The sequence below is a fragment of the Phocoena phocoena genome, chromosome 19, assembly GCF_963924675.1.
Source record: "Phocoena phocoena chromosome 19, mPhoPho1.1, whole genome shotgun sequence".
Classification (NCBI taxonomy): Eukaryota; Metazoa; Chordata; class Mammalia; order Artiodactyla; family Phocoenidae; genus Phocoena; species Phocoena phocoena.
The window spans coordinates 42,411,589-42,483,677 of record NC_089237.1 but is presented as its reverse complement, the minus strand read 5'-3'; the positions used below and the strand labels follow the sequence as shown (position 1 = coordinate 42,483,677).

The 72,089-nt window shown below is 43.1% G+C and overlaps 2 protein-coding genes and 1 non-coding gene across 4 annotated transcripts; all 3 read right to left on the bottom strand.

The window, feature by feature from the left end:
* Window positions 1–31,174: 31,174 nt before the first annotated feature.
* COPRS (coordinator of PRMT5 and differentiation stimulator) lies at window positions 31,175–35,255 on the bottom strand. Of its 2 annotated transcripts, none has more exons than XM_065897592.1 (4): window positions 35,101–35,237; window positions 32,912–32,982; window positions 32,298–32,515; window positions 31,175–31,740 (listed from the first exon to the last, which is right to left on the bottom strand). In XM_065897592.1, exons 1-4 carry the CDS (start codon window positions 35,197–35,199, stop codon window positions 31,571–31,573), a joined length of 558 nt encoding a protein of 185 aa, XP_065753664.1. In that variant the 5' UTR covers window positions 35,200–35,237; the 3' UTR covers window positions 31,175–31,570. The 2 variants fall into 2 exon arrangements, with proteins under 2 accessions (XP_065753664.1, XP_065753665.1); XM_065897593.1 differs by having other exon boundaries at window positions 31,320–31,740; window positions 32,298–32,519; window positions 32,916–32,982; window positions 35,101–35,255.
* Window positions 35,256–39,404: 4,149 nt separating this feature from the next.
* On the bottom strand, window positions 39,405–64,832 carry UTP6 (UTP6 small subunit processome component). Its single transcript, XM_065897168.1, has 19 exons — window positions 64,741–64,832; window positions 63,083–63,167; window positions 58,436–58,477; window positions 58,107–58,199; window positions 57,353–57,400; window positions 56,850–56,913; window positions 55,046–55,164; window positions 51,751–51,828; window positions 50,760–50,841; window positions 50,234–50,315; window positions 48,815–48,999; window positions 48,189–48,268; window positions 47,743–47,820; window positions 45,343–45,522; window positions 44,456–44,536; window positions 44,140–44,249; window positions 43,293–43,359; window positions 40,625–40,697; window positions 39,405–39,562 (listed from the first exon to the last, which is right to left on the bottom strand). The coding sequence occupies exons 1-19, from the start codon at window positions 64,830–64,832 to the stop codon at window positions 39,405–39,407; spliced, it is 1,797 nt and encodes a 598-aa protein (XP_065753240.1).
* LOC136139588 (small nucleolar RNA SNORA54) lies at window positions 51,550–51,672 on the bottom strand. Its single transcript, XR_010657108.1, has one exon. It is a non-coding gene; the product is annotated as a small nucleolar RNA SNORA54 (small nucleolar RNA).
* Window positions 64,833–72,089: the final 7,257 nt, after the last annotated feature.

Genomic DNA, 72,089 nt, shown 5'->3' with positions numbered 1-72,089 from the left:
GGGAAACTCTCAGCCTCATGGATTAGGAACATGATTAGGGTTACCTGGCCATTTGCCATCAAAGACAGATCTTGATCCTGGGTTTTTTACCCCACATTCCATGCATCTGTCTGGCCCATTTGAGGGTTTGGGTGGGAATGTGGGGAGGATTAAATCTAAGTGTCTTCCATAAGAAATTCAATTTTATTTCATTGAGGACAAGGCTGTGTGCTTCTGCTCCATGTGAAGAACTATGGCAGGTACTGAAGAACGGGGCAAGATGAGGGGGACCCGGCTCTGCCCTCAAGGGCAGTGATGTGGCCGGCGAATGGGCCTGGGGCAAAGTTGTAGCAAGGGTACCCTTCCTGTCTTCTTCCACCAGGGAAATGGGTTTAGCTAAGCCAGTGATTCTTAAAACCTTGGCCACACATTGTTATCACCTGGGGAGCTTTAAAAATGCTGCCACCTGGCCCCAGCCCCAGAGGTTCTGAGTTCAATGGTCAGGCATGCAGCCTGGGCGTCAGTGCATGGGGCAGCCAGGTTGAGAACCCCCAAGCTAAGCAAAGATGCAGTTCTTGGGCGAACTGGGGTATGGGAGGAGGAGGGAGTGTGAGTGGGGTTTTTCTGTCAGGGAAGTAAACGGACCAGTGAGGAGGAGACTGTCCAGGGCTGTGGTCCCTAAGGCCCTAGACGCAAGCCCCGGGCACTCATGACAGGAAAAGGACAGAGCCCCTGCCTCTTAGCGGGCAGCTGCAGGTTTCACAGGCAAGACCTCAGACACGCAGTCAGGAAAAACATGCTTCCATCAGCCTGAGACACGGTTTACTGCAAGAGCTGTTCACCAGGCACATGAGAAAGAAAGGTGTGACTCCAGCTCTGGACTGGCCTTCCTGATCATGGGAGGCAAGCTGCATGGCCACCTGGAAACGGTCTGTTGTGTTTCCAAACAGAGTCAGATAAATAAAATGCATTATTATTTTATTAGCAACTCTTAAAAGTTCCTGTAGTGGCGTGAGTTACAACAGATACGACTACTTTCATATATTTATGTGTTTAGCACTTAATTCACACTCGCTTGCATTGCAAGACACTCAGCTGTAACACATTTTTACTGTGTTCTGTTTTTCCACATTCATCAGACTTTATTGATTACTACCCGCCAGGACTTCTAGAAAGCAGTCGTCTTGTTTCCAATCATCCCCTTCTTTTTTCAGTGTTATCTGGCCATCTTTGTTACTATAGGATGTGCTTTCCATGTCGCTTTCTCTTTCGTCTCCCGTCTTTCATTAGTCTTTCCTCTATGATTTCTCAGAGTTCTTACAGACTCTTCCACCATTTTGTGCTTCTTGAAATGTTAAGACATAAGACTTAATTGAGGAAAAGACTCAGAAAACTCAATTCTTTTTTCTTTTATCTCCCCACCCCAACGTGCGTGCCCCAACCATAACTCCACACCCTTGTCTTTCAGGGTCACCTTCTCAACCTTCCACCCAAGTTCAATAGCCCTAGAATTCCTGAGGCCCTGCCCTCTAAAGGCTCCGCCTCCTTATTAGACAAACTCAATCCCTGGACCCACCTCCAGCTCAGATGTTCCGCCCAAACCCCTCCTCAGGCTCCTCCTCTACCCAGGCCCCGCCCCTCCACCTTCACAGGCTCCTCCCTAAGCCCTACCCCTCTCCCGACCCGAGAAGCACCGCCCCCAGGGCCAGAGCCCTATATACCACCACCACCCCTAAGCCTCACCCGGCCCGCTCCCCTGCTCTGGTCCCTTCCTTGGTCCGTCTCAGGTTGCATCTAAGGCTCCGGGGATCGTGGCTCCCAGGCCGCCGAGCTCGGACTCTGAGGCTCGAGGCACGTGGCGGCCATCTTGTCGTAAACTCAATTCTTATACTTTCAAGTCTTGTGTCAAGTCCGAAGTTGGTGGTATGTCGAACATTACTTGAGGTAGAAATCCTATGCTTGGCTTTTATGTAGAATGACTAAAAGCTCAGAAACATGCATAGAACTTCTCATTGTCACCACCTATGTCGATATGGGTCGTCGAGGAAGCAGATGCTGGACTTAGATGCAGAGCTGGCGTTAGGAGTGAAAGATTTGGTGGAGGGCCATAACTATGAAAGATAAAGGCTGAGGAGGCAGGACTGGGCAGGGAAAGGCTTCAGAGGGCCATGCAGATCCTATCCTGTGAAAAGAAATGCAAGAGGAAGAAAAATAGGGCCGGGAACGTCTCAGACCACAGTGCAGATCATGCAAAGTCTTGGGCAACCCAGTGGGGAGTGAAGCAAAGTTGCCCATTAGAGGGGTCTCCCAACGGGCAGAAATGGTGGGTGCCGGTGTCTCCGCCACACTCAGTCTTTGGCTTGGTAGCCGCCAGGGACGAGCGAAGCTGGCTTAAATGCTGCAGCTGGAGGCGATCAGCTAAACGCATTCTTCGCAGCTGAAAGAACTTCACAAGTTCTTTCTCGTAGGGAGATCCAAGCACTGCTTCTCTGCAGCTGCCACGCCCCCTCCCATCTCCTGACAATGCAAGCCTTTATAAATGAAAGGCTCAGCTTCGTTACGGTTATTAAATACTTGTCTTTTCTCCGCCTGGCGTGATCAAGTAAACACCGTGCCCAGCTGAACTGTGGGGAAAATGCAATTAAACGTTGTACAGAGAGATACAATTGACAGTCAGTGGCAGAGCCACGGGTAACTGTTTTCTTTCTGCTTTTCTCTATGTTCCAAATTTTATACCTTGATCATTTATTTTTCTTTTTGATTGGAAAATATAATGAACATTTTAAAATTAGTCTCCATATCATACCTTTTTGATCCAAAATGGCATCCCCCAATTTGACAGCCCAACAAATTGCTTTCACATAGGAGAACGTGGTAATAGACCAAGCATAGCTTTGAGCTCAGACAGATCTGAGCTTGAACCCTGGCCCTGTGACTACTACTCTGAACTCTGCGCAGGCCCTCACCCCCTCTCAGCCTTCACCAAGAAAGGCAGACACGTGTCCTTACTTCTCAACTTTGCTTTAATAAAGCATTTTTAAAATCGATGTTTAAGCCTTCCAAAACTGCTAGAAATTTCTAAAAATCCACATTCAAAGGACAAAGAGTGGCCATAGCTGAGGAAATCCAAAATACTTTCCTGGGAAAGTCCTAAAAATGAGTTCCAAAAACCTCCTCGAGGGGCTTCCCTGGTGGTTCAGTGGTTAAGAATCCACCTGCTGATGCAGGCGTCATGGGTTCGATCCCTGGTCCGGGAGGATCCCACATGCCATGAAGCCTAGAAAAAAAGCCCACACGCAGCAACGAAGACCCAATGCAAGCATAAATAAATTAATTAATTAAAAAAATAAAAGCCTCCTTGACAGCAATTGCACTTCTAGGTATACATGCCTAAGAATTCAAAGTAGAGACTCAAACATGTATTTATACACCCATGTGTATACACTTCCACTCACATGTCAATAACACAGCAGCATTATTCACAATAGCCAAAAGGTAGAAATAACCCACATGGCCATTAACAGATGAATGGGTAAGCAAAATGTGGTATATACATACTATGGAATATTATTCAAGCTGAAAAAAAAGAAGGAAAATCCAATGTACACCGTAACACAGATGAACCTCGAAGACGTCATGCTAAGTGAAATAAGCCAGACACAAAAGGACAAATACTATATGATTTCACTTATATGAGGTACCTAGAATAGTCAAGTTCATAGGGACCAAAAGTAGAACAGAGGTTACCAAGGGCTGGAAGGAGGAGGGGATGGTGAGTTAGCATTTAATGGGCACAGAGCTTCAGTCTGGGCTGATGAAAACGTTCTGGAGATGGATGGTGGTGATGGTTACACAACACTGTGAGTGTACTTAATGCCACCGAACTGTAAACCTTAAAAATGGTACAATGGTAAATTTTACGTTCCATAGATTTTACCACAATAACAAAGAATTTCTAAAACCTCCTTGTCAACGCAGTGTTACTACTTAAACACAGGCAGGGAGCAAAGCTGAGCTGCCTGCAGGTGTTTCTCACATGGAGAAGCAACATACAGCTTGCGCAATTCATTGCATTTTTCATCACTTTTAATTATAAAAATAAAACCACATCACAGAAAAATTTGAAACTAAAGAAAAAACTCATAATCCCATTTCTTTTCTTCTTTAGAGGATTTTATTTTTAGACCTAGTTGTAACCATAGTGTTTGGACAAGTCCCAAAAGTGACTTCCAGAAACGTCCTTCATCTGAGCCTCAATTTCCTTAGCTTTAAAATAGGAGTCATATTTCCAGAAACCTCCTTGGCAATGCCCAGAGCAAGACTGACACTATGATTTCTCTTGGGATGCTCAGCCACGCTTCCCCCAGAGTAGGAAGCATCCGTTCTCCAGTGGATGTGAAGAGCTGGGATGGTGGCAGAGGGGAAGGAGAGTAGGAAGAGAGAAGGCTAATGGCTGTCTATGATTCCACAGGTCATTGGCACACGTGTACATGCATGCGCACATGTAAACGAGCACACACAGGTTCTCCCCCGCTGAAGGTCTATAACATCCCTGTGGCTCTGTTGCAGGTTGAAGTGCAAAAGGAAAAAGGAACTGGTTGTTGAGGTAGCCCCAGGCCCTGGTCATGAGGACAATCTGGCTGATGGCTGAGACCCTCTGCAAGAAGCCCAGGACAGGGTGCTCTGGGAAAACTAAGGTGGATCTATGGCCTCCTGTTCAGTTCGATTCCCACCAGGACAGCAGAATGCAAGTCTGGGGCTGGACACACCCATGTTCGAGTCTCAGTGCAGCCTTAAGCAAGTGACTTGCTTTCATTTGAGCCTCAATTTCCTTGTCTTTAAAATAGGAGTCATACTTCCTACCTCCTGATGGTGTTATGAGGCCTGAAAGAGAAACCATGCAAAGTGCTTGGCATGGAGCCCTCGCTAAATGGAGGCCATATCAGACACAGCCCTCCTAAAGCCCCAGAAGCAACTTCATTGACCCAACCAACCAACCAACCAATACTGAAAACCTTTCCACTGTGGACCTGGTTGTGAACTCAAGTGAAGAACTCACCAAAATTATTTTAACATTGTAAAGAAACACTGGAAAGACTTAATAAAAGGTTCACTTAAGTAGTTTCTCAAACCACATTAGCAATCATTCCATAACAAATAAATTGACCTGGCTAGAAGAACAGATTTTGGAAATAGCTTCAGACGGTCTTGACACAAAAATCTGTTGAAGAGGAGGCACATATATCATTCTGATTAGAAATTCACTTTTAGTCTCCAATTCAATCAAGGCAGGCAGGTATTAGTTACAGGAACACTAGTTGCTATAATAGATGAACTCCAGAGTGTCAGTGGCTTAATATGGTAGGAATTTATTTCTCACCTCAGTGTTCCTGGTGGACAGGCAGCTTTTCTCCATGTGGTGACACAGGAACCCAAGCTCCTTCCATCTTGTGGCCCTACCATCCCCTGCGGCCTCTTTATGGCAAGTGGAAAGAAAACAAAAAAGTGGAAAAGCTTCATTGCTTCTTAAAATTTGACCCACAAGCATCACACGTCCCTTCCATTCACATGTCATTGATGCGAACAAGTCACATGGCTACAGTGGAAGTAAGACTGGAAGAAAATATTTGCAACAAATACATTTGATGAAGTTCTTTAAAGTTCAGTGTCTAGAATATGTTAAATATATTATGAAGAATATATTATGAAGAATATATTATACATAATAATATATAGAATTTAAACTCAGAATATATAAAGAACTCATAATTCAATAACACAATTGAGTTAGAAAACAGCAAAAGATTTGAATAGACACCTCATCAAAGAAGATATACAGCTGGCAAATAAACACATGAAAAGATGCTCAACATCATTGGTCGTCAGGGAAACTCAAACTAAAACCACAATTAGATCCCACTATACACCACTAGAATGGCTAAAATTAAGAAGACTGAGTATCCCAAATGTCGGCAAGGATGTGGAGCTACTGGAACTCACATGCAAGGCCAGTCAGAATGTAAAATGGTACAAACTCTCTAGAAAACAGTTTGGAAGTTTTCTTACCCATAGGGTGTTTAACTTTTTAAAGTTATGTATACCACTGGACCCAACTATTTTATTTTTATTATTATTCTTTTGGCTGCGTCGTGTCTTTGTTGCTGTGCACGGGCTTTCTCTAATTGCAGCGAGCGGGGGCTACTCTTCGTTGCGGTGCATGGGCTTCTCATTAAGGTGACTTCTCTTGTTGCGGAGCAATGGGCTCTAGGTGCGCGGGCTTCAGTGGTGGCGCACCGGCTTAGTTTCTCCGGGGCATGTGGGATCTTCCTGGACCAGGGATCGAACCTGTGTCCCCTGCATTGGCAGGCAGATTCTTGACCACTGCACCACCAGGGGAGTCCCCCCAACTATTTTAGAGTATACATTTTTTCAGAAATACATGGAACATTTAAGAAATTTAATTATATTCAGGTCTTAACAAATTTCAAAAGTTTGATATCCTGTAGACCACTTTTTCTGACAACAGTACAATTAAATTTGAACTCAATTACAAACAGAAAACTAGAGGGAATAAACGTGTTTGGAAATTAATAGGCATATTTTTTAAAGTCATGGGTTAAATAATAAATCAGTGGAAATTTTAAAAATACTTAGAATTCTACAATAACAACAGTACTACATGTTAAAACTTATAGAGTTTACCTAAAGTATGACTGTGCTAGTAGGAAATGTATACTTTTATGTTTTTATTACATAATAAGTTTTTAAAACTAGATAGAAAAACTAATAGTAGAACAAACCCAAAGAAAGTTGGAAGAAAGAGAATTATATAAATAAGAGCAAAGAATAATGAAATATAAAATAAACATACACAGAAGGATCAACAAAACCAAAAGTATGGGTGGTTTTTTTTTCCTTTTTTCTTGGTCACACTGTGTGGCATATGGGATCTGGGATCTTAGTTGCGTGGCATGTGGGATCTTAGTTCCCCAGCCAGGGATTGAACCTGCTCCCCTTGCATTGGAAGCACAAAGTCTTAAGCACTGGACCACCAGGGAAGTCCCAAAATTATGTTATTTTAAAAGATTAATAACACTAACAAATCTCGTCAAAATTGATCAAGAAAAAAATAACAGAAGGCGTAATATTAGGAATGAAAAATGGTATATAACTGCAGGTGCCACATAGATTGAAAAGATGGAGAATATTATATACAATTTTATGCCAAAAAGTTTGAAAACAGAAACATATGGACAAATTCCTAGAACAATAAGCTGACTCAAGAAGAAATTTAAAATCTGAATAATCCTATAACCATTAAAGAAATTGAATCAGGGACTTCCCTGGTGGTCCAGTGATAAGATTCCGTGCTCCCAATGCAGGGGGCCTGGGTTCGATCCCTGGTCAGGGAACTAGATCCTGCATGCATGCTGCAACTAAGAAGCACGCATGCCGCAACTAAGAAGTCTGCATGCTGCAACTAAAAGATCCCGCATGCCGCAACTAAGACCCAGTGCAGCTAAAATAAATAAATAATAAATATTTTTTTAAAAAGAAGAAAGAAATTGAATCAGTAGTTTAAAATCTCACCACAAAGAAAACACCAGGTCCAGACGGTTTTATTAGTAACTTCTATCATTCAAGGAACAAATAACTCCAATTTTTTTTTTTTTTTTTTTTGTGGTACGCGGGCCTCTCACTGTTGTGGCCTCTCCTGTTGCGGAGCACAGGTTCCAGACGCGCAGGCTCAGCGGCCATGGCTCACGGGCCTAGCCGCTCCGCGGCATATGGGATCTTCCCGGACCAGGGCACGAACCCGTGTCCCCTGCATCAGCAGGCGGACTCTCAACCACTGCGCCACCAGGGAAGCCCAATAACTCTAATATTTAACTCCAATATTAACTCTTTAAAATTACAGTAAAGGGGCTTCCCTCATGGTGCAGTGGTTGAGAGTCCGCCTGCCGATGCAGGGGACACGGGTTCATGCCCCGGTCTGGGAAGATCCCACATGCCACGGAGTGGCTAGGCCCGTGAGCCATGGCCGCTGAGCCTGCGCGTCTGGAGCCTGTGCTCCGCAACAGGAGAGGCCACAACAGTGAGAAGCCCACATACCGCAAAAAAAAAAAAAAAAAAAAAAATTACAGTAAAGGAAGAAACACTCCCCAATTTATTTTATACTAAAATTAATACCAAAACTGATATGAACAGTGCACGAAAGAAAAATTATGAGACAATTTCACTGAAGAACATAGACACAAAACTCTTCTTAAAAAATCAGCAAACAATTCCAGCAACGTATAAAACAGTCTTGACCAAGTTCAGCTTATTGCAGGAATCCAAGATTGTTTTAATGTTAGAAGACCAATTCATATAATTCAAAGATTTAAAGGAGAAAAATGATATGATCATCCCAGTAAATGGAAAATTTTTGATAAATTTAAATATTCATTCATGAAAAAAATAAATATAAAAAAAATCCTTAGAAATCTAGTAGAATTTCCTCAACCCCTAAAGAGTATCTACAGAAAATTGGCAACAAAAATCCTATTTAATGTGAAACATTGAATGTTTTCCCTTTGAGGCCAAAAAAAGAATGTCTGCTAACATTTTCATTCAGCAGTGTATTGGAGAAAGAGAACTAAAGGTATAAGGATTGGAAAACAATAAATCAAATATTCAATATCCATGTATATTATCGCTACACGGAAAAACATAAAAATCTATAGAGAAATTATTAGTTTTAATAAGTCCACAAGGTGGCTGAATAAGAAATTAATACACAAAAGTCAATGACTTTCTACAATCAGTAACAAATAAAAAAGTAATTATTAAAAAGATAATCACGCAAAAATATAAACTGAAATGAATAAATCTAACAAAAACTATGTAAGTGCTTTATGGAGAAAATTATAAAACTCTTGAAAAACATTAAAGATCTAAATAAATGGGGAGATTCATGGGTACTTTTTAATTTTAATATACTTTTCTTCTAAAATGCTCAAAATTAACTCTTTGGAAACATATAAAAACTATTTTAATTTTTAATATTTTTATTATATTCATTCAAACATCGCTGGCCCATCTACAGGGTATCCAGACAGAAACAATTATGATTAAATTCAGTCATATTTACTACATTGCCAATTTCAGTAACAGGAATTACATAGCTGTACACGTAGTTTTATACACATTTACACATATGTATTTTTTGATCTTGCCATTAAAAAGGTGCGTTTGTCAAGGTAGAAGGATGGAATGCATATAGCACTTTGTTGGCCTGATTCACAACTTTTAAATATTTGGACAGATGGCATGTGGGCCTCCTTTTGCCTTCTTGTCATGGGATCCTCTGACATTAGGGGCAGGCCTGATGAGAGGCACTGCGGTGGTCCTGGCTGTGCACAAGGAACCCATTTCTGGTTTCCGCAGACTGTCTCAGCAGGCGCCAGCCCAGGTGAGTCAGGATATCTGTCCTGTTTGGAAACATCAATCAAACTCCATGAAGCTTGTTCCTGGGAGGAAGCTAGTGGACCTTCAGGGCAAACCTACTCAAGCTGCCAAGAGGGAAACAAGCATTCAAAGCCTCTCACTCTGGGGCTATGTTGAGTCAGGGCTGGAAGACGGGCATCGGTTGCGGGAGGTTCTAGAGATGAGGCTGGGGATCACAGAAAGGAGACAGAAAAGCCATTTCTCCTTTCTGTCTGTTCATAGCAAAGCTGAAATTCATTCAACAAATATTTCCAGAGTGCTAATCGTGGTCATCATCATCAAAATAGCTAAGATTTATTAAGCACTTATGTCCCGGGACCTGGTGAGGTGACTTTTACATATAACCATGTACAATACATGTTATACACAACAGTCAGATGAATGGGGTACTAGTATTTTCCCAATTTTACAGATGAGGAAACGGAGGCTTGATGTTAAATGACTTATCCAGGGTCATAAAATTTGTACATGACAGAGCTAGGATTTGAATCTGGAGAAACTTGGGTGAATCTGGAGAAACTTGGGTCTACACATTGGGCCATAAGCCAGTGCCAAAGTTGTAGAAGTGAGTTATGGTCTACTGGGAAAGTCAAATATGCACATAGATGTGTCTTGATAACTCAAGTTGGATAAAACTAGATGATCAAGAAGGACATCTAAATGAAGCAAAGTTAATGACCTGGGAGTGATGGGGCATGTTGGAAGTATAGTGAGGGGCCTATCAGACTCTAGAAAAGAAACACACAGAAACAGCATGGGTGAGTAGTAACCAAGTTAGCTTAATATTGGAATGTGGAGGACTTCTAATGCCTAGTTAAAGGAGTTTGGACTTTCTCTTCCAGTTAATGGTAAGGTAGAGGAGTGACAAACAGCCTTAAGATTCATTTGTCTCCTCTGTGTTGGGTGAATGCAGTAGACACAACCAATGACAAGATGACCAGTGGACCAGTGAGGAAGCCCATGGCATACAATGACGTGGCCTTATGGTGGTTGTTGGCCATCAGATAGGGAGAAAGGAATGGTTACAATGAGCTTGGCAAAGAAAGGATGGATAGGGCTTGCAGCCGTTTAGCTGGCCAAGGGAAACTAGTTAGGATTAAGACCAGGAATAATACTAGGGTACTACCAGGAATGCAATGTAGCCTCTAAAAATGATAGTTATGAACACTACATAGCAATTCAAGGAAATGCTTAAAAGGATAAGTGAAAGGACCAGAATTTTTACATTCACACGTACCTATTGATTACAAATCTCTTTTTAGAGCCCCAGAAAAAATACACCCAAACAAATTAAGTGAATCATCCTATCCCAAAATCTTATTTCTACTCGGTTAGTGTTATGGAGTGAACTGTGTTCCCCCACCTAAAATTTGTATGTCGAAGCCCTAACCCCCAATGTAACTATATTGGAGATAGGGCCTTGAAAGAGGTAATTAAGGTTAGATGAGGTCATGAGGGTGGGGCCCTGATCCTATAGGACTGCTGACCTTATAAGAAGGGTTAGAACACCAGAGTTCTCCCTGTGCACACAAACAAAGAAAAGGCCATGTGAGCACAGAGCAGGAAGGCACCATGTACAAGCTGAGGAGAGAGGCCTCACCAGAAACTAATACCACCTACACCTTGATCTTGGACTCCCAGCCTCCAGAGCTATGAGGAGATACATTTCTGTTGTTTAAGCTACCGAGTCTGTGGTATTTTGTTACGACAGCACGAGCAGACTACTGTAATACGGTTAGCCAGCAACTCACTAAATCCTGTCAACTCTTACCTTTGCAATTCTTGCTTTCTTCCTCACCATGTCCACTGCCAGCGTGCCCAGATGAATGCAATCGACTCTCTTACCTTTGACTTTGTACTTCCTGACTCGATTCATTTTTTTTTTTCACATTCATTCTTTGGTCCTAGCTTAATCCACTTTTTCCTCAGAAATTGACAAGCATCCCTATTATACAACACAGTTACTAAAGAACTTTTCAAACAGTTGTAATTGCTTTCTTGATCTTTTCGAAATAGCTCCAATCATATCAGTTATTTTACATGTAAAGCATTTTGAATCTCTTTAATGATCCAACCTGTTCTCCTTTTATGTGCTTTGGATTGGCAAACACCCTCTTCAATTACAGCACTTATAAATGAATATGATTCTCAGAGTATGGTTTTACTAGTATAGACTTTGCATAAGACTTTGCTCCATCTATATCATGTTAAAAAATATGAGTACATCCTTGCTCCCAGTCCAAAACAGTTAGACTCTAATACTCTTCTGCATCCATTTTTATTTATCTTAATGGCCTTTTCCTCATCTATGGTTCTTTTTACTTTTAATTTTTCTTTTTTACAGTAGGTTCTTGTTGGTTATCTACTTTAAATATATCAGTGTGTACATGTCAATCCCAAACTCCCAATAAATCCCTCCCCAGCACCCTTCCCTCCTGGTAACCATAAGTTTGTTCTCTAAGTCTGTGAGTCTGTTTCTGCTTTGTAAGTAAGTTCATTTGTATCTTTTTTTTAGATTCCACATAAAAGCAATATCATATGATATTTGTCTTTCTCTGTCTGACTTATTTCATTTAGTATGACAATCTCCAGGTTATCCATGTTGCTGCAAATGGCATTATTTCACTCTTTTTAACGGCTGAGTAATATTCATTGTATATATGGACCACATCTATACAATGACTTGCTTCTCATATTCGCAGCCACCAACCCCTACCTTGCCCCCTCCTGACTATCATCTCAAACATCTGAAATGTTTGAATCTGATGCCTGGTATTTTCCTCTAGTACCAACCCTTGGCTCCCTCTTTCCAGAACTCCCTGCACTCACCTCAAAGGTGCAAGTTCTCTGACCACTCCAGGTGAACTAGACTTTTGCACTGTAAGTGCCCTTCATGCACATGTGTCAGTAATATCGGTAGGATCTATTCCTAGCAGTGAAATTTTGCTAGGGCCGCTGACGTGTTTTAAAATGTACACTTTAAATTTTGATAGACACCATCAGATGGTCTTCTATAGGACTTGTACCAGATTAAACTCTACCCAATAACATATAAAAGAACCTGTTTCCCCATACCACCATCAGCAGTCTTAACCATGTCTTTGATCTTTGACAGACTGAAAGGTAAAAATAGTATTCCACTTTTGTTTGAATATAAATCTTTCTGATGACAAGGGCTGAGTCATCCATTTCAGACAAGCACTCAAATAGCCGGCATGAAGACAGTCTCTTTCCACGTTTCCTGCCTCATCTCTGTGGGTCTTTCCTTAGCTCCACATTCCCAGGCTTCTATTGCAGACAGAATTTTCCACATGGAGGGGAAGAGGACCACCACAGCCTTAAGCCTAAATCATCCCAGCTTACCAAACAAACTTTGTTCTCCCAGCACCCATAGGTCAAATTCCAGGAAGGACTGTGACTGGTCTTTCTTGGGTCAAGTGTTTGCCCATGAGTCGGTCACTCTGGCCAAGAGGAAAGGAGATTCCACTAGGCCAGGGCTAGGTCATGATACAGCAGTTTGCAGTAGCAAGAGAAGCCCCTATTATCAGAAGAGGAAAGAGGTACTGAGCAGATAAAAACAAATGTCTACTCTTCCAGGTAACACCTGCGCTGATGGAACCCAGCACACAGGGCACCTTCCCCAGTGTCACATTCACTGACTTTGCCACATCCCAGCAGGAATGAATCGGATGGCACCGCCCCCCAAGAAAGAGCCCGGCATCCCGAGCTGACCCACATCTCCGGGGCCATAGGTAACCTATTCCGGTTGGTAATCCAGGAGAGGAGCATTGGAGCTCTTCCTGGAACAATGGGAATGTTTTTCTACTACAGTGATCTGTACCAACTTGGCAGTGGGGTTTTACAGAGAGAGGAAAATAGACACTGACATCTCTGATGCGAAACTGTGAGTCCCCCCAGAACAAAGCTGAGCCTCAGTTGGACAGGAAGTACTGGGGTTTGTGATGCAAAGAAGGAAAGTCTGCTGGCTTTAAAGGTTAGGCTAACACTGGTTTAAAGTACAAAGTAAGTCTGCAGAAGCTGCGTCCTGGGGGATCTTTAAATACGACAAGCCAAGGCTGGCAATGGAAAAGTGAATTGGGCACACGTGTACATTGTTGGTGGGACTGTAAACTAGTATAAGCCTTTCCAAGAGCAATTTGGCAATCCTGTCTCTAAAATGCCAATACCCTTTGACCCACAAATTTCATTTTCAAGAATCCACTCCAAGTAAACAATACAAAGTGCTAAAGACGCTATATACAAAAAAGATGTTCACTATGCTTATTATTTATAACAGTTAAAGTTTAGAAACAATATAAAGGAACAGTTAGATACATTATGGTAAATCCTCCCCATGGGATATTTCTCAGTCATTAAAAACGAAGTCTAGTCAGTTCACAGAAAACAAAATATAAGTGGCTTATGAAAGATTATTCAGGGCTTCCCTGGTGGCACAGTGGTTAAGAATCCACCTGCCAATGCAGGGGACATGGGTTCAATCCCTAGTCCGGGAGGATCACGCATGCCATGGAGCAACTGAGCCCGTGCACCACAACTACTGAGCCTGCATTCTAGAGCCCGCGAGCCACAACTACTGAGCCCACACCCCACAACTACTGAAGCCCACGAGCCTAGAGCCCGTGCTCCGTAACAAGAGAAGCCATGGCAATGAGAAGCCCACGCACCGCAACAAAGAGTAGCCCCCGCTGGCCGCAACTAGAAAAAGCCCGCGCACAGCAACAAAGACCCAACGCAGCCAAAAATAAAAATAAATAAATTTATAAAAAAAGATTATTCAGCCTTTCTCATGAAAAAAAAATTATGTTAAAAGTGTAATTTTTACCTTTCAGTTTGTCAACACTCTGTGCTGGTGATGGTATGGAAAAACAGGAACTTTTTTTTAAACTTATTTATTTAATTTATTTTTTTGGCTGCGTTGGGTCTTTGTTGCTGTGCATACAGGCTTTCTCTAGTTGTGGCGAGTGGGGGTTACTCTTCATTGCGGTGCGAGGGCTTCTCATCGCGGTGGCCTCTCTTGTTGTGGAGCACAGGCTCTGGTGCACGGGCTTCAGTAGTTGTGGCACACGGGCTTCAGTAGTTGTGGCTCGTGGGCTCCAGAGCACAGGCTCAGTAGTTGTGGTTCACGGGCTTAGTTGCTCCGTGGCATGTGGGATCTTCCCAGACCAGGGCTCGAACCCGTGTTCCCTGCATTGACAGGCAGATTCTTAACCACTGCGCCACCAGGGAAGCCCTTTTTCTTTTTTTAATTTTTATTTTTGCTGCATTGGGTGTTCATTGTTGCGCACAGGCTTTCTCTAGTTGCGTCCAGCGAGGGCTACTCTTCATTGTGGTGGGTGGGCTTCTCATTACTGTGGCTTCTCTTGTTGCGGAGCATGGGCTCTAGGCACACGGGCTTTAGTAGTTATGGCACATGGGCTCAGTAGTTGTGGCTCACGGGCTCTAGAGCACAGGCTCAGTAGTTGCGGCGCACGGGCTTAGTTGCTCTGCGGCACGTGGGATCTTCCCGGGCAAGGGCTCAAACCCATGTCCCCTGCATTGGCAGGTGGATTCTTAATCACTGTGCCACCAGGGAAGCCCGGAAACAGGAACTTTTTTTTTTCTTTTAATTTATTTTTGGCTGTGTTGGGTCTTCCTTGCTGCGTGCAGGCTTTCTCTAGTTGTGGAGAGTGGGGGCTACTCCTAGTTGCGGTGCGCGGGCCTCTCATTGCGGTGGCTTCTCTTGTTGCGGAGCACAGGCTCTAGGCGTGCGGGCTTCACTAGTTGTGGCACGAGGGCTCAGTAGTTGTGGCGCACGGGCTTAGCTGCTCCGCGGCATGTGGGATCTTCCCAGACCAGGGCTCGAACCCGTGTCCCCTGCATTGGCAGGGGGATTCTTAATCACTGTGCCACCAGGGAAGCCCCGAAACGGGAACTTTTATATGTTATTGGGTAGAGTTTAATTGGGTACAAGTCCTATAGAAGGCAATCTGATGGTGTCTATCAAAATTTAACGGGTGTACATTTTAAAATGCATCAGCTGCCCTAGCAAAATTTCACTGCTACAAATTTATCCTACAGATGTTACTGACACGTGCATGAAGGGCAGCACTGTTGCCTGAAACATTGTCTATAGGAACTAAAGAAAGGAATAGGCTTCAGTAGGAGACTGGATAATATATTATGGTACTTCCATGAAATATATTTTATCAGCCATTAAAAAGACCATGTCAAGATCATATGTGCTTTTGTGGGATGACTTCCAAGATACATTAAGTGAAACAGAAAGAAAGCAAGGTGCAAACTAGTATGTCTGACACTCTATTATTTGTGTAGAAAGCCCATTTATGTTTGAATATGCATAGAATTTCTCTGGATACACAAGAAAATTATGACAATGGTTCCTCTGGAGAGGATGACTGAGGTCAAGGGTGGGAAAGAGACTTTTTATTGTACACACTGCCCTATTCGAATTTTTTAAAATCATGAGTATGTATTTCCTTTTCAAAAAAAGAAGACAATAAAAATAATACAATACATAGGCTAAAAAAGGATGTCTATATATGTTTACAGTTATATAAATATCTATATTATTACAAGCAAAAAAAGAAATTAAAACTATTCATAGAGTATATTCAGTTATGTGAAAAGAGAAAAATGTTTAGAAGAAAATAAGGAAAGGTACTAAAATGTTACCCTTGAAACTAAGAGTGATTTATCTTTCAACTTTTTCTGTCGTGTCCAAAATGTGTTTAATAATCACCTTTTACTCTTATAACAGAAAAAAATAAACTTTAAAAAATTGTGTTAAATTAAAATATAGTATCCATCCATCTTTATAGTCTAAATGCAGAAGGTAAAATCAGGTGAGACAAGAGGTATTAACTTTTCAACTCCATGATTCTGCATTAATGAAGTCTGCTGTGGTTTATTAACTCCTTTTCACTTTTTTGGGCTTGGGAACTGCTGCCGATAAAGACCTAGTTCATAAATCAGTCTCAAGAAAACTGTATTTATAATACCCAGTACCAATGGAAATGCAGTTCGATGAGCTTTTTCAGACATTACTGCATTCAAATTGATACCACCTTTTTGGAAAGCAACTTGGCTACATGAATCTGAAGCTATACAGAGTGTTTATGCCCCGTGACCCAGTAATTTGACTTCCGGAATCTTAAGGAAAAAACCTGAAATACCGGAGAAGTTTACACATAAAGGTCTTAATTAAGAATGGTATGCAATCATAAAAAATTACAATTACGAATAACATGTAGCAACATGGGGAAATGTTTATGATACAGCGTTAAGTGAAGGAAAAAGAATACAGAAAAGTGTATATCCTACTATTACAACTGCTTCATAAAATATGTGTGAAAAAATCCCAGAAGAGTTTTACACCAACATGGTCACGGTGCTTATGTTCAGGTGGTGGGACCTTGGGGAAATTCTTGATATTTTTCTCCTTTTCTCTTTTCCAAAATGTTTATAATGTATTTTTAATAATATATTTTCAAATATGTAAAAATTTGAAGTCTGGGCTGTAATGTCTCTCTATGTTATCGTGTCTCTAATTCCCTTAACTGAAAATAAAACTCCTTCCTCTCACGTAATAATAACGGTCACTGATATTTATTAAGCAACTACTTTCTGCCAAGCTCTTTACACATTTTAGTTCAATGACTTCAGTGAAGTAGAAATTTTTATTATATACCATTTTGCAGATGGGGAAAACTGAGGCTCAGACCGGCTAAGTGACACAAGCAAGAGGTGACAGCAACAGGATTCAAACCCACGTCCTTCTAGCTTTAAACTCAGTTCTTTCCACCATTATACTGTCACAATAACTACCCAAAACAGTTCTCAGGGTCCAGAGTGTGCCAGGGAGAGTACTAATGCTTTACACACATTCTCTCATTTAATAACACTATAGATGTAGTTGGTGTCCTCATTTGTGGCTGAAGGAGGTTAAGTCACCAGTACAGCTGGTAAGAGGTAGAATCATTTTTTTTTAATATATTTTTTGGCAGCACTGCAGGGCATATGGGATCTTAGTACCCGAACCAAGGATCGAACCCACACCCCCTGCAGTGGAAGCACAAAGTCTTAACCACTGGACCATCAGGGAGGTCCCAGAACCGGGATTCTAACCCAAGTTGGCCTGTGTTGGGAACCATGACACTGTCATGCCTTCCCACAACAAGGAAAAACCCAAACCCTCCGAGCCCAGGATGCAGGGCACCATCCCTGGTGCAGCCACTGTCAAAAAGGAAGCACCTGGCAGGAAGGTGAATGCAACAGGAGGAGGTAGGCTCCCGGGGCTCCCCCGCTGGGCAGGGCCGCCTCTGACACACACTGCACACCTGAGGACCCCGGCTACATGAGCTGGTGCTGTGCACAGACATCCATGTGGCCTGGCCTGCGGCCAGCACACGTCACGTCCTCCTGCCAGCGCTGACAAGGCTGGTGCTAATCTACCCAAAGGCCTCAAGAAAAGCCCTTGAAGCTGTCTTTAAGGTTTCCTGGTTCTGGGAGGTGTGGGGAGACAACACCGCCTCCTCTATGGTGGAAAATTCCAGGGCCACCTGGCTTGGCAAGAGAAAGTGATGTCTAGCCTCCTTGACCCCCAGGAGCCAGAGGGCCCTAAGCCTGGACCCAGAGGCTGAGCCAACAATATTAGCCAGGGCTCCAACTCTCTGGGAAACAGGAAGTTCAGGTCAGCCTGGGGGTGGGGGGAGGGGGGACCAAACCAGAGGGACTCAGGCCAGAGGCCAAGTGAGACCAAGGGGCCTCTGAGATGTGGACACAGCTGAGTGGACAGACCAGCACTGAGGAGAGGAGAGCTCTGAGGATACGGAGCGTTAGGAACACTGCTGGGAGGAGTAGTGGACCCAAGTATTTGGAAGCTAGGTTGGCATTACCCAGTACACACACACTCTACGACCAGGTAGTTCTACTTGTCATAATGCACCTGGAGAATCTCTTCCACCACATGGGCCCCCAGGATGTTCATAGCAGCACTGCTCATAAGAAACCAAAGCTGCAAACAGCCCAAACACCCGTGGACATGAGAATGGGTTAATATACATACATTCTCTATTCAAGAACAGACTTGTGGTTGCCAAGGGGGAGGTGGGTGGGGGAGGGATGAACTGGGAGTTTGTGGTTAGTAGATGCAAACTATTACATATAAGATGGATACACAACAAGGTCCTACTGTATAGCACAGGGAACTATATTCAATATCCTGGGATAAACCATAACGGAAAAGAACATAAAAAAGATGTATATATGTGCATAACTGAGTCACTTTGCTGTACAGCAGAAAGTAACACTTTGTAAATCAACTATACTTTAATTAAAAAATAAAAATAGGGCTTCCCTGGTGGCGCAGTGGTTGAGAGTCCGCCTGCCGATGCAGGGGACACGGGTTCATGCTCCGGTCCGGGAAGATCCCACATGCCGCGGAGAAGCTGGGCCCGTGAGCCATGGCCGCTGAGCCTGCGCGTCCGGAGCCTGTGCTCCGCAACGGGAGAGGCCACAACAGTGAGAAGCCCGCGTACCGCAAAAATAAATAAATAAACAAAATAAAAATAAAAAAATATATATTCTCTATTCATACAAGGGAATACTACATGGTCATAAAAATAAATATGCTATAACTTCATGAGTGAATCCCATAAACACAATGTTAAACAAATAAGGGAAATCACAATATAATATATACAGTGTGGTTTCATTTAATAGAAGTCCAAAAAATTCTCCACACTAAACAATGTATTGATTAGGAAGGAGGAAAGGGGAAGGGGGGGTGTTTGCCAAGCCCTAAGCCTCTGTCTTCAGGACCTTCTTTTGGGGACCCAAGTTACCAGCACAAGGGCAGATCCTCACCCACAGACTCACCATGCCCATACTCTTGTCTCCACTACCCACCCAGCATCCGTGGCCCTTTTCCCGTGTGCGATGTCAGTCTCTTCCCTCCTCCATGCCCCTCCCCCAGTCTCTGGGGAATTGATAAATTGCCCTTCATTTCATATTTCTTACCACTGGCATTCCACATTTGTCATCTCCTCTCCCAAACCAGACCCAGGGCCTGGCAGATCATTGAGAGCACACAGAAAGGCCACCTGAACTGGGAGCTTTCTCCCCTCTCAGTCATGAGCTCCATCAAAACAGAGATGGTCTGTCAGTTAATGTGGAATCACAGAATCTTTGAGGCCACCCGCCCCTAAGCCCTTATTTTATCAGGCGAGAAGCTGAGGCCCAGGGGGTCCGTGTGATGTGACTGGTCTAAAATCACAGCTAGTTTGAAGGCAGGGCTAGGACTGGAACCAAGGATTCCTGAACCCCAGTCTTTTCTTCTACAAGGTGCTGTCTCCCTAAAGCTGACGTTGAACGGACTTCTGATTCTGGCCACAGTGCCGACTAGACACCCCAAACTACTTCCTGCTGAAACAGTCAAAAGGCTGGACAAAACATTTTCAGTCCTTTAAAGGCACCAACTGAGCTGGCATAAAGGGTTAAGAATAGTCAGAGGCCAAAGAGGAAGGGAAAGCAGGAAACCGGAGAGAATGTAGAAGCTGGCTTTCTCCCTGAGGACCTGTGTCAAACCCACGTGATCTTGAGCACTGGTTTTCAAGGCCTCATAGAGTGTGTGGAACAAGGAGACAAACCCCGGCCCGGTCAAGGTGAAGAATTAAATGGAGAGCTTCCCATAAGGCTGGGCCCCGTCTTCAGTACAAGTGTGGGCGAGAAATAAACTCCTTTTCCCCCCAGAGGAGCAAGGAAAATTGCCCATGTTAAACATTGGAAGCAGGTGGGAAGGAAAACAAGCAAACAAAAAACCTTTACCGTGAGAATTCTTTAACCACAAGCCAGCTCTTATATATATATATATATATATATATTTTTTTTTTTTTTAAATAACTTCTCTTTTTTTTTGGCTGCACCACACAGCACGCGGGATCTTAGTTCCCCGACCAGGGATTGAACCCGTGCCCCCTGCACTGGAAGCGCAGAGTCTTAACCGCTGGACCGCCAGGGAAGTCCCAGCTCTTATATGTAAATTCAGAGATAGTGGGCAAAAATCCTCAAGCTGATTGAGCAAGATCCTTGGGGGGGGGGGCGGGGGGGGCGGTACGGGAGGCAAGAGAGTCAGCCGTAGACTCTCTGGGACAGAGCATTCCGGGCAGGCAGAGGTGATCGCCAACTCAAAGGCCCTAAGGCAGAGTCACGCCAGGCTTGTTCCAGGAACACGAGAAGGCCCAAGGGGCTGGGGTAGAGAGAGCCAAGGAGAAGTAGAAGGAGATGAAATCACAGGAATAACAGGGGACCAGGTTGGCCAAGGCCTGGCTGGCATGCTGTTGTAAGACCTTGGACTCTTCCTCCAGAGTGTGGGTCCATTGAAGGAGTCCCAGCAGAGGATTATAATGGGCTGCCTTATGCACCACAGGGATCACCCTGCGGCGATAGTAGCACAACAACGTGAACGTACTGAACGCCACCGAACCATACACGTTAAAATGGTAAATTTTATGGTATGTATATTTTACCACAATTTTTTTTAAAAAAGATCACCCTGGCAGCTGCTGTGCTCGTACGTGGAATGGAAGCTGGAACACCACATAGGAAGACATTCCAGGAATCTAGGTGAGAAACGATGGCTCCAGCAAGGATGGCAGCAGGATAAAGGATGAGGTCATATTTTGGACGTGTTGGATGTAAGGTATCAAAAAAGGGAAGACCGTGGTGACTCCAAGGTTTCTGGCCTGAGCAACTGGAAGGACAAAGTTGCCATCGACTAAAGAGGGAACATGTTTATAGGAGAACGTAAGAGTTAAGTTTGGGACTTACTGGGTTTGAGATATCTATTAAACATTCAGGTGGAAATGTCACGTGTTAGTGAAGCTGTGGAGCAAGTAAAACTTTCACACGCTTGTGGGGGAGTGAAAATTGCAACAACCTTGGAAAACCCTTTGGCAGCATCTATGACCCAGTGATTCCATTCCTAGGTATATGTCTGATAGCAAATCTCTACATGTGTTCACCACAAGACAGGAACGAGAACGTTCATAACAGCATTCTTTGCAACAACCCAGAACTGGACATGACCCATCAACAATAGATTAGATAAAAGTGATGTATTCACATAATGACATTTTATCGAGCAAGGCAAATGAGCGAGCTACTGCTATGCAGTAATTGAAGCCGGAAGTAAAGAACAGAAGGGAAGGGAAAGCAGGAAACCGGAGAGAATGTGGATGAATCTCTCATTAGAGAATATAATCTCCACAAAGTACAAAGTCAGACAGAAAAAGAAGATGAATCTGACCCAGCAAACCCACTCCTGGGCATATATCTGGAAAAAACGAAAACTCTAATTTGAAAAGATACATGCATCCCAATATTCATAGCAGCACTATTTACAATAGCCAAGATGTGGAAGCAACCTAAGTGCCCATCGACAGATGAATGGATAAAGAAAATGTGGTATACATGTACAACGGAATACTACTCAGCCATAAAAAGAGAATGAAATAATGCCATTTGCAGCTAAGTGAAGTAAGCCAGATAAAGACAAATATCATATGATATCACTTATATGTGGAATCTAAAAAAAATGATACAAATGAACTTATTTATAAAACAGAAATAGATTCACAGGCATAGAAAACAAACAAATGGTTACCAAAGAGGAAAAGTGGGCGAAGGGACAAAGTAGGAGTTTGGGATTAACAGATACACACTACAATATAAAACAGATGAACAACAAGGACCTACCACATAGCACAGGGAACTATATTCAGTATCCTGTAATAACCTATAATGGAAAAGAATCTGAAAAAGAATACATCCGTATAACTGGGTCACTTTGCTGTACACCTGAAATATTGTAAGTCAACTATACTTCAACTTAAAATAATTAATTCATTAATTAAAAAAAAAGAATATGAATCATGTGGCCAATTTTAAAGTTTGAAAACAGAAAATTGGCGTTCAAACAAAAATCTGTCCACGAATGCTCACAGCAGCACTATTCATGACCGCCAAAAGGTGGAAACAACCCAAATGTCCATCAACTGATGAATGGATACAGAAATGTGGTGTAGAAATACAACGGAATGTTATTCAGCCGTAAAGAAGGAAGGAAGTACTGACACATGCTACAACATGGATGAACCTTGAAAACATTTTGCTAAGTGAGAGACACCAGACACAAAAGGCCATATATCGTGTGATTCCATTTATATGAAATGTCCAGAATTGGAAGGTCCATAGAGACATAAAGCAGATTCGTGGTTGCCAGGGGCTGAGGAGAAGGGGGGATGGGGAGTGACTGCTAATAGGTGTGGGGTTTCCTTTTGAAGTGATGAAAATGTTCTCAAACTAGGTCATGGTGATGGTTGCACAACACTGTGTGTGTACTAAATGCCACTGAATTGTATGCTTTGAAATGTTTAAGATGATAAATTTAAGTATTTTACTGCAATGAGATAAAAAAGATAAAACTCGGGCTTCCCTGGTGGCACAGTGGTTGACAGTCCGCCTGCCGATGCGGGGGACGCGGGTTCGTGCCCCGGTCCGGGAGGATCCCACATGCCGCGGAGCGGCTGGGCCCGTGAGCCATGGCCGCTGAGCCTGTGCGTCCGGAGCCTGTGCTCCGCAACGAGAGAGGCCGCAACAGTGAGAGGCCCGCGTACCGCAAAAAAAAAAGATAAAACTCATCTCTGGTGTTGTAAGTCGGGATAGCTGTTATCTTGGGGTGCAGAGAGGGGTAAGTGATTGGGAGGAGGACAGGGCTTCTGAGGTACTGACAATATTCCCTTTTTTCCGAAAACCTAGATGGTAGTTACATGAGTGTGTTCATTTTGTAAAGATTCATTGAGCAAAAGAGACAAGTACAGACAATTCTTGCAAGGTGTTTTGCTGCAGAGTAGGGCTGAGAAAGTGGGCAGGAGCTAGAGAGAGAAGTGGGATTACGGGAGGGTTGTTTTCAGATGCGAGAAATGAGAGTGGTAAGGAGGGCGAAATAGATGATGTAGGAAAGTAGGAGAGAATTGCTTACGTGGTTCGGAGTAAGGGAGAGGAGAGAAGATCTCATGCACGCACAGGGGTTCTGCAGTGAGCCCATGATAGAAACTGGTAACAAGCAGGAAGCTGATCTCAGGGGTGTCAATCAACGCTGGGGGTTGGGGAGAGCAGTGGTGAGTCTGTAGAAGTTCACTCCTGGCTTGTTTATTGCCCCTCAATTTACCAGCGAGCACTCTGAGACTCGGGGAGAAAGGAGGATTGATCACCATCACACCACTGCGGCCAGGAGTGGAACCCAGGTCTCCCCGATGCCGCGCGCAGGACACCGCACTGCCCACATGCCTCCAGTCCACCTTCCCACCGTTGAAAAGAGCGCTTCCTATCATTTGCCCTGAAACAACTCCTCAGAGTTTCAGGAGTACCCCCCTAGACTTCTAAGGACTCTGGGATTTGAGGAACAAGTTTGTTCCGCCTTGTGGACATGCCTTATCATACAAAGGACTTTAGTTCTGTCCCCTCCTCAGCCTCCATCTTTCCCAGCTGGAGAATTCTCACTGTGGAGCTTGCCCTGATGGTAAAAAGCCCTTCATCACTCCATTGTTTGGCTCCTTTCCAGTTCTATTACGTCTTTCTTGGAATGCAGAGGCCATAACAACAGAAACCACAGTGGCTTCCATCTTGAAGAGCCTTTCGCAGGGACAAGGGCCCCATTTATGCATTCAAACCGATGGTCAGGGAGCCTGTGGTCTGCCCAAGGTCACACAGAGTGTCAACAATAGAGCCCAGCAGAGGAGAATTCCAATTGCTGTGATCCCTCCCCACACCCAACTGCCTGCATGCAGGACTCCAATGGGCACATATATCCGTCAGGAGGCATTCAGCTGCAGGAGACGGGGGAAAGTCACGTCAAAGCAATAGAGAGGATTTATTGAATTACATAACTGCAAGTCCTGGAGCAGGCAGGCTTCCGGGGTTGGTCCATAGGGGCTCAATGATGTCATCATGGTCCCAATTTCATTGTCTTGCCAACCACAGAGGCTGTAGTGGGTTGAATGGCAGCCCCCCAAAAGATATGTCTCCCTCCTGATCCCTGGACCTGTGAATGTGACCTTATTTGGAAAAATGGTGTTTGTAGATGCAATTAAGTTAAGGATCTTGGGATGAGATCATCCTGGATAACCCAGGTAGGCCCTAAATCCGATGACAAGTATCCTTACAAGAGACAGAAGAGAATAGGAGAGGCTTGTGAAGGCGAGGCAGTGCCTGGGCTGAGCAGCTACAAGCCAAGGATTCTGGCAGCCACCGGAAGCTGAAGGGGTAAAGGAACAGAATCTCCCCTAGAGCCTCTGGAGGGGGCACAGTCCTGCCGATAACTTGATTTTGAACTTCTGGACTCCAGAACTGCGAGAAGATAAGTTTCTATTGTCTTAAGCCACCAAGTTGGTTATTTGTTAAGTAGGCCTAGGAGACTCACACAGAAGATGAGATATACAAGTCAACTTAGACCTGACCCCCATGCCCCACCCCCACATCCAGGGGTGGGGTTAGCTTTCCCCAAGGTCCATGAGAGACACGAGAAAGGGGTGATCATCAAGAGGAGGGCAACGGGTTTAAGGGAGGCAATCAGAGTGGCCACCCCACACACCATGTGCGAGAAGGTTCCATCTCCTGAGCAACTGCTCTCCGAGCATAGGAAAGACAGAGGGTGCCCTGGACGTGTGAGCTTCACAGGAGTTCAAGGTGGAGGACTACACAGCCTCGGGGAGTCCTCCAAACCCTGAGAGCAAAGCTGAACGTCTGGAACAGGGAGCACCTTCCTCTTAAAATACTGGCTGTGAAAGGTCTTATGAATCTAAAGATCATTCACTCGTAAGAGACTGTTTCATCCACCTGGTTGCCCAAGCCAGGACAGACCTCAAGCTCATCCCAGACTCTTTCCTGTCTCTTGCTCTACCCTTACAGCCAATCTGTCCCCACTTCTATAAATAGTCCCAATCCGTTCGTTCCCCTCCATCTCCGTAGCTGTCACTCTAGTTTAGGTCCCCATCCTCTCTTACTAGATTACAGCCCCCAGACTGACCTCCCTGGCCTCCTCAGGGAGGTCTCAGCCTCCTCCCACCAGTCTCCACCAGGAACTGGAAAGTTCTTCCGAAAGTGAAAATCTGCCCAGGACACGTTCCTGCTAAGAACCCTGAAAGCCCCTTGGCATAGCTTCCAAGGACTCTTGCTTACCTGACCATCCCTCACCATGTCCCCAAACACACAAGACCTCTCACACCTGGGGGCCTTTGCACACACAGCTCCCTCTGCCTGGGCGATCCCCCATCCCACTGCCTGGCCAAGTCCTCCAGGACTCAGCTTCTAGGCGGTCTGCTTTGAGGGGTCCCTTCTTCTGGGTTCCCACCATACCCTGGGCTTTTGTAGTCTCCTTTGCTAACATAAGGGTCCATTTATGTGCCATCAACTTCCCCCTAGACTCTGAGCTCCCTGAAAGCAGGAACCAGGTCCATCCTGAGTACATAGTATATAGCAGGTGTTCAGAAATAAACTGATGACTAAAGATCAAATCTACACAGCAAGCATATATTAAGCACTTACTATATGCCAGACTCTGGGGTAGGTGCTGGGGGAGGGGAGAGGGGGATAATGATGACTCTTACCCTAAATTTCACGTAACTTTCTGAGAAAACCCATCTATAAAATCAGGAGTAAATCCTGCCATGAATTCACAGGTGAGCTTGCCAACCAGTAGGAAGCCCACTGACAGAAAGGTAACCCTGAGCAAGCTCAGCGTCCAGGGCCCCTCACTCTTCCCTCCCCGTGGGTCACGCAGGAGACAGAGCGGCGATGGGTCTTTACTGCCACCTGCTGGACGAATGGAATAACGCTACAGGCGGCAGCCAGGAGAAATTCAGGCGCCTGCCTTGAGTTGCCAAACACATGGCTCTGACTTATATCTGCCACATTTGTTCAACAGCTAATGAGAAGCTGTCAGAGGAAATGGCTTTTGAAATCAAAATCACCTCACCAGAAAACGGGGTGGGGGGGAAGAAAAAGAAAAAAAGAAAAGCCAAACTGTACCTTGCAATGGTCAGAAAGTGGGAGCGTGCCTCCTGGGGAAATTTCTCTCTCTGACTCAAAGGGGAGGACCAGAGAATCCTGTAAGATGGAGAGAAATATCTCCTTCTGAAACTGTGGCTGTTTGCTTTTGTTGTGTTTTGTTTTGTTTTTTTTGCGGTACGCGGGCCTCTCACTGCTGTGGCCTCTCCCATTGCGGAGCACAGGCTCCAGATGCGCAGGCTCAGCGGCCATGGCTCACAGGCCCAGCCGCTCCGCGGCATGTGGGATCTTCCCGGACCGGGGCACAAACCCTGCATCGGCAGGCGGACCCTCAACCACTGCGCCACCAGGGAAGCCCTGTGGCTGTGTTTTATTCCCCAGGCCCGCAGCAAGCACAAATCCTGGTGGAACTCTCCAAACCTTGGTGCCCTGGAACCCAACTGAGCTCTCCTCCTGCCCATCAGCACCTGCAGGATCTAGCTCAGTCCTGGAACCAGCACAACAGAAACTGCCGGAAGCTGGGAGGCCGTTCTTTCCAAAGGCCTTGGCTTTGCAGCCAGACTCGCTAAGTCAACAAAGTGGGAGCCAGCCTTGCTGCTTGCCCTCCTGTTACACCCTCCAACTTCTCCTGGGCCTGCCACACTCACACACACATGTGCACGCTCACACAGAATGCTCCAGATCCAGCGTTCTGCTATTCGGGTGGGGAATCTGCTCTGGGAGAACTGGGAGGCAGAATCCAGATGGGCTACAGCCAGAGTGTTGAGTTGTTTTTTGTGTTTTTTCCTCTTTCTCCATATTCCAACCATCCTGTGAAAAGCTGGGCCCAAGAATGCAAACTCCGGAAAACCAAGGGCAGTGCAGCGCCAAGATATTTACTTAGCCAGTGAGTGTGCTTCCGTCTCCCTGGAAGACAGTCTCAGATTTCCTCAGGGCACTGGAGCCTTGCAGAGTCCAGCCAGCTGCTTCTTTATATAAAGAGAATGATCCCTGCAGCCTTCACAGTCAACCCACCCAGCCACCCAGGCATCTGAGAGAAAGCTAGGGGAAGCACCATCTACCATCCCCGCCCTGGGGTCTCAGGATGACCAAACTGTCCCCACTATAAACAGCACCAAACTAATTTAGGGGTGGGGTGAAAGGGTACATTCCCCCAGACCTTCCCAAAGGGAAGAAAGCTTTAACAGACAGAAACACGCCAGAGCCATCAAAAATACACAAAACTGGGACTTCCCTGGTGGCGCAGTTGTTAAGAATCTGCCTGCCAATGCTGGGGACACGGGTTCAAGCCCTGGTCCGGGAAGGTCCCACATGCCGGGGAGCAAGTAAGCCCGTGCACCACAGCTACTGAGCCCGCGTGCCACAACTACTGAAGTCCACGCACCTAGAGCCCGTGCTCCACAACGAGAAGCCACCGCAACGAGAAGCCTGCACACCACAACGAAGAGTAGCCCCCGCTCGCCACAGCTAAAGCCCGTGCGCAGCAACAAAGACCCAACGCAGCCAAAAATAAAAATAAATAAAATTTTAAAAAGAGTACCCAGGAAACTTCCAATGCATTTGTAACTTAAAAAAATAATAATACCCAAAACCACTTACACAAACTGTGAATGGCACAATTCTGTTTGTTCTGCCACAGTACAAAAATGGCAAGTTTTTCATCCAGATAGAAAATAAAAACGAAGAAAAAATTATCAGCACTCTGATATGAATCAACCCATGATAATACTTTCAATACGCCATTCTCTACCTACCTGATGGCCTGGTCCCCTGCCCCCAGCAGTAAGTCGTTCTCATCTAGGCTTCTGTTAACTCTGCATCTCCTGCATCTTGGGGGTTCAAGAAGCAAAACTGTCGTCTCTCTGACCATCCCAATTTCCGACCCCGAGCTTCCATCTGGGCCTTCTGGGGTTCTCACTTCCTCAAGCAGTGCATGACGTCATCCAATATCCATCTTCACGGGTCCTCCTTGTCCCACGGCCCCTCTGGGTCCATCAGGTTCTCTGCATGATCAAGGCCTGGGCACCTTTTGCCAGATGGTCCTGACCGCCTAGAAGAACCAACATCTATCAGTCTCTGGGGACCTAACTCCCCAGTGACACACCAAGAAGCAGAGCTCATCATTCCATCTGCTCTTAGCGTCTCCAGATCTCTCTCTCTCTTCTCTCCATCTTCCTTCTCATAGCCCAGGGATTTTTTTTTTTTTTTTTGGCCTGGGGAAAATTCTTTCTTCCCAAATGTCTACATGATTCATAGTCTGTTGGCCCCAAACTCCCTTGCCTCCTTACCCAAAAAAAATTTTTTTTTAATTTAAAAATCCCTTTTTGTAAAACCAAAACTAAAAAAATTTCTTGGCTGTTTTCGACTCTGTCACATGCCTCCACTAAGGCAATGAGCCTGCTTGCATGGAGAGCGGGCAGGAGAGAAATGAGGGTATATCTGAAATGTCATCCAGCCACACGGTAAACACGTTTTTCCTCTCTTTTCCATCACCCAAGATTTTTAAAGTGGTCGGCTGTGGTTTCTTTCCTGGTAAATGATATTGTCTGAAAGAAACGCCAGAATAAGAGTTTCTCTTCTGCCCCTCCGAACAGTCCCTTTGTCCCTCTATTTCTCCAGCAGCCTCTGCCCACTTCTGTCCCTTTCCCTGGTCCCTCCTTTTCTGTCCCATGGCTGCCTCTTCCAGCCTGGCTTGTGCATTCTGAGAGAAGCTGGCCGGAAGTCACCATTGCCCCCCAGCCAAGAGAAACACTAGCACCAAAGGCTCAGGTGCATCCCCCAAAATGTGTTAGCCTGCAATGCCCTGTCGGCATCCCTGCACCTGCCCCAAGTCAATACATTCTCTGAGCACTTTCTGATTCCCACATCCCAAAATACCTTTTCAGCCTGCATCTTACTTTGCCTCTCTCTAGAAGAGACGGCCACTCCCTCTTCCTTAAAACTCTCTTCTCCTTAGGTTTGGCTTGAGTGGTGCCTACACTCACCTGGTTTTCCTCCTCCTCTGCCACAGCCTGCCCTTGGGATCCGATTCTTCCGTTTACCCTGTAATCGCTAACTCTCCCCAGGGCGCTGTCCTTTGGCCCTCTTCTATTCCACAAGCCCTCGCTGAACAAGTTCAACCTCTCTCAACCCCTCTTAGTCTATATTTTCACTTATTATATCATTAGTATTTTTCCACATCTCTACTTTCTTTTTCTTACTTGCACTTCACCCCTCCTTCACCCCACTTAACTCCCCTGGCTGTGAACCAGTGTTCACAGCCTGGGGAGTTACCCATCTCCATCCTTCTCTGTTTGATCCATCCTAGGAGGGGCACCAGAAAGATACCTAAATCAGAACAATTGACTAGCCCCTCCCCACTTTTCTTGTTCTCCTGACACACACAACTTTTGGCTGTGAAAGCCACTCTGATGTCTTTAACTCTAAGAGAATATTGCTGGAAAGAACCGGGAGGAACTGCAAAGAGTAACTTTTGAAAAGCAGGAGTCTAAATTCACAACCATTCCATGGATCCCAGCAGCGGCAGCTTGTAAATTTTCTTTGCTCAGATACTCATGCATGTGTACTTTCCTTACTCTTTCTTCCGTCCCTCCCTCTGACATAGGTGTAATCTCCCCACCTCGTGACTTCTTTTACTCGGTTTCAGCTGCCTCCTAATTGCACATGGGCCCACGTAGCCTGTCCATAACACCACCTTTCTATTTGGCAGCCCTGCCACGCTCCTCAAGCCCTCAGTGTTTCTTAGCTCAATTTCTCAAGTTCCCCTTTTCGCGTCCGACACACTCGTGGTCTAATCAGCCATGGCGCCGGGAGGAGTAAAGCAAGAGTGGTGTGGGGATGTGGTCTACGACTGTCTCTCCAGGAAGGACAGCGGAAGGGACCATTTTTTCTCCCTAGGACAACCTTGGCCATGAGGGTTCCTCACAGCCAAAGCTACTGCCCTCCCTCATAAGGTGCTGCCTTATTCACACATTTTATGGGGTCTCTGAAAAATAGCTTAAATGGTTAGTTGTTCATCGAACTGCCGTGGATTTCAGGTCTGAAACTTTTTCTTGATTCAGCTTCAATACGGAGGCAGGGAGGTAAGAAGCAATCCCCAACCTGCCCAAGAGGCAACGGTGACATGGTCTGGTGTGTCACAGACCTGCCGAGGTGTGGCCCCCAGGTCCCACATCCAGGCTCACACACACACACACACACACACACACATACACACACGGGCAACCATGGGAACAGACTTCAGTCATGTGAGGGTTCAGGTCACATTTCTGCTGTTTCCTGGCTGTGTGATCTGGGTGAGGTCAAAACATTTTGAGCCTTATTTTCCTCATCTCCCAAATGAGGTTAAAAAAAAAAATTTAAGTGACATGTAAGTAACTGTAAGGATTAAAAGGAAAGTAGAGTGTAAAATCCTTTCATGCCAATTGAGGGCTGTACAACTGCTGGTTTAATTAATTTGCCATTTCATTTTCCAGCCTACAGAAAGTCCTTGTTAACTAAGTAAATGGTCAATTTTCCATCACCAGGAATAGCAGTCAGCCGCAAAGTCACCAGTGTCTCTTGGGTTCCAATCTCTGGTCAATAGGGCCAGATCTACAGTGGCAAAAAAACTAAAGTATCGTTTTCTTTCACAGAGTAGTTTCATCTCAGACAACATCAATCCTGAAAATGTAAGTGAAGGGCTTTAAATGAAGGAGTGAGGCTTTGCTCAGAAGTTTCTAATGAAAAAGGGGGGGAAAAAAGTAGGCAAAAGCAGGCTGGTTTTTTTTTCTACTTTTATTTATAAAGAACACCATTCCTTCCCGACACAGACATAAACACTCACACATTCCAAGGAGGAGCTCATTAGAAACAACAACAACAACAGAACTGGGGGACAGAGGACCTTATTTAACACCAGTCTGTGTGCCCGACTCGGGATTCACTGGGAATGTTTCCTCAGATATGACATCTCACCTCAAAGAAAGGAGACGTTGACCTGGAGGGCCCACCCACTCACCAGGCAAAAGCTATGCCCTCAGTCTTCGGCATCATCAAACTGTCCCGTTTCAAAGACCATCTTGGAATAATGGGGTATCAGTGGAGGTGGATGGTGCCAACTGGGGTCATAGATCATGTCTCCTTGCGGGGCACAGCACACCCAGGGTCTGACCTCTTGAGAAAGGCAGCCCTGGATGTCGTCAGCATCTGTAGGCAGTTTTAAAAGACAGATTAAAGGAAGGAGGGAGAGTGAAAAGAGAGAGCCAAAAATGTCTACGGGACAGACGCTTGCACTGTCTTTGCTTAAACACACGCGCGCGCGCGCGCGCACACACACACACACACACACACACACACACACACACACACACACACACACAGTCCTCCTTTGGTGGAGAATCCCAAGCACCTTCATTCTGACGCCACCCACAGTCCTGCTTCTCAGACGCCCGTTCCTAGCAGCGCAGAGGAAGCAACTGGTGAACGGAGCACTTCTGTCTACAGCCGCTCGATTCACACAAAGATATTTGGAGATGGTAACACTGTTTCAATGTTACAACTGACCAATACATTAGATAATAAAATGCAAAACTGGCACTGTTTCCCCCCCCCATATGAAAGAGGAGCTGTCACAGAAACTTCAGACCTATGAGAGCTATCAGGCTAAGCTCATGGATGCGGGTCCCTCTTCCAAACTGTTTCGGGGTTCATGTGTAGGAGGGTCTCAGAAGCCTGGCCTAGGACCGCAAAAACCCCACACCTACCATATGGATTCCCTTGATCTTCTTTCAACTCCAAGTCCCAGTCCTCGTTAAAAAGATCACCAGCCTGTTCCCTGGGTGGACAGCCGGACACCCCTTCTGACAGCTCCCAGGGGTTCGGTTCCCCATCGGAATCCCCGTCATCCACAGCAAAGCCTTCCTCTTCACAATGGGTGCCCTCACCGTGGGCAGGACTATCGTGAGGGATGCTCTGTGCTCCACTGGCTAAGAAATTGACAAAAGGAAGGAGGTCTTAAAATAACTGGCAGACCAGAGAGGGCCTAGCCATGCACCCGGGAGATTTTTGGCAGACTTACTGAGAGGGCAGCAGAAACAAGTGTGCAGAGTTCCTCAGCCACCGGAGTGCTTATTTAAAAACTGTTGTTCTGTTTCCAGTTTTAGAAGTAGGGTTGATCATTTACTTTCAATAAGATGTTTTGCCTTAAATAAGGCCGTTAATTACCAGCTCTTTTCATTCACATGAGAAGGCAGGCACAGTTTATGTTTTCAGGTAGTTTAAATGCCACTGAGACAAAGGGCCTCTGGCAGATGACAAGCTTTCACAATACAGACCTCCTTGGTCTCTCCCAACACCCACCCCAGGCTCTGCTGCCTACTTGCCTAGTCGATCCGCCGCCTTCTCAGTCTCTCTCTCCTGACCGGAGCGGCCAGCTGGGGCAAAGGCAGCCTGCGGGAAGAAGAAACAATTACCCAGGACTTGGATATCTCAGGTACGGCCAGTATTTCAGCCCCACACCCACCCTTCCATACCCTCCTTTGTGAGGCTGGGGCAGGGACTCTGCCACCCACATTTCTGCTGTGCCCTGTTCGACTGGGCCTTGCTGCTTCCTCTTCCCGTCAGCATCACCCCTGCCAGCAGGATCGCCTGTCTTCCTAGAGTGGCCACTGAATCCAGTGCACAGTTTGCCAGCACGTGCAGAGCCAGCCTCCTCTCGAGCCCTGTCTTGAGCGGTCTAAGTCTCGGGCCTCAGGACCCCTCCTCCAAGCTCGGAGACTCTAGCACTAGCCGGGACAGTGCCCCCTCCTCAGAGGCTGGAATTTCAGCTCCCTGCAAAGCCTCTCCTCTGAGCTTGTACATTTCAGTCATTCCAAACTCACCCCTTTGTTCCGCTGTTTCCCTGCAGTGGCTACCTCCCTGTTTTTAGCTTTTCAGTTACTTAACTTTTTGTCTAGTTAACAGCTCCTTTATCAAATTCTCTGTCTCCTGACTGACACATGGGGACAACAGAGCTTTAATTGTTGAAGGGAAATCGTCTTCTCCCATAGCCACCCATATGCTTCTCTGCTCCCATCACTCAAAAGTTCCTGAAATCCTATCACCTGTTAAGACCTCTTTCTAAGTGGGATGAGAAATGTTCACAGCCTGCATGAGAAGACCTGATTTCAATCCCATTCATTCAGTGTGTACCCTGGACACATCACTTCAGCCACCACACCTGGGTTTCCTTCTCTGGAAATTGGGGATGACTGTTCTGACCTTGCAGGAGGTTTATAATGAGATAATATTTATGAAAACACAGCAGGAATATAACATCCGTTGAATTGAAATCCACCTTCTTTGCCCCTACATCTAAACTGCGTTTGGCACCTGCCCCGATTAGTTCATGATCTAGTCCTACCTGGATTTAATGAGTCAATTCCATCTCCTGTAGTCAGCGACAACTCCTGGTCACTCCTGCTGACCAGTAGTGGGACCTCTCATCTCTTCCACCGCAAGAGCTCCCTAACTGACTTCCCACTCACCCATCTTGCGCAGCCTTACACGCTTAATGACTCCTCTGATGAAAAACTCAACAGCTGGAGCACAAAATTCGCCGTGGCATCCACACCTCCCCCTTACGCCCCATCAACCTATGCAGCATAGTTCTCTCTCCCAGCTCCGGGACCCAAGCTCCCAGCCATTTGCCCCGCATTTCCTCATCTCCACACCTTTGCCGGGACCACCACTGTCTCATCTTGGAGAGAAAGAACACAAACCTTCCTGCTCTGCTCTGACAAAACTAGTTTTATCCTACCCGCACCCAAAGTAATTTTCCTTATAAGCTTATCACTACATTTTTCATATTATGGTTAAGATATGATATCTTTGATGCTTAGACAAGCATTCCATTCCTCCATCCAATTAATATGTGCGTCTACCGTGCCAGGCACTATGCTAGGCGCCGGGTTTACAGCAGTAAACGGAGGGTTCCTATCCTCAAGGAGCTCACCCTCTAACACGGATCGCGGACTGTAAACAAGGGCAGATGACTGTAATAACGGTCTCTGAAAAGCCAGGAGCTGTCTGGCGCGCAAATGAAAACAAGTTTCTGGAAACCCTGCGTCAAACGCGGCCTTTTGGTTTCAGTGAAGAGAAAAGGCGAGAGCGCATGAGACATCATCTGGTGCGCAGGCTTAGCTGAGCATCCCCACCAAGGGACACGGACCCTTCAGGGAAAGTCGCTCTCCTCGCTGCCCTCACCTGGCCCCAGCCCAGGCCCCCCAGTAGCGGCTCCAGCTCTGGGTCAGCAGCATCACCTCCCATTTAGCAAGGACGCACAGGCGCCCTGCGGCCGACAGCCAGCCCTCCCGGCCCGGCGCACCCACCCACGTCCTCGGGGTGCCGCGCCCCACAGCCCGACCGTTTCCAGCTCGGGCGCGCGCCCAAACGTCGGGGCTGCAGAAGGCGGGTCCGAGGCGCTTCCCCGGCTCCCCGCGGCCCCCGCCCAGCCCGCCCCGCGAGCCCCGCAACTTCCCGCCCCGGGCCGCAGGTGGTAGCCGCGCCCAGGCCCCGCGCCGCGCTCACCCCCAGGCGGGGGGGCGCCTCCCGCGTGCTCAGCACCGGCAGACCCGGCGGCGGCTCCGCCGCCCCCAGCGCCGGGGCCCCGGCGATCTGAGAGTCCATGCCCAACGGCCCGCAGCTCGGCGCCCCGGACGCCGCTCGGCCACGTGACACGCCCGCCTGGCTGCCAGCCGGAGGATACGCCGCGGAGGGCCAATCAGCCGGGGGTGCTCCCGGCCGGGGGGCGGGGCGCGGGGGTCACGAGGAAGCCGGGGCCGGGGCAAGGGGCGGGACGGAGCACGGGGCGGAGCGCGCCCGACTGCGAAAGCCCCCCTCCCTACCTACCGGTCCCGGAATCTGATTTTTGTAGCTCCTGACGATGCAGATCCCAGGGCTAGACGACTAGCTGGGTCTGGAATGCCAAGTGTTATCCCTACGCCACCACACTGCGCATGCTTCCGCTTCATAAACTGTTAGAATAGTTGATTACCCGCGTCTACCTGATAGTGTATAAAACTCAGCTCTCAAAACTTTTCATGCAACTGTAGCTCTAACCCCATTTCACTCTTTAAACAGGTTTCTCTAGAACTCGGTCTGGAATTAAGACTATAAATCACCCGCAAATGGATGAGACAACTCAGGAGCCCAGGATTCCCCACCTTGAGTTAATGTCAGTTCTTAAAGTTAACCCCTTAGTAACCAGGTTGGATGATCAAAACAAACTCTTCCAACGTTCCAGACACCCTATAGGCTATGACAATTGGTCACAGTAACCCTAAACATTCTGTGCTGGGCCGGTACAGTCTCACCTGGGCGCCGATACCAGCAGAGGTTAGGCAGTGCCTGGGCTGGGGATAAACCAAACTCTAAAGACAGCTTTCCCTGCCCTTCCCGGCACTGTCTGAACTCCAATAACAAATCTGCTCAAGGTGTGATAATGTTAACCTTTAAACAGCAGAAAAGCTGGAAGCTGGGAGTCCTTGCTCACCAGGCCACCTTATGACAATGACACATTAGCCTATCGGTTCATCTCCCTCAAAGAGTGTGTTTATACATACACATTTGAAAAAATTTAGCCTAACAGTTCATACATTTTTTTCTCTATTTAGACTTTCCTACAAGGAAGAGAATGTGACCAATCAATGTGTGTTCTGTTCTGACCCGAGTTAGTTTCCCCAAATCTAACTGGACCTAGGTCAAGTGTCCAATAGAAACTTATTTGATGGTGGAAATAAAAGTTCTGTTATCTGTGATGTTCAGTATGGTAACCATGCAGCTGGTTGTAAACAAGAAACTGAATTATCTAATTTCAATACATTTAAGTTCCCACACATGGCTGGAAGCCACTAACAGGGCAGCTCTGGGTCAACTGGCTACATGCATTTTCATTACCTGCAGTGGTTAGAACCGGGTACAGGGTGTGATGACCCAAGGGTGACCCACCTTCATAGCCTTGCTTTAAGGCAGAGGTCCCCAACCCCCGGGCCACGGACCAGTTATCAGTCCGTGGCCTGTTAGGAACCGGGCCACATAGCAGGAGGTGAGCAGCGGGCCAGTGAGCGAAGCTTCACCTGTGTTTACAGCCGCTCCCCATCGCTCGCGTTACCACCTGAGCTCCACCTCCTGTCAGAGCAGCAGTGGCATTAGATCCTCATAGGCACCTACTGTGAACTGCGCATGCGAGGGATCTAGGTTGTGCGCTGCTTAGGAGAATCCAATGCCTGATGATCTGAGGTGGAGCGGAGGTGGTGATGCTAGCGCTGGGCAGTGGCTGCAAATACGATTATCATTAGCAGAGAGGTTTGACTGCACAGAGACCGTAATAAATCAGTTGCTTGCAGGCTCATATCAAAACCCCATCAGTGAGTGGCAAATGACAAGCTGCATCTTACGGAGTAGACTGGACATAAGCCACACACTTCGCGTGTCACTGTCTCCCATCACCCCCTGATGGGACCATCCAGTTGTAGGAAAACAAGCTCAGGGATCCCACTGATTCGGCATTATGGTGAGTTGCGTAATTATTTCATTATATATTCCAATGTAATAATAATAAAGTGCACAATAAATGTAACGCACTTGAATCGCCCCCACACCACCCTCCCGCCCCCGTCCATGGAAGAAGTCTTCCACAAAACCAGTCCCTGGTGCCAAAGAGGCTGGGGACTGCTGCTCTAAGGGATCACCCACCACCCTCTTTACTCTCATCTCTTCTGTGCAACATGTATCTCTTTCCTAAAATAAAAAAGCCCTTTAAGGATTTAAATGTTGAACTTCCTGGGACTTAACGGAGAGGAGAAAGGATTTTTCTTATTTTAAAACAAATCACACACACACACCATTTTGGGTACAAAAGCTCATAATAAAGATACCCTAAAATAGACTCCAATATTCATAGGAATTTAATATATAATAAAGGTAGTATTACAAATCAGCAGAGACAAAAATGGCTACAAACAGTGTTGTGGAAAATTTAGTTAACTGCATGGGGGAAAAAATACTGAGTCGTCCTCAGCAAGAGGCAGGCTTTTCAACAATAGAAATCATACATACAAAACCTCTGGACCTCAAAAAACACCACAAAAAAAAAAGCTGGGGGCAAATTATTTGCAAAAAAAGAAGAGACGAACTAAAGATTACTATTCTTAGTACATAAAAAACTCTTATAAATTAGTGAAAAAAAAAGGTCAAAAAATAGTCAAACATGAAAAGACATGAGAGCCAGGAAAAATGCATTAACTGCACTGATATCAAAGAAATGCACATTAAAACAAGGATATATCAGTTTTCACCTATTAAAATGGTAAAAAATAAGAAATATAATACCCACAGTGCTTGAAAGTATTTTCATACATTGCAAATTGGCAACACTTATCAATATTCTTTAAAACAGTTATATCCCTTAATACAGCAATTCTACTGTCAGATGTCAGTCTCCTAAAGAAATAACCAGGGATGTTAACAAAGATTTACAAGAATCTTCACCAACAGTACTTAGAAGAAAAAATTAGAAATGACAAGGTCCAACCATAGGGGATTAGTAAAATAAGTCATGCCTCATCTATACAATGGAATGTTCTCAATTCATTAAATCTTTTTAAGGCTATTTAATGACATGGGAAAAAAACCCATAATATTAAGTGAAACATAATAGTAAGTAAAGCTGAACTGAATGCTTCTCCCAGTGACAGCATCATAATGTTGTTACAGGATGTACAATTCAAACAACTGCCTCCCCTGCTCCCAGAACGCCCTTCTCTACTCCAAGCCATCCTCCATCCTCGCCTCTGAAGCCCTTCTCTTTCTAAGCTACTCCCTACCCCTGCCCTTCTTTTGTTGCTGGGCCTCCCCAATGTAAACATTTCTCTGCAGATCGGTCCCAGAGATAGAACACACTTTTATAATCGCTTAAATCTTCTTAAAGGACAACTTTTCCCCCAATACCCAGCATCCTTCCCTGCTGCTTCAACCAACTCAGGACATCCAGCTCTGTTCCTCCAACCCTTACCTCCATCCCAAAAAGCTTCTCCTCTTTCCTGCCTATGACGGGCACTCAGTGAATGAATGAATGAGTAAATGATCTAACAGTATAAATTCAATTCTAATAAAGGAAATCAAATTAGTGATTTTTAGTCCAGATGATAAAATTACAGAACGCTTTTATTTTCTTTTCCACATTATTCTATTCCGCCCATATTTTCGACAACAAATGCATACCACATATACATTTTTTTTTTTTTTTTTTTTTTTTTTGCGGTACGCGGGCCTCCCACTGTCGTGGCCTCTCCTGTTGCAGAGCACAGGCTCCGGACGCACAGGCTCAGCGGCCATGGCTCACGGGCCCAGCCGCTCCGCGGCATGTGGGCTCTTCCCGGACCGGGGCACGAACCCGTGTCCCCTGTATCGGCAGGCGGACTCTCAACCACTGCGCCACCAGGGAAGCCCCCACATATACTTTTATAATAAAGAGAAAATAAACAAACAGAACTGTACTTTCCTCTCTATCTTAACTGACCCCTGGGTCTAGATTAGAGATACTCAAGTTTGACCGGTGGTAATAAAAGAAGATCAGTGACACGATTTCCATGTATTTTGGAAAACATTTAGGACCTATGGTAGGTCTGGCCTCAACAATTGGCCTCTGGCCACTAAACAGCAGTTCTCTTTTCTGGAATTAAAGATTAGCGCATTAACAAAATTAAAGCATGTCTCAAAATCAGACACCATCTCGTCTGCCATCTCAGCAAACTGCAGATGAATGCATAATACAAAACTACGCAGAGGGCTTACAACACTATTTCACAAAGTTGGCTGTGTTCTTCCTCTTTTCACAGCTGGCCGGCCTGATGCACAGCATGTTTAGCTACAAACAGCTCTGCTGACTCTCCCTGCAACATTTTCATGGCTCGCCAGTAGATCTGTCCGCAGTGCTCAGGTCCACCAAGGGGGTGGTTCAATTCTTCTTTGATGTAATCCATCCAAAGATCTTTAAAGGGAACCCCAAAAATTACTGTAAACATACAATTAGGTAACTGACAAGGCTTTATTACATAAACTTAATTATTTAATATCAATTCAATGCAAGATTTCTAAGAAACTTAATAACTTCTTGCTGTTATTTTCCTAGAACCCTATGGAAAACCTATGGAATACCTCTCTCAGCTTCTTTACACTACGGTATTTCAAAGCCTTTTTTTTCTTTTTAAAGTAGAAATCTTCACTTGGATCGTGACAGTCTAGTGCTCTCACCTTCTGACACAGCCCACATTCTACTATAGAATGTGTATCTCTCAAGAAAACTGCTTTCACTTTAAAAAGAAAGAATCATGACAGTCTATATATTTCATAAACTCAAAAATACTAAATATTGTAGAGGGAGGATTTTGCTGAGTCTGTTTCAAGGTGAAACAGACCTCAATGAGTTCATTAGGACCTTGTCAGTCTGCTTAATAAAACTTGCTTGGGTTAGTAAAAATGCCATATTCGTTCATTTCACCGGAAGGTCTGCTGAAACCTTGAAAAAGCTAATGTATTGTTTTAAATCTGAGTTTAACAACTCTACATGTCAGTTTTTGAGTTCACAAGTAAACAGACTTTACATGACTTAACCTAGACCAAGAAGTATGTTTTACAAGTCCTATAAATTAGATACAATGTGGCAACAGCCCGTGACAATCTTTGTCAATTAGTATCCCACTACCCTCCTGCTGTAATTCCCACCCCATTTTGTTCTGACCTACATTATTAACCTTTTCCTTACAAATATCACATTTTTCAAGGAAACCAAACCAAACGAACCTCCTTCTAGTCCAGAGTTCTTAACAGAAGACCCATGGATACCTGGGCTTGTGAACTTGAAATTATAAGCAAAATTATGTCTGCCAGCATTTATGCACTGAGGGAGGGAGGAGGCAGGGGAAGGATGCCAAGTTTTATCCTCAAAGAGGCCCATGACCCCAAAGCAGTTAAGAACCACTATTCTAACCATCATAGGTTACAGACCACACATGCAAACAGACCCATGTGTCTATAACTGAAGTTTACTTACCAGAATCTACAGATCCAAATTCTCTCAAAGCTCTCTCGTAATATTCTCTTAAGTTCGCCATCTTGCAGGATTCCTAACAAAAATAATCAGACAATCTTGCCTCAAAGGCCTAATTTATAACGTCACAAATTCATTTCACACGTGTTGTTAAGCAGCTATCAACTATTAGGCATCTGAAGGGGAGGAGGGGTAGGTTTGAATGAGCACAGCCTGACTCTGAACTTACCCAGAGAAAAGTCAAAGACACTACATGGCCGAGTGAAGTAAACACCAAACAGTGATAAAAGCACTTTGTTTTGGTGGCAAGGAAAAAGCCTAATTAATTCTCACCTGGGGGAACATGGGCACCTCCACCGGAAAATATATGTGAAAGCCCTGAGGGAGGAGCAGGATTTAAATAAATAAATGGGGAAGGTTCTACTCCCTATGGTAAGGGATTTCTTCCTTTGAATATCTGGGCTCTAGCACATGTTAGCCATACCCACCTTAAAACTTTTTATATCAAGGCAAAATATATATAAATACTACTTATATGAACTTCAGGAAGTTTTCTGAACCTATCAGACAGACCTTAAAGTTTCCTCACCCATGAAATGAGGACAATAATATCTCTTAGGACAACTACAAGGATTCAATTAAAATGCTGATGAATTATGCACCAAGCAGAGTAGACAGTGCTAACTTCACAATCAATACATGTTAATTCTTCACCTCTACTTCCATTTAAACTATTCTCTTTGTTTCATTTTCAAAGCAGATTCTTCAGTTTAAAAATCTTTCTGTGTAGTCAAGTAACTATTTCCTCATTCCAATTTCTCTTCGCTGAGACTGTACTACTTTATAAAACGCCAGTTTAACCTCACATCTTACACATGCATGAAAAACAGAACCACACTTTGTGAAGGGCTCATAGTGTGCATGGAACTGTGCAAAGTCCTTTCCATCCAGTCTCCCATTTGGCCTTGTAACCCTCACACCCCTGGAACAGGTATTCCAACCTCCTTTACAGATAAGGATGTCGAAGCTTAGAATTAAGTGACTTGCCCAAGGCACATAACCATTGTGTTATTAATCCAAAGCCTGGCTATGAATTATTACGCTAGACTAAGTCCTATACTGTAAGACAAGAACAGATCACTGACCCACACAATGGTCAAATCTATGAAAATAAGAGTTCAACCTCATTGTTACTTTTTCAAAATTCAAATAAAAATAATAAACACCAATCCCTGGACTTCCCTGGTGGTCCAGTGGTTAAAACTCCATGCTCCCACTGCAGGGGGCATGGGTTCAATCCCTGGTCGAGGAAGTTCTGCATGCCGTGCAGTGTGGCAAATAAAAAGTAAACAAATAAACACCAATCAAAATACCAAAATAAAAGAGAGAAGGCGAAACTGAACACTTGGAGAAGGTATGGAGGAAACAGGTATACTGATATACATACATGGTGATTATCACTATAAATAAGTATAACTTTTATAGAACTATCTGGCAATATGTAAAGAACCATTTAAAAAGCCAGTATAGGGACTTCCCTGGTGGTCTAGTGTTTAAGAATCTGCCTGCCAGTGCAGGGGACACAGGTTGGAGCCCTGGTCCCAGAAGATCACACATGCCGCGGAGCAGCTAAGCCCGTGTGCCACAACTACTGAGCCTGCGCTCTACAGCCCATGAGCCACAACTACTGAGCTCGCGTGCCACAATTACGGAAGCCCACGCGCCTAGAGACCGTGCTCCGCAACAAGAGAAGCCACCGCAATGAAAAGCCCGTGCACCGCAACGAAGAGTAGCCCCCGCTCGCTGCAACTAGAGAAAGCCCACGCACAGCAATGAAGACCCAACGAAGCCAAAATAAATAATAAATAAATAAATAAACTTATTTTAAAAAAACCAAAAAAGCCAGTATCTCCAGTCCTCAAAAGAGAAGAAAAAAAAAAAACTATACAAGCAAAATGCTTGCAGCGCTGTTTTCAATCTCAAAAATCTAGAAACAACCTAAACGTAATGGAATGGTTAAGAAAACTACAGGTTTAAGAATAATACAACAACCATTAAAAATGATGCCAGGTAAAAACACAAGAATGTGTTTACAAAATGATGTTAAGGAAAAAAAAGTGAGAACCTCCACATGTCACGTTAAGTCAGAAATAAAACATCATAAAACTGTGCATATGTATGTAAATAAGGATTAAAGAAAACAACAAAAATAAAAATAAATATGATCGGTTGTGTTATTGCGAGGGGATTACAGATATATTTGGACTTCCATGTATAATTTTTTTTAACTGACACTTTCCTGTATTTTTTCTCACTCACAAGTTCAGTTAAAGAACACCAGAAACAGTTATGAGTGCCTACTCTCTACCTCACAACGCAAAACAAGAGACAGACGGGGCACTGGAGGCAGAAAAGCAGCACCTCACACAGCCTGGCAGGGAGGACTTCCTGTAAGAGGTGACATCTGAGTTGTCTAGTTTCCAGACATGTACCTTTTCTTCTTTGCTTGATTACCATTCCTAAAGCCACATCTATGAAAAAGGTGTTGGAGGAAGGGACCAGAAATTATACTGTATTATAAGGACAGCTTTTTAAATAACAAAGTGCTACCATAGATTAGTTAGCACTAATCCACATTCCCAGACAAAAAATGCATAGACGGGACACTTACTTGCTCCTTTTCAAACTGGATCATCTTCCTGAAAAAATCAACTGAAAATGGACGGCTTTCCTGTAAACTAAAAAGGAACAGGGGGGGAACCGTTATCTTCCACAGTGAAGAAAGCCTCTTACATCGCATGAATATAAACACCTGCGCCAGTGCCTCCGCCACACGTAGCTGGATAAAGTCCTGGCTGCAGTTCAGCATGGCGACTGGACCTGGCTACCAGTCACTCACCATTTTCAATCTCCAGTGCCTTTACTCTTCACCACCACCAAACACCTACCCAGTTCTCTTCCTGTTCTCTTCTCTCTCACTCTCAGGGTTTTAAGTTCCCTCTCCTTCATCTCAAGGTCTTTTTGAAGGAGACCAAGAACTCCATTTCTAAGAATATATTCTAAGAAAATAATTTCCAATACGGACAAATAATATTTGTGCACAAAGGTTCATCAAAGCAGTTACTGTGGCCAAATAAATCATGGCACGTCCACAGGGTGGTATATCATATAGTTGTTTTTAATAAATGTTATTTATGAAGAATTGTAACTGGTAGGAAAAAGGCCAGTCTAATGTTCATCAATAAAAGTGGTACACCACGTGCGATTATAGCATAATCTCAGACATGTGAAAAACAAATTTTAAAATGATACATTAGGACGGTTTTTCTCTTGATGATAGGATTACAATGAATTATTAGTTACCTCTCTCTCTCTTTTTTTTAAATTTTCCACATTGGGTATGAACTTAACAGCCCTTGGATTTATTCCTCCATCTATTTGTGATTCATATAAGCTGGGTACGAGGGGCTGAGAAGGGGGTTGAGAGACTCATAATAGCTAGGCGTGTCTGTGAGTACCTTTTAAACACAGCTCTGGCCTTTTTGTAGCCACCACTTCGATAAGCCCAATCCAGGTACTTATCCTTCAGAGTGACTGAGTCGCCACCCGTGACAGCTAAGACAGCTTTCTAAAATTTAAAAGAAAAGAGAAACAAGCTACATGAGGAAATGTCTACATATCAAAACAAATTTTTCCAAAACCATCCCAGGCCATGCAATGAATAGGTGCTTTAAGAGGAGCACCTGCTTTAGAAATAACCCTTTGAAAGCTAGCCAACTAGCAGGGCTATCTGCTCATTCCCCACACACAAGACTTACAACAGGGGGCCTGTACCTTAAAGACTGCTTCAGTGTCTTCTTGGCTTTTGGCACCTTCACTCCACTCTGCCCAAGAAATCCACAATGGCAGACAAATCTGCTCACAATTTAAAAAAAAAAAAAGGTTAGAAAATGACATCTTAGCACTATGCTCTGAAAACTCATCACTATAAAGACAGGTTCCTCCTGAGATAAACAATATGTGCAACACAGAGTCATTCCCAGTCTGCCCCACTGTACAGAACTCTCAGTGCTTGGCAGGAATGGTACACCGGAACACAGACAGCCTTCAGACCCAGTTGCCCAAAGCAATACTCTCCTGTTAATTCTACTTCCCCCTGTTGGGGAATACTGCCTAAAGTTATTATCATCAATTACCAGTAAGTTAAGCACTTAACAACCCCAAACTAGTCAGACCCAAGCTACCCAGGTCACGTCTCTGCTGTGTAGGACCACAACACAAGTGCTAACTAATCTAGGCTGAACTATCTAGCCTTTGTTCATGTCCCAGCAGCACATACAAATGAGCTGTAAAATAATTATGATTTTTTCCCCCTATTTTAACTCCTGGAATATCTTTTTCCTACTAGTATAAAAGATTCACTGCAAAGCTTTAAGGTTTAGTCTTTTAAAGTTTAGAAATAATATTCTATTAGTATTTCTCACTTATAAGATATATAAACAGGAATAGAAAAGTTTACATAACTTAGTCGACTTTCAAATAATGAATTAGAAATAGGCTGGTAAATGGAAGTAATTCTTCCACCCATGATCCCTGAACCATCATCACAAATGCACTCTGGGGCCAGCTTTCCTTAGACAAGTCTACTCCAAATGAGCTTTGGCTGCAGTCTTAAAAGGTTTCCCAAACAGAATGAAATACAAAAGACACAACTCACAGACCTGGGGTTTCAGGTGCACAAAGGCTTCTTCAAAAAGCATGGCTACGTCAGGGCTCTTTGAGGCAATCAGGACCTGCAGCTTCACCTGCCACATCGTCACGGAGCCTCTGAACAATTCCATCCCGGCTCCTGCCACCTCCAGAGCTTCTGTAAGGAAGTCATGGTGCAGCAACAACTCGCTCTGGATAAGACAAAGGGTCATTGGAAAAGTATCTACTGAGAGCTACATTATCTATGGAAATGGGGACAAATAAAGACCTCATGCGAGGCAACAGATTCAACAGCCTTTCTTCTAAACCTTTCACCATGGTGCCCAAACAGGCACAAAGTAAAAAATCTGGAATTTCTCCTCCATTCCCTGCTCCTATCCCCAAAGGCTATCAAAAAAACATAAGTGAAAAAAAAAAAATAAGTGAAAAGCAGATGGCCTAAATAATCAGGTTGAAAGTTATATTTTTAATAAAATAGTTCACTATAATAAAACCCACATCCACCACCAGTATTTGTGGGACGGTAAAGAAACAAGTTTATTCATTCAAACAGAGTTGGGCACACTACAAACTGGTACCCATTTTTCTGAAAAGAGTCATGAGACTGTTCGTGTCACAAACTTGGGAATTTTACTTTAACAAATATGACCCAACAAATAAATGAACAGGAGGAAATATCTGTTTAAAAATGCTTCTGTCCACACTACTGTAACAGGGAAAGAAAAACCTAAAACCAATCCAATTCTACAAAATTGTGAAAAAGCAAGTAAATGGCAGTATATAATGCATGCATTCAGCAAGCATGTTAATTGCATGCTATACAGTCTAGACTCAATAATGAGGAGGTCAGGTGCATTCCCTACAGCCCACAGCGCCTCCAATTTAGTAGCAGAGAGTCTGATACGTACCATCACAGAAAAAGAATCATATGCTACAGGAGTACAAAGCACAAGCACCCAACAGAATCTTTGGCAGTGATGAGAAAGGACTCCCAGAAAGGAAGCCCCATCTATGCTGAGACTTAAGGAAGAACAGGCATTAGGTGAAAGCAGAGATCCCCAGGAAAAAGAGAAGACTCTCCCACCAGCATGTGCAAGAAGCTGAAGATGATAGAAAGCTTGGATCCGAAAGGAAATCCAAGTTCAGAACGCCAAAAGAAACTAATAATGGAAAGAGACCAGGACTGCCAAGGCACTCTAAGCCACGCCCAGCTGAATTTACAGGGTGGGACGGACTGTCCTGCCAGCAGCATTCAGTAGCTCCAACAGAGCAGCTGAACTCATCAGGCCTGGGATTTTTCACAGATAGATTCCATAATGGAAGAAGGGTACCCAGTCGTGGTACAATACAATACGCTACTAATATATATCAAGGGCTTCCCTGGTGGCGCAGTGGTTGAGAGTCCGCCTGCCGATGCAGGGGACGCGGGTTCGTACCCCGGTCTGGGAAGATCCCACATGCCGCGGAGCGGCTGTGCCCGTGAGCCATGGCCGCTGAGCCTGCGCGTCCGGAGCCTGTGCTCCGCAACGGGAGAGGCCACAACAATGAGAGGCCCGCGTACCACAAAAAAAATAAAAATAAAAATAATATATATCAATAGTTTATGTCGATCTACGTATAAAGTATAGAAAAAATGTTAATGTAAAAACAGTACAAAACAGCAAGACATGAATTGCAATTACATAAAAATTGTGTAAATTATATAAATCAAAAGAGGTTAAGAGTTATACAAATAAAAGGCATTCGATAAATATAAAAATTTTTGTCCTTTTTTTTCCACTAAGAAAGTATTTAAATACATTAACACATTCACCATCTCATGGAATGCTATCAACAACTTTGTGAGGTGGCAAAAAAAAGGATCACTATCATTATTCTAAAGTCAAGTAAACCAACTCAGAAGGGTTAAGTGGTTTGCCCATTACCTACCTATTAAGTCACAAAACCCAGTCTAGACCTGTGTATTCCCACACTACATTATTCTGGTCTCTATATAATAATCCTTACCCACTTCAGAGTATAAGGATGGGTTAATATGCCTCTTACTAGAATGTCAGCTTCTAAAACACTGAACACATCTAATTTGTCTTTATTGTACCAGCGGTTAATCTGAGCCAAGCGTAGGTTCAGGAAAACATGAATGGATGGACAAACAAAATACACCCAGTTGTGACTCTGTTCTGCGTGTTTTCCACTATATATTACAATATTCCTCCCTCTACTGGTACAGATTTCATTTCTGGCACACACTAAATACTGACAGCCAAATAATAAACACTCTCTACATCTACCATGCCAATCTTCCAAATGTGCTTAGTCATAAAACAATATATATTAAAACACATGACACCAGCCTGAACCAACCAGAAGTAAGTACATGTAATTGACACTGAATGTGTCCAGGTCCTTACCCACTGCTTGTACTGGAATTCTGATAGAAGTTTGAGATCATGTGCCTTCCTGAATGCAACCATGGTTCTTTCCAGCCTCTGAAATCAGAAAAAAATCTCTCAGTTCATCACAAAGCTCCCAGCAGGGGTCTTTGGCCTCTGACAGGAACGAAAGCAGTTTTACACCTTTCTGAGAATTGCAAGAAGGGACAGAGGTGGTTTCACTTATGATTAAATGATCTGGGCAGTGGCACCAAGCACAGCCCAGGAAGAGAGGACCTCCTTACCTGGTGGCCAGAACTAGGGCAAAGCAGACTCAGACCTTCAGAATGACAGGTCATTCACAGGACAAAGAGTGGTTATGCAACAAGTTCTTGGAAGCTGTCTCAGACCCCAAAAACCTGTGCCTATGTCCTTTCAGAAGACACTTTCTAGTCAGCCACTGTAACACATAACAAAGTCAGTACCTTCTCTCTGAGGTGCCGACTGCTTGTCTTCTTAGCAAACCTTTCCATGCAAAAGTTGATGTAACACTTGCACATGGCCTCTGGAAAAATCAGAGGGATTATGTTGATCAGACCAGCAATTCTTTTAGTTTAACAGTCATCGTACATCTTTTCTTTGAAGGGAAAACTCCTCTGAGGAAGAGTTTAAACTGGTTTAGTCTGGTGAAAAATATAAGTTATTCTGATTACAGCCTATCAAACATCTCAAATACTGAGGGCAAACAACTGAGTAGTGACATAAATACAAAAATTAAAAGTCTTATCCACGTCATGCACCCTTTACCTTTATTTTCCAATATTACAAAATTATCAAGTAAATCTATAATAGAAGATAATTAAGTAATGATAATGAAACAACCTTCTGAATGATCACATTCTAAGTATCATTTATTTCCCCAAATAAATGAACAAATGCCACAGCTATCGAGGAAGGTCATAAAAGAGAAAGAACAAGTTGGAAAAGCCAGGCACACTGTAAACTACCACAGAGAGGTTCCAGAAATGGATTCTGGTCATGGGAATGGAGCTTCAGGTTCATATTCAGGAACACCGTTACTCCTCAGCACACAGGGCCTGGTGAAGCTCACCTGTACGCAGAGTCTTCACCGCCTCTTCATACACAGCACAGCACCTCTCCTCCCGGCGGCCCACCTCTGCCACTTTGGTTTGTTTCGTTGTGGGCGGCTCTTCTCCTGGCTGTGACTCGATCTCTAATTCTCGGCGGGCCACATAATCCCAAGTGAGGGGGTCGTCTGTATGCAGAGCCTGAAGGCTGAAAAATACTGCCATCAACCTAGGACATAAGATTAACTCAGAACATCAAACAGAGAGACAGTCCCAATGCTCTGAAAATGTACCCAGGACACCCCTTTAACAATTCCAGCACCAAAAGGGTCATTTCCCAACAGGCTCCCCAGATGTCTCCACCCTCACTATGTAAATGTTGTCAATGGATCAGAGCTGTCACACACTTGTTAGTTTCAGATTGTTTCAGACATCATTCACAAACGTTAACTTGTAGGTTAGCTCTCAAAGTCAAATCAGCAGGTATGTGTGACAAGATACCTGGTTCTCGAGCCCAAGAAAACCTTATCATATCTAGACTCTTGATTTTCTCTAATAGAAGGAGCCTAATCATGTACCAAAACCCTAAAGGTATCCACAGAGCAAACTGATCCAAGTTCTCTCTTATCTCCTACGAAAGTAAGAGTCCTATTAAGGGTGAAGTACCCACAAGGTAGGCTGCAAATAATTCTTCAACTATATAACCAGACATTAAAAGAATAATGTCTGGGGCTTTCCTGGTGGCGCAGTGGTTAAGAATCCGCCTGCCAACGTAGGGGACACGTGTTCAAGCCCTGGTCCGGGAAGATCCCACATGCTGCGGAGCAACTAAGCCCACGCACCACAACTACTGAGCCTGTGCTCTAGAGCCCACAAGCCACAACTACTGAGCCCACGTGCCACAATTACTGAAGCCCGCACGCCTAGAGCCCGTGCTCTGCAACAAGAGAAGCCACTGCAATGAGAAGCCCGTGCACCGCAACGAAGAGTAGCCCCTGCTCGCCACAACTAGAGAAAGCCCGCACGCAGCAACGAAGACTCAATGCAGTCAAAAATAAATAAATTAAATAAATAAATTTAAAAAAAGAATAATGTCTGATTACCTGCAGCACTCAACTATAAACATTCATGAGTACAACTCTCATGTTAAGGACAAAAGACATGCCAGGAAAGCAGGAATATAGGTTTTTATATAAGCTATAGGACATATTTCTTATTGAACAAAGGCAAACTATTTCCCAAGGGAAGCCAGTAAGTGAGTCAAACAACTTCTCCAAAAATACACTTTTTATGTATACATAAAATACTATACAATAGTCCTAAAACAGCTTTCTTCCAAGGATTTTGTATGGTATCTTCTTTCCCCCTTTCTAAATATCCAACTTCAAACCCTTACCACGAGATCAAAACAGACATATTCACTTTTCCACTATTTTACTTACTCATCATAAATTTCTCTTTGCAGATCTTTGGCAAAGTCGAATAGCTGTGCAATTGAAAGCAGTGACACATGAAATTCTGCACCTAAAATTTAAAAAGCGGGGGAGGGGAGTAAGACTCTAAAGGAGCACTTTCTTAAAAGTACTGGAGTTAGTTTTGGTTTTTTTATAAAGTGGGAAGATAAAACAAAAAAATCACCCATGGTCCCACTATACAAGCAAAGTCATTATTAATATTTGAGTATTCATTAAGGACTATATTCTAAGCATCTTTAGGACACAAAAGAATGTACTAAATCATTTATTCTTTTCAACTCCCCACATGATTTAAGTACTCAAAAACTTATTGAAATGTTCAGTTATAATCTAAGGGGAAATAAGCCTTTTCTGAAAGAATCGGGGCACTATTCCCTACAATCAGAGTTTTATACACATTTTAACAGAAATTTTCAAAATAGGCTAAACGTTCCTCATTATAAATTGAATGTTTCACTTTCCCACCATAAATAAATTTTCAAAGGATACCTACTTTTAATTATGTTTACAGAATTTTTGTAGATGATCCTTGCCAACTCGCCCATAAGGATTTCTTCAGCATACTCGAGATTCCCCTAAAGAGTATGATATTAAACAACTGAACGGGTAATGCCAGTAAGTAGAAATAGCCCTAGAATGAAAATTAACAATCCTAGACTACCTGTGCCACGTGACCTCTGGCAAATCACGTCTCTCTCTGGGCCAGTTCCCTCACTTGTAAAATGTACAGCTTGAATAAGATCACCGATGTTCCACTGTATCCTCAGGCTCCCAGAGTTGTAGCAAGATTACACGGCTTAAGGCCTCACTCTCTACCTAGACCAGAATAGGTCAAGTTTTACATGCCACGTTCACCCTTCTGTGTAAGATTTTATTTGGATAAAAAAGTTCAAAGCTGGTAACCACAATAACAGGTGATAGTGAAGTTCTTTTTTCAGCTCTAATATTCTCAAACTTGTTTCTTTAAACTTACTCTGTCACGTAAAAAGTACATAAAAAGAAAAAGAAAGAAGGCTAGGAATCACACATTTCACAACCTTTCTTGAGCTCCTTCGACCTATTAACATATCATTTAATGAGACCATAAAGAACAGTATGTAGCCATTCCATCAGTAATAATTTCAAGGACCACTCCAATTAGTCCAAATGTCTATTTTTAAAGCACAAAATTCTATTTTTATTACTAAGCCCATTTTAATTAAATCAATGCAAGACATTTAAAAGTTTCAAAATATTAAGTTGGAAAGAAAAGTACATTCTAAAGATTTTCTTTTTTATTCCCACTTTGTCTCCAAGACCTGAAACCAAGAGCCACCAGGCAGTCAGTCGCGTGGTGCTGGAACTGCTGTGGCACTGGAATGGAACCCGCCAGCCACGGGCAGACCGGCAAGTCACGAACAGTGCTCCTAAAGATTTTCTGTTACTCCTAAGCAGGTTCAAAACACTATATCTTGTTAACAAGTGACAATACATTAGGATCTTACCACATCCATCTTGGCTTTTTCAAACTCTTGCTTTTCCTTCCTCAGTTTCTCAGCATGCATCAGCTCCATCCTAAAATACTAACAGAGAAGGGAAATAATTAACTGAAAACCTTTGGAGATAATTTTTTAATTAGAAATATATAACGTGCTTCTTTTTACTCATAAATATCAGATCTGGGGAAGTGTGGAGGGAGTGTTATAATCTATCTTGTTATGAAACTAGCTGACGTTGATGAGGCTTTTTTTTTTTTTTTTTGGTCGTGCCACGTGTCTTGCAGGATCTTAGTTCCCCAACCAGGGATCGAACCCGGGTCCCCGCTGTGACCACCAGGGAATTCCCTCTCCCAAATGTTTCTATACAAACATACGGTTAACACATAATACAAAGTTGGATTTGTCCAGAATTTTTAGTATTTTGAATTCTATGTTACAAGACATATTAAAATGACAAGTTTAAAAACGATGTTTGTGCTTCCCTGGTGGCGCAGTGGTTGGGAGTCTGCCTGCCGATGCAGGGGACACGGGTTCGTGCCCCGGTCCGGGAAGACCCCACATGCCGCAGTGAGCCATGGCCGCTGAGCCTGCGCGTCCAGAGCCTGTGCTCCGCAACGGGAGAGGCCATAGCAGTGAGAGGCCCGTGTAGCACAAAAAAAAAAAAAAAAATGTTTATATTCATTAACCCAAAAATTCTGCTTCCAGAAATCGATCATAAGGAAATAATCCTAAATACCTAGAAGTTTCATACACAAGGGTATAAGAGCAAATAACGCAGACAATCTAAGTGTCTAAAAGTAGGGAAAGTAAAATATATTATAAAAGAAGCAGACTGGTGATGCGGCCATAAAACAGTTACAATAATTTAGTAATGGTGCACCACATTTCTAGTGATATTCTACTTTGTTTTTAAAGCTGGCTACAAAATTTTGCATGTAACACAATTACATTATGTAAAAAATGTGCACAGGAAAAAAGCCTATGAAGAAATGTTAATAGTATTTGTCCTCAATCAGTCACACTGTTTCTTTTTCTGTGCTTTTCTGGCTTTTTTCCCCAAGATTTTCTACAAAGTACATATTACTTTTAGAGTGTAAAATAAAAATATATATATTTTTTTTTAACAAATGCAACTATCAGAACAGATAATGTATATCTCAAAATGTGACTTGGAGATACCTGGAGGTTCTCAAAACCCTTTCAGAGGGTCTACAAGGTTAAAACTATTTTCATAATAGTATAACATGTTATTTGCCTTTTTCACTCTTATTCTGTCAAGAGTTTAAGGTTTTTCAGAGGCTGTATGATGGGTGCTATCACCCACAATGAATGCAAAAGTAGAGATGAGAATATAGCTTGTCTTCTATTCAGTCAGATATTCAGGAGATTAGCAAATATGTAAAATAGGCCATTCTTCTCTTTAAACTTTGTTTCAGAAGAGTTTTTTTCATTTAAAAATAAGTAACCTAGGGGCTTCCCTGGTGGCGCAGTGGTTGAGAGTCCGCCTGCCGATGCAGGGGACACGGGTTCGTGCCCTGGTCCGGGAAGATCCCACATGCCGCGGAGCGGCTGGGCCCGTGAGCCATGGCCGCTGGGCCTGCGCGTCCGGAGCCTGTGCTCCGCAACAGGAGAGGCCACAACAGTGAGAGGCCCACGTACCGCCAAAAAAAAAAATAAATAAAAAAAAAAAATAAGTAACCTATAGTGACATGTAATGGGTTTATTATTTTTAAGTGAATATTTTTGACTTCTTGGTTTTAATCTTCAATTAAATATTTAATTTTCAAATAAAAATTAACAGATAACCCACATAACGAAAGAGCCTAGGGGATTTCGGTAATTTAGATTGTAAAGGGGTCCTAAGACCAAAACGTTTGAATACCACTAATATAAATTAATATATACTAACATGGGACTATATTCGTGATGTATTTAGGTAAAAATATAGAACACAAAAATGTGTAGTAGAATCCCACTTTTCAGAATAAAGCCTGTTTTAAATATCTGTAATATGCATAAAAGTATGGGAGGTAAAATTATGAGTACTTTTTCTGTTACTTTTTTCATAAAACTGCTTTCTCTGAACCATTTATAATAAATAAATTCTACTTACTTTTGATAAGAATAAGCAAAAAATCTATTTCCATTTTAGAAAATACAAGTCTAGGCAATTGTGAAAGCCTCCAAAAAACATAAACAATAACACCATACAATAGCACTCTAATAGCAGGGATGACTGATTCTTATAACAGTTTCTCAATAAAAATAATAAAGGCCACAAAGAACTGTCTAACAGAATATGAAGAGAAAGGACACAAGACTATAAAATAAAACATTAAATTACTACAAAACCAAAATACAGGGCTTCCCTGGTGGCGCAGTGATTGAGAGTCCGCCTGCTGATGCAGGGGACGCAGGTTCGTGCCCTGGTCCGGGAAGATCCCACATGCCGTGGAGCGGCTGGGCCCGTGAGCCATGGCCGCTGAGCCTGCGCTTCCGGAGCCTGTGCTCCACAACGGGAGAGGCCACAACAGTGAGAGGTCCGCGTACCACAAAAAAAAAAAAAAAAAAACCAAAATACAGTTGAGACAGCTACAAAACCTATTAGCTTTAAGACCCATCACACATAGGGGTCTTAATGAGGGTCTCCCTCATCACATAGGGCTTAATTTTCCTTTGAAGGTTCAACAGTAGTTTCTCCCTTATTCTGACAAATACCTCAGAAAAGGGTGCAGTTTCAATAATAGGTCATTTCTAGCATTTGTCGGGGTTTTTTAAAATTAAGTCTGGCTATCATTCATTGTTCTAGTGCACCCCTCTAAGAGGGAATAAGTCCACCAGGAGGGGAAGGAAATATCTATCTCAAGAAAACTAGATGACGAGAATAAAAACAAAGTGGGAAAAACAGCAAGGGAAGCCAAAAGAAGCAGGAAGGAGATGGGAGGGGAGAGCAGGAGAAGGGGAGGGGAATAAATGAATGAATGAATGAATACATACATAGAAAGATATAAAGATGGCTGAACCCTGACCCTCAAGTAAAGAAAGGTAGGGTCCAGTTCCCTATCCCTCCCCACGGTAATGGACAGGTAGGAGTTCCAATCTCTCACTGAAAACCTGGAAGATGAGCAAAGTCAACACCTACTACTGGCCAAGAAATACCCTTCTGACCCCCTTTCCCCAGCAGCTCCCCTACTTATTCCTAGTCTCCATAAATCGAAGCCTTTTTAACTTAATAAAGTATATACGTCTCCAGAGGACCAAACTAAGACATGACTCTCACCTTATGTTCACACACACTCACCTCTTGATAAAGTTTCGGGCACTCTGGATGAAAGCGCAGAGCCCGAAGAAATAGTTGTCTTGCACTTTCTGAAGACAAGCGATCTTCCATTTCCCACTTGGCCGCCATAATCCACAAGGCTGTAAGTGAAAAACATCAGACTTCATTTCAATAAAGTAATCAAGTCAGGTATGAAAAGACCAATGCTCCAATTTTGATACCCAAAGATCTTTTCTTTAAAATCTTATCAAAAGAGAAAGAGGATGGAGATAAGGAATTTCTAATGGTTATCTGTAAAGTATTGTTGCTTTATCTAAAATTTAGAGTGTTCTAAACCAAATCTGTAAATGTTAACATCTGTGGGTACTTATGTGCCCGTTACTCTATTCCATCAGATCTAAGGTCAACATCATCATTAACTCACATACAAATTTTTAATGTCTCAAAATGCTGGACAAAATTGTGCATCTTAGAGTCAGTGAAATAAATTATTTTGCTCTTTTCTCTGTATTTAAAGTAGCTGATAGTTTTTTTCAAATGACTCAATTTTTAAAGTAAATTTTTTATTGTACCGACTGGGAATAAAGTCTTCAAACAAACAAACAAAAAACCTTTGTCCTTCTACATAAGAAATTAACCTTGAGGTAACATTCTAGCTATCTCCCTAGAAACTTCATAAAGGTCAGCGATTACCAGACACAGAGAATGGACCTGAGGACACAGGGAGAGAGAAGGGTAAGCTGGGACGAAGTGAGAGAGTGGCACGGACACATATACACTACCAAATGTAAAATAAACAGCTAGTGGGAAGCAGCCGCAGAGCACAGGGAGATCAGCTCGGTGTTTTGTGTCCACCTAGAGGGGTGGGATAGGGAGGGCGGGAGGGAGACGCAAGAGGGAGCGGATATGGGGATGTAGGTATATGCATAGCTGATTCACTTTATTATACAGCAGAAACTAACACACCATTATAAAGCAATTATACTCCAATAAAGATGTTAAAAAAAAAAAAAAAAAGATCAGCTATTACCAGGCAAGATTGCTTTCGGTAAAAATAACCCACGGTTTGTAACTGTGTCTGGACAAGGAGGGCTGTGAATGGTAGACAGCCACTGCTCTGGGCTTTCTTGGGCATGTGACTCCTGAAACTGAGCACAGTTCACAGATATAATACCTGGAAGCTGCGCCCATCCAGGGGTCCTCTACGCCAGTGTGGCTCCTCTGCCCACTCCCGTGCTCTCATGCCCTCCCACCAAAGACAAGCCTCTGAACGGCTGACAGTACTAACGCTGTCTTGTTGTATCCTTCGGAAACAACCGGTGCCAAATGTAGCCGATTTTGAGTCTCATGCGCTGTAAACCTAATACTCCAGAACAGACACTGAAGCACTTTCACTATAAAATATCGTACTGCTTACAGTGTTCACAAGAGAAGTCCTTCTCTTACAAAACTTGAGTACCTACTCTGCGCTAATCGCTCTTGTAAAATCTGTATTAATATTTTCCCCTTTATGTTTCTGAAATCCTCAGACTTGACTGCCTCCAAACAGAATTCCCCTCAAAGGACTGAAGAGTTTCTTTCACCATCAGCTAAAAAGAAACTCAGTCCTTCTTGCTCACAGATACAATACCTGGCACAGTAACTAGTTCACAGTAGCAGGGATGAACTAAGAGGCAGCTATTCAGGAATAAAAACTGCTGAGGCCAAGTTCATATGCTCAAGTTCTCAAAATAATTCTCTCAGGTTTAATCAAGCAAAATCAATTCCAAAATGGCTTGAGTCTACAAATAAGGTAGGAAAAGAACTGACAAGGATTTCACCATACCTGGCTTGTTCGAATGAATGGCCAACATGGCAGAGAATACCTTGCTAAGTTGAACTTTGGTAGCCTGTAAAAGAAGAAAAATTCTACTTCCTGCACAGCAAAGTCATTGCTATTAAACTCTAAGTGATCTGTACTGTACCCTCACCAGCTATGAACTCCAATGAGGCGACACCTGCTATTGCTAAGGACATATAAACAAATACAGATTCACTCAGGGTTCTCTTCTACCTAAACCGCTTAACATAAACATTTTAAATATCTAAAAAATGTTTTCAACTTTACTGAACATATATGCATAAAGACCCTTTTCTTTTCAGCTGATATGGAAGCTATTTATATAGTCATTCAAATATGCAACAGCCTTCTTGGGTTCTTTTCCCATTTGTTAACCTTACACACCTTTGGAGAAAACATGGAGTTCAGCAGAGTCAAGGATGAGGTTTAAAATGCAGACTAACCAAAAGCAGGAAAGAGGGACCAAGACAGGGTTGCCCAATACTCACCCACTTCTTACAAAAGACTACATAAGACAGCCAAAGTTGAACATCATCCTGCAAGAAAAGCAATGGAGTAAGTTGCCTGAGTTTGAATTTTATATACAATACACCTTTGCATTAATTTTGTTTGCAACAGAGGCAGATTTCAGAAAATCCAATGTGCCACATCCCTCAGCCTATTAGGCTGTTCCTTACCCGCCTTAGATCTCTTAACCATGACAACTTGTTCTGTCCCCCAACTCCCACCTACTATGATCTAAGACAAAATTTGTCATCTATCCAATTTGTTCAATGCACTTCTGAAATGGTCTCAGTCAGAGGCAGCAAACTAAAATTTGTCATTCCCAAGAATCCAAAGTACTTCCCGTATAATATATCTCGGTCCCAGAACCAAACTTGAAGAAAACCAAGTTACTGAGGTGCTGCACCTACTCTAACCTTATCTTCCACGTCCAAGTACCCCAGCTCGGGGTACTTTATTTAGAGACATATCCAAATCCCAGACAATTTTCTGATCCTTACATATGAATCAAATCCACTGTTTTCAGCATCATTCTCACAGACTAACTCTAAGGTAATGCGATCAATTTTCTTAATGGTTTGTTTCATAAGTGGTTTCAAGTCATGATATTATCATTAGAATAAGTATTGCGATACCCAAGATAAGAATCCACAACCATACATTTGAATATCCATATTCATAATACGTATAATACACATCTTCACATCCCTTACAGCTAAGGGCACTCTGAACACATACTTTCCACTTGGCTGACGCACGTCGGAAGACACCTTGTACCCGGTGTACGATAGAATTTTCAATCTCATCCTTCTTAAATGAATACCCAATACGCTAAAAAGGGACATTAAAAAAAAAAAGCCTCAGTTTAATCCCATTTATCCAAAGCAGCATTCCCAGTTGATCTTTAAACAGTACTGGTAGAGAAAGCAAATAATTACAGGTATCCTTATGAGCACATCACCACACAATTATCAATGCCAACTACTTCCCAAACCCAAGTTCCAGCTTTGCAGTCACACTATTTAATTCTATATATTTTTCCAACTTCCAGAAAATCATCTACTTACAACTCGTCTTCGCTGGATCAGTTCCAAAAGATTGATTTCATACTATGAAAGAAAAACATACAAAAAAAGAGAAAACAAGAAAAAGTATGACTTTTTATACAGAGGAGGTGCATTTAGTCAAAATCATAAAGTAAATAAAAATCAAGAACACAAAACAGAAAATAATTTGCTATCAAGAAACCTAATTTACAGTAAATGTCTAGCATTCACTAAAAATTCACCTTACATCTGCAAAACTCAAAAATACATACATTAGCATGCATCTAAACATCTTAGATACAAAGAAAGCATGTTACTAAAACTCTAAGACTTCTAAGATTTACAATATCAATCTAACTTCCTCGTCTACAACAGTGTGTTCAGACTTTTAGGAAACTAACCATTCAAAAATTTTAGCTGACGCACAAGCAAATAAAGCAGATAAACAGGGTTGTACTAGCTGAAACAGGGAACCTAATTGGCTCTCCCTACCCTTGCCTCCAAAGGACCACTGAGAACCTCTAAGACTCTCCAAAAACCACTACTATATAATTCCTCTCTAAGCTGGAAGACTACTAGAGACAGAAGGCACAGAACCTTACAAGATCGCCTGCTTCATTTTAAAACTGTCTTATGAAATATTTGAAGCATACAGAACACCCACGCAGCTACCACACAGCTATGTCAAAGCCTACATTTTACTATATTTGATTCAAAACGTTTTTAGAAATAAAACATTTCAAATAAAGGCAAAGCCCCCCATGTCTGATTCCACCCTTCTCCCTCTCCAGAGGAAATGATGATCTTGACTCAGGTGTTTATCGTTCACAAGCATGACTTCAAACTTCATTATAATGTTGTCTTGAATGCTTTTAAACTTTATACAACTGGTATCATACTGAATGAACCCATCACTCCATATTTTTTTTTTTTTTTTTTTTTTTTTTGCTGTACGCGGGCCTCTCACTGCTGTGGCCTCTCCCGTTGCAGAGCACAGGCTCCAGACACGCAGGCCCAGCAGCCATGGCCCACGGGCCCAGCCGCTCCGCGGCATGTGGGATCCTCCCAGACCGGGGCAGGAACCCGTGTCCCCTGCATTGGCAGGCGGACTCCGAACCACTGCGCCACCAGGGAAGCCCCCCACTCCATATTTTTACTGAACATTTTGACTTTAGATATATCCCTGCTGTCATGTAGAATTCAAGTCCATTCATTTTAACTGCTGTATAGCATTTCATTATATGAACGTGCAATTTACCTATCCTTCCTCCTGGGATGCGTATTTGTTTCCAATTTTTCTATTACAAAAAGCTGCAATGAATATTCTTGTACACATCTTCTTGTGGATATATCCAGGAACTTTACCACTAACATGTAAGCTCATCAAGAACATGATTTCTGTCTGCTTAATTTATTGCTGTACCCCATCAGTGTCATGTACATAACAGGTACTCAATATACACTGTATGACTGAATGAATGGAATTGCTGGGTCACACAGTACATGCATCTTCAACTTCATGGGATATTGCCAAATTGCTCTTGAAAGTGGTGGGACAAATTATATGCTGATACTGTCAGTCTTTAAAACGTTTATTAATATGATGGGTATAAAGTACTACTGCACCCTGGTTTTAATCAATACTTACCTGATTACTAATGAGGCTAACATCTTTTCAAAAGTTTACCAATGACTGATGTTTCCCCTTTGTGAACTGCATGTACCTATTTCTCCATGTACCTGTTTTCATTTCCCCTTTGTGAACTGCATGTACCTATTTCTCCATGTACCTGTTTTCATTTTCTTTCCACTTGTTTGTCGTTTCTTCTTGATTTGTAGTTTTTTACATATTCTAGATTCTGACTATATATGTTGCAAATATTTTCTCTCATTCTGTGGCTTATCTTTTTACATTATTTACGATGTCTATTTTGCACAGAAATTTTTACCTTTAACATAGTCAAATCAATCTTCTCTTTCATGGTTTGTGCTTTCACAGTCTTCTTTACTTTAAGAAACTTTTCCCTACCAGAATGTAAACTGGTACAGCCACTATGGAAAACAGTATAGAGTTTCCTTAAAAAACTAAAAACATAGAGTTGCCATATGATCCAGCAATCCCACTCCTGGGCATACATCCAGAAAACTATAATTCGAAAAGATACATGCACCCCAGTGTTCCTAGCAGCACTATTTACTATTTACCAAGACATGGAAGCAACCTAAATGTCCATCAACAGATGAATGGATAAAGAAGATATGCTATATATATACGTAATGGAATACTACTCAGCCATAAAAAAGAATAAAATAATGCCATTTGCAGCAACATGGATGGACCCAGAGATTATCACAGTAAGGGAAGTAAGTCAGAAAGAGAAAGACAAATACCATATGATATCACTTATATGTGGAATCTAAAATATGACACAAATGAACTTACTAACGAATCAGAAACAGACCCACAGACATAGAAAACAAACTCAGGTTACCAAAAGGGAAACAGGATGGGGGAGGGATAAGTTAGGAGTTTGGGATTAGCAGATACAAACTACTATATATAAAATAGATAAACAACAAGATCCTACTGTATAGCACAGGGAACTACATTCAGTATCCTGAAATAACCCATAATAGAAAAGAATATGAAAAATATGTATACATATAGATAGCTGAATCACTTTGCTGTCCACCAGAAACTAACACAACATTGTAATTCAACTATACTTCAATTTAGAAAAAAAAAAACCTTTCCCTACCTGAAGTCATTCATATTTTTTTGTAGAAGATTTAGTTTTCCCACCACATTTATCTATTCAATTCCATATGAATTTATTTTTGCATGAGGAAGGGATCTAATTTTATGTTTTCAATGTGGATAATCAGAATCTCAATATAAAATGCCACTTATGTCTCATAGCAAGTATATATGGTTGTGTGCAGGCAGAGGGGGTATACATGTAAGAGAGGTGTGTATGTGAGTTTTTAGATCAACTTATTTCAATTTGTGCTCTAAAACTAAACAAATCAACCTAATCCACACATAGCTCTTCAAATATATGAAGAGTGAAATTATTTGCCACTTCTTAAGTCTCCCTAAGGTTAAACATCTCCATTTCCTTCAATGATTCCTCCCAGAACAAGGTTTACGTCCTGGCTGCCTTCTAACCAAAGTCTTCTTAAAATGTCAAAGTCCTTCTTAAAATGTCATCCTGAGCTGACAATGCTCCAGACATAGTCTGACAAATGCAAAATATTTTTTCAAACCAACGTCTTCTGAGTGCCTACTATTTGCAACCTCCTCTGCTCAGCTAACTTACCCAACACTCTACTTCTGTTCATGTAATCACTTAGATTATATGTTTTGACATGACATACTTCTTGATCTATTTTGATATAGCAATCTACTGAGCTTTAGGACCTCCTTCAAATACAAGATTCTTAGCCAGGTCTCATATATTGTTCATTCAGTAGGTTTTTTTAAAAGCTAAACTTAGAACCTTTTATAATGTTTATATTAGTGTTAAAGTGTAAGATTTATTTGTTTTGGTTTTTAATTTTATTTATTTATTGGCTGCGTTGGGTCTTCGTTGCTGCACGCGGGCTTTCTCTAGTTGTGGAGAGCGAGGGTTACTCTACATTGCGGTGTGTGGGCTTCTAATTGCAGTGGCTTCTCTTGTTGTGGAGCACAGGCTCTAGGCGCGCGGGCTTCGGTAGTTGTGGCACACGGGGTCTAGAGAGCAGGCTCAGTAGTTGTGGAGCACGGGCTTAGTCGCTCCACGGCATGTGGGAACTTCCCGGAGCAGGGCTCGAACCCGTGTCCCCTGCATTGGCAGGCAGACTCTTAACCACTGCGCCACCAGGGAAGTCCCAAAGTAGAGGATTTATAACATCTTATTATTGGATTCTTTCTGAATCCTGATTTTATCATCCAACACATTACTCTCTCCCACTGAAAACTGATCTAGCATGTGTGTGTGTGTGTGTGTGTATATATATATATTTTTTTTTTTGGGGGGGGGTGCTGCGTTGGGTCTTCATTGCTTGTGCATGGGCATTCTCTAGTTGCGGCATGCAAGCTCTAGAGTGCAGGCTCAGTAGTTGTGGCGCACGGGCTTAGCTGCCCCACGGCATGTGGGATCTTCCCAGACCAGGGATCGAACCTGTGTCCCCTGCATTGGTAGGCGGATTCTTAACCAGTGGACCACCAGGGAAGTCCCAAGCATATATATTTTATCTTCAATCAAATCTTCCATTCATTTACAGGACTGAAGAATCTTGCAGTGTACCTCACCTCTCTCTAAATCGACAGACCTCAGGCACATAAGCATTGTGCAACTTCCTAACCATGTGCTATCATCAAACTCACTTTCCTTTATTTTTCCCCACAAGACATAATTGATCAAACCTCTTGCTGAAATCCTGATACACTGGGTCTTTGGCAGACTCTGATCTACTAACCCTATAGAAGAAAAAAATGTTCAGTTTGCCAAGGACCAAAGCCTTAGTGGAGCAACACTATTACCAAATTACCTCTATTCCTGTTCAAAAATTACCTGTCTAATCATCAGTTCCAGAATTTTGTAGAAAACTGACATCAAGCTCACTATTCTATAACTGATTTTAAATTTGTGAGGGGATTAAAAAGTAATAAAATTATTCACTTACTTGAACATAATTGATAAAGTCTTCCTTAAAAAGAGTTCTTCGCTGTATTCTGTATTCTAGATCTGAAGCCTTTTTAATGATAGCCCTAAGGAGAAAGCCATTTAAAATGTAACACTTGAAACAAGAAGTTAAATAAATAACTTTGGAATTTTTAAAGTTTATTTTTAATATATTTGAAACATCTATTTGCCAAAATATATAATTCCCAAATAATTATCCTTCATAAGCAAGTACATATTTTTTTTTATAAATTTATTTATTTTTATTTTTGGCTGCATTGGGTCTTCGTTGCTGCCTGTGAGCTTTCTCTAGTTGTGGTGAGTGGGGTCTACTCTTCCCTGCTGTGCAGGGGCTTCTCATTGCAGTGGCTTCTCTTGTTGTGGAGCATGGGCTCTAGGCACGCAGGCTTCAGTAGTTGTGGCTCACAGACTCTAGAGCGCAGGCTCAGTAGTTGTGGAGCACGGGCTTAGCTGCTCCACGGCACGTGGGAACTTCCGGGACCAGGGCTCGAACCCGTATCCCCTACATTGGCAGGCAGATTCTTAACCACTGCACCACCAGGGAAGTCCCCATATTCTCTTACATAATTACCTCTGTGCTCTTTTTTATCATTATTATAAAGTATAGTTGATTTACAATATACTAGTTTCAGGACTTCTGTGTTCTTAAGGGCATGAAGATGTACCTTAAAACTTTCATGAAAATCACGTCAATCGATTGCCAGGACCACTGACATTCCCACCAGCAAAGTAAATAATGTTAAGTAGTACTTTACGTTATTTATATGTGGTATTAGTAGAGATTTCTTTTCCTCCAAATTCAAGTCATTTGGGTTTTAATAATAATCAAATTTCTTTCCTAAATTCCTCTTATTTCTGAATTTTCAACAGGTAGATTTAAAAAACAAAAAACCCGAGATTGTCTCTACCTATATCACTACTGCAAAGGGCTTATGGGAGAAGACTCACTGTATTTAGCTAAGGGGTGAACTGAATACAGAGTCCACTCTTAGCAAAGAGTCCACAATACGTTGCATTTCATAAACAAATGTTTACTTTAAGGTTCCCATAGCCACAGTACTACGTTCGCAGTCATTGTAAAATGAAGAAATAGTCACAGTAAACTATTAAAAACTATTATACAAATTAATGAGTAACAACTATATACTAGTTGTTGGCGAAGCCCTGGGGTAAAATATAAAATCGAATTAAATGATCCCCATCTTCAAGTCTTGTTAGAATTATCTACTCCTCCTGGGCTCCCACGGCTCTCTGTTCACATCTCTAGGGCAGTACTCTACTACAATCAACTTACAGTACGCTGCACTGCGATCAAAATGTTTCACTTGTCTGTCTCCCCCACCATACTGTGTCAGGGCACCTAGCTCTTGACGGGCGGGTATCCTGGTTTTATCCCCTTTATAGCCTCAAAACCTCCTCCATGAAGCGCTGTCTGTATGTTTGAGGGGTAAATGGACGGATCACCTTGTAATGAATGAGAAATTAATTCTGGGCATCATCAGAATCTGGAAATGGGCTTCTACCACATTAGAAAATATAAACACAACCCAAGTGCCCCCTATCCCTGCCCCCCGCCACACACACGCCCCTGCCTCCCCTCTCTACCCGCCCCAGCCCTTCCTCTTCCTCCGCTCTCACTTAATCTCCGCACGACTGAACAGTCCAATGCGCTCCAGCTGTTGCAATTCGGGGAGTCGATCCTCTATGCGTTCCTGAATTATCTCCGCCATGAGGTCGAACTCTACAACCCGGCAGAGACCTTCTCACAGCCAACACGCGCAGGAAGCGCCCCCTCTCTATTCCGGGGACCCGGCCTTGACGCTCGCACGTGCTGACGTAACGTGCGCCCCAGGTCCCGCCTTTTCCGCTTCCGCCGCCTGGCCCTTGGACAGGGACCCCTGGCTCTTGCAGCCGCTGTCTCCCCCTGGCGACTGACTGTGGGTTTGCAGCGAGCACCGCCCCCCCTTCTCTGGAGGACTCAAGAGGACGGGAGTCGAGGGGTGGGGCCAGGATGGGGGCGGGGCTCAGTGCGCGGGATCTGGGATCGCGAAAATCACCTCGGGTCTAGAGGGGTTACCTGAAAGGGGCGTGAAATGCATTTTCTGCAAGATATTATCTCCTTTTATTCTGATTTCCAACACCAAGAACCAAAATACAACCAAACCGGGACTTCCCTGGTGGCACAGTGGTTAAGAAGCTGCGCTCCCAATGCAGGGGACCTAGGTTCCATCCCTGGTCAGGGAACTAGATCCCACGTGCGTGCCGCAACTAAGAGTTTGCATGCCACAACTAAGGAGCCCGCATGCCACAACAAAGACCCAGCGCAAATATATAAATAAATAAATACGTTTTAAAAAATACAAACAAACCGAGGGGAAAGGATAGAGGATATCGTAAAATTATAGTAAACATTTCAATGAGGCGTAATGAAAATTGTAGGGGGTGCTAAAATGGATCAGGCTGTCCCAAACACTATGTCTTTGCTTTCAACTAGATTTAGTAAACCAGCGTGATACTGGTTTTCCATGTGCCAATTAGACGGCTGGTTAATTTTTAAATAGGAAGACATTTTTATTACTTAAAACACTATACTGGCTTTGTAGACGCAGTCTTTCAAAATATGGCCCTGGGTGGGTATCAGAAACCGTATTTTTTTTAGAAGAGGGAATCTTGGTATTGAAAAGTTTGGGAGTTACCCAAAGAAGAATCAATAAGATATAGACCCTCCTTAAACCTTTGCCCAAGCAACAGCATTTCTAAGAGAACCGTCAGACAACCAAGCTTGAAAGCGACATTGCTGGTGTAATTACTAAACCTAAAATATTAACTACATGGTTCAGTTTTTTTTAAGTTCTGGAAGATGATTTAAAAAACCAAAGCTGGAGTTCTTGCTAGACCTGTTTACTTCAACATTGGCATTAGCACCTTGATCCTCCGTGTGATTTATTAAAGAGGAATATATGCTTAGCAAGAGTTTCACCCTTGACCCTTGTGCCTTTCCTTTCCACTGGTCTCAGAATTTAGGCTAAGGTTGGCTTGATTCTTGATCCCCTCAGCTCTAAGACATGAGGGAAGTGGATGTAAAACAAAGATGGAATTTCTTTGTAACAGGAAAGTCTTTAGGGGCCTGTGTTAACAGTAAGAGCAAGAATGCCACTAGAAAGTAAGGTCCATATGGGCAGGTGATTTTTGTTTGTTTTGTCTACTTCGATACCTGGGCACTTAGAACAACGCCTAAAATATAATAAGCACTCAATTAGTAAAATCATGACAGAATAAGAAAATGTACTAAATGTTCTTTAGGTCCAAAGGAGTCAGCAAGCTCTGAGAGATTGTAATCTTTCCTTTCAAGGCAAATTTGATGGATAACTACATCAAATCAACCCAACTATAAACACTTTCCTCCCTTATTTTCAAATTTAGCTTCTATGCTTATCTTGCTCTAGGAATTATCATAACAGTAATGGCAAAGACTTCTTGTGTCTCTTCTGCATCTCATAATAATAGCTATCGCTTATTTAGGACTTACTATGTGCCCAGCTCCTATGTGCACTGTTCTAAGTTTCTCATATATTAACTCTTCTATTCCTATCACAAACATTGTAAAATATCAACACAAGAAGGAGCTCTTGAAGAGGTAAAAAGCACCTAATAGAGAAAGACCAATACAGCAGAAGAAACTGTGTTTGCATAATGGCCACTGGGTCTCAGAATCCTTAGCTGAGCACACCTTCTAAGTAAGGAACCCAAGGGCCTGAGAAAAAGTGCTCTTGAGTCTGGAGTTCTAAGGTGTACCTCAGAAAGCTTGACATATCTTTAGTCTTTTATTTGACCTTTAAAATTCACCATAGATGTCAGATTAGTAAGCAGGTACAGACTGGTAGGGGGCACAAGGGAGCCTTCTGGGTGCTGGAAATTTCTATATCTGATCTAGGTGGCCATTATATGAACGTATACGTATATAAAAATCCATCCATTGAGGTATACACTTAAGATTCATGCACTTGGGGCTTCCCTGGTTGCTCAGTGGTTAAGAATCCGCCTGTCAATGCAGGGGATACGTGTTTGAGCCCTGGTCCGGGAAGATCCCACATGCTGCAGAGTAACTAAGCCTATGCATCACAACTACTGAGCCTGCGCTCTAGAGCCTGCGAGCCATGACTACTGAAGCCCACGTGCCACAGCTACTGAAGCCCGCGCACCTAGAGCCCGTGCTCCACATCAAGAGAAGCCACCGCAATGAGAAACCCGCGCACCGCAACGAAGAGGAGCCCCCGCTTGGCGCAACTAAAAGAAAGCCCGTGCGCAGCAACAAGGACCCAACGCACCCAAAATAAAATTAATTAATTTTTTTTAAATTATAAAAATTATTTTTAAAAGATTCGTGCATTTTATGAAAATTATACTTTAAAAGAAAAAATTAATGACCAGCTCTCTCTTTGAGGATATTGTTCTCTTCAAGAGCTTCAACTATTATTTTTAGGAGTGTGGCAGGGTCAAAATACTGAAACAAGAAAGACCAAAGCCTTCTCCCTCTCTGAAAGAGTTCATCTGAATTTTGCATTCTAGCCCACAATAGATTAGTATTTGTTCGAACACAAATTATTGTGCGTTTTTCCCCAGCTTGTCAAGTAAGATTAATCCCAGAAAGATGTACCCTGCTCACCCCACGATAGAGAAACACTTGGCCCCATTGCAATGCTCACGAGACAGTTTGGAAAATAGTTAAGAGGGGTCTCAGTTAGGGTCCCAAGACAATCTTTTAAGGAGTCTGGCAGATGAACAGTAACCAGATGTTTGCAAATCAAGTTAAAATTTCTATTATGGCCTTCAAATTATTTAAATGTTAATTTCAAAGTAAACTTGAACTCTTCCCTAGAGTATTCATTGTCACGTCTGAAGATTAAGTTCACCAACAGCTCAGTGGTTAAAAACAGCAGAAAAGGGAATTCCTTGGCAGTCCAGTGGTTAGGACTCGGCACTTTCACTGCTGGGGCCTGGGTTCAACCCCTGGTTGGGAAACTAAGATCCTAGAAGCTGCATGATGCAGCCAAAAAAAAAGCAACAACAGCAGAAAAAGAAACGTTCCTTTCTTTTTTTCATTATTATTATTGTTATTATTATTAGGTAAAGAGAAGTACCTAATTTCAGTGATAATGAGAGGAGAGACACCTGGAATCCCATCCCTCTACCTTGTTCAAAGTCCCCTGTCTGCTTCTCCCACACAGAGAACCCTGGTAGACTTCAAAGTCAGAGCAGAAGTGATAGACAAGAGTCTGGTCTTTGATGCCTAAGAACATCGTATCCCTCAGTTTGATGTGAATGCAAAGCATCTGTACCTTTCAAACCTTTCATGTTACCTCACGTTGCTAACAACAAAGCTGAAAAGTTTGAGGTGACACACATTACACACATTAAAATATTTGCAACCAGGAACTTTTTATTTCTTTTTCTATCATATATAGCTTCTTTTACTTTGTGAACCACACTGGATAGTAAATTACTTCTGGCACGCAGCCTTGTCAGCTTGCCAAATTTCAACCAGAGCAAGTTTTTACAGCCGGGCTAATAAGCCCTGAAAATTAGGAGGTAAGTATAATGGAAATAATGACATGGTCTTTAACTGCAGGAGCCTAGAATGACAACGTGAGAGTCTAATAGATTCTACTTTTCAAAGTTTTTTTTTTTATTCTAGTGAAGTCCTTTTTAAAAATTTTAGGTTCTTCAAGTTCAAAACACATGTAAATGGAGTTTCTTTTAATTGGTGAAAAGCATTTTTGTGGGTTTTTTCCCCTGTGGCTTAAGTTATTGCTTTTTGCAAACTCGAAAAAAACAAAAACAAAAAGAAAACCAAGAGTATGGTAGTTTGAGGATAACAACCTACTATTAAAACGAACTAACATCTTGAAAAAACATGTTCGGAAATCATTGGCTTCCAGGATGGGGCCTGGCGATTGTTTGTGTATGAAAACATTTCATCAAAACCATAGCTGATTAGTTAACATCAACTTTTTTTCAGTTTGCCCCCAATCCAGATAGAAACCCCAGTCCCTGCTAAGTAACTTTCAGGTCTTTATGGAACAAATCTTCAAAAGATAGAAAATTAATATCACATTTAATTTTTATCGCTGAAAGAAACAGGTAGTATCTATTGCAAGGTAGTATCCATTTCTCTCAATTTAATTCTTACATCCGTTCCCCTTTACAGTTTACAAATGACAAGGAAAATTCTTTTTCCCCTTCTCATTCTGCCCTACAGTTAGACCTGGACTGATTAGCTTCAGCATCCCATGCTCAGTCCCAAACTGTTTAAGCAAAGAAGAGGTCTGGAGTTGTGCGTGTTTTTTTTTAACTATACTAAAATAATATGGCCTTGCTCCAAAACTGCAGCTCTCTTATAGTTCCGCAACTATATTGTGCTGTTTTATACTTCTACTAACACCCACTATTCCCTGTGCCTGGGATGTCTTTGTCCCCTTATCCACTTGGCAAATTTAGTTCATGAAAAAAAAAAAAAGGAAGCCTGCCCTTAATGCCCCACCATCCCATCATCACCACCGATTTGTGTACTTATGTATATACATTTATATCAAGGGCTCAGTCTTCCTGTTTTGTTTTATTTTGTTTTGTTTTGGGCTGCACCGTGAGGTTGGGGGATCTTAGCTCCTTGACCAGGGATTGAACCCAGGCTCCAGTAGTGAAAGTGCCAAGTCCTAACCACTGGACCGCAGGGAATTCTACTAAAGAGTTCAGTCTTTGAATCCCTTTTTCTCCATTCTCACTAATTATCTAGGTCCCTAAAACAAGAAATTTATCCAGGTCCGTAACATCAGGTGTCATCTTTCAGTGCTGTCCAATAGAACTCCAGGGATGATGGGAATGTTCCACACCTGCAGTGTCCAATACAAGAGCCTCAAGCCTCACGTGGCTGCTGAGTACGTGAAATGTGGCTAGAGCAACTGAGAAACTGAATTTTTAATGTCATTTAATTTAAATTAATTTAAATTTAAATTGCCACATGTAGCTAGTGGCTGTCACAATGGACAGCATAGATCTATGTGACTTCCATATTTCTAACATCAGTTCATAACTGTCCCCTGAACTCCAGACTCATGCCAATATACCCAACTGCCTACTCAGTATCTCCACTTGCGGATCTTACAGGCATTTCAAAATTAGTACATTCAAAACCAAGCTACTGATGTTCTCCCCCAGTATCTGCTCTCGCTGTAATCTTCTCCATCTTAGTTAATGGCAATTCCATTCTTCTAGTTTCTCAGAACACAAACCTTGGAGTTGTCCCTGACTCCACATCTAATTCGTCAGCAATCCTCTCTGTTCTACAAAATATAGCCAGAATATGACCTCTCCCCAGCATTACTACTGCAATCATCCTGGCGTACACGGCCATTATCCCTCACCTGGATTATTGCTAAAGCCTCCGACTCTTGTCCCCCTGCTTTCTTCCTGGCCCCCTTGAGTCTGTTCTTAACAGGAGTCTATTCTTAAGAACAGCCAATGTTATTTTGTTAGAATATAAGTCGGACCACATCACTCCTCTGCTCAAAGCTCTGCAGTGCCTTCTTGACTCAGAGTAAAAACTAAAACTCTTTCACAAGCCTAGAAACTTCCTACGACCTGGTGCCCTGCCCCTCCCTTTCCTTTCTGACCTTATTTCTCACCCGCTCTAGTTTCCTCCACTGCAGGTACATTAGCTTCCTTGGTATCCCTCCACAGGGCAATGCAGGGCCTTTGCACTGGCTCTTCTCACTGCCTGGAATTCTCTTATGCAGATAAATTCTTGGCTCATTCTTTCACCTCCTTCAGATCTTTCTCAAATATTACTCTCTTGGGGAAACTTTTCGTATTTAAAATTGCAGCTCCTATCCTCAACAATCCTTAATTCTACCTTCTTGCTTTTTTTTCCTCCATATCACTGATCACCATCTAACATATTACAGCAGTGTTTATTATTTGTGTCTCCTCAAGCTTACACTGAAACAGAAGATCCATGGAGCTGACATTTTTTGCTGTTCAATCTCCAGGGTTAGGCACATAGTAAGTGCTCATTACCTAGTTGTTGAATAAGTGAATGAATATTTGTGTAGTTTACTACTTAGTTTGTGCTGTAACTTTTTTCTTTAATCTACGTCTACCTTTTATAATACTGTGACTTCCATGACAAAGAGAAAAAATATTTTATTTATCTTCGAAGTCCCTAAAACCTAGCATTGGAAAACATTAGGTACTCAATAAACATTCACTGAAAAGAAACAACTCTACTAACACATACTATCTAAGAGTCACTCGCAGAGTTTAATATGCCCAAAACCCTTCCTGCAGGAAACTGATCTACCCACAGCTACTTTTTTTCTTACCACCTGACCCTGGGCAATTTGCCACTACTGCTCAGACCACAAGTAAGCTCCTGACTCAAGAACAACCCATCCATTGGCTGGCCAAAAACCTATAATGTACCCTGGCATGAAAAGATGAACGGAACTAACTTAACTCTCCCTCTTTGGATTCTGAATTAAGAAGTAAAAAGAGAATTACATGGGGCTTCCCTGGTGGCGCAGTGGTTGAGAGTCTGCCTGCCAATGCAGGGGAAATGGGTTCGAGCCCTGGTCTGGGAGGATCCCACATGCCGCGGAGCAACTGGGCCCGTGAGCCACAACTACTGAGCCTGTGCGTCTGGAGCCTGTGCTCCGCGACAATGAGAGGCCCGCGCACCGCGATGAAGAGTGGCCCCCGCTCACTACAACTAGAGAAAGCCCGCGCACAGAAACGAAGACCCAACACAGCCATAAATAAATAAATAAATAAATAAATAAATTTTTAAAAAAAATAAAAAAGAATTACGTGATGGGAACATGTGAGTTAAAACAAAAGAGAATACAAGAATTAAAGTTGGAGCTTGAGGAGCCTGGCAAGGCAAAGTTGTAAGGAAGCAGAAACTGCATTAAGTAGAAACTATGAAATATAGA

What these genes read in the sequence shown, in the direction of transcription:
- UTP6 (XM_065897168.1), bottom strand. Translation starts at nt 64,832, where the DNA reads ATGGCGGAGATAATTCAGGAACGCATAGAGGATCGACTCCCCGAATTG. An exon ending in AAAAAGCCAAGATGGATGTG is followed by an intron (nt 50,842 to 51,750) that starts GTAAGATCCTAA and finishes CATACTCTTTAG; the next exon opens with GGGAATCTCGAGTATGCTGA. An exon ending in GTCGGCACCTCAGAGAGAAG is followed by an intron (nt 47,821 to 48,188) that starts GTACTGACTTTG and finishes TTCTGATTTCAG; the next exon opens with AGGCTGGAAAGAACCATGGT.
- COPRS (XM_065897593.1), bottom strand. Translation starts at nt 35,199, where the DNA reads ATGGACTCTCAGATCGCCGGGGCCCCGGCGCTGGGGGCGGCGGAGCCG. An exon ending in AGGCGCCCCCCCGCCTGGGG is followed by an intron (nt 32,983 to 35,100) that starts GTGAGCGCGGCG and finishes TTCTTCCCGCAG; the next exon opens with GCTGCCTTTGCCCCAGCTGG. An exon ending in GAAGGCGGCGGATCGACTAG is followed by an intron (nt 32,520 to 32,915) that starts GCAAGTAGGCAG and finishes TCAATTTCTTAG; the next exon opens with CCAGTGGAGCACAGAGCATC.